Genomic DNA, 57,660 nt, shown 5'->3' on the forward strand with positions numbered 1-57,660 from the left:
CGCTAGGAAAATACGACTCCAAAAACATAGAAATCATCATCTTGCAGACCAAAAAGAAGCTTCACGATAAAAATCACTAAAAATTGATCAAATTACCAAAATACCCCTAACATCAAAACAACCTATAGCCTACATTACGCTTAGGAAAACTCTTTCGAACACATAAAATAATAAATCGAAATCGAATAAATCATTTCACCAATTTTAACAGAATTTGACAAAATTACGAAAATGCCCCTCATGAAGTTCACGATCATTTCACACAAAAATTTTTATAAATGACACAAACTAATATTTCCATTGAATTCCTTACGAAAAATTGATTCTAAAACATCGTAGAACATTAAAAATTGACTTAAAATGCGAAAAGTCCTCTCCAGGGGCAAAAGGGTAATTTCACAATTTTCATAATTAAAAATTTTAAAATTAATAAATAAAATATTAAATAATTAAAGTAAAATATTAATGAAATTAATTTAAAATTTTGAACTAAAAAAATCGATCAATCGGACTCTCATGAAAAATTGTTGAGGGTTCGTGAGATATTTCTTTAAGGACCCCTCCATTTGGGGGTCCAAAGAATTAAAGATATAATAAATGAGGGTTCTCCAAAAAATTAAAGTCAATCAAGCAAGACTAAGGTCAAGGTATTAAAGTCAATCAAGTGAGACTAAATTTAAAATTAAAGTCAATTAAGCAAGACTAAAGTCAAGATATTAAAAGTCAATCAATTAAGACTAAAGTCAAAATAGTAAAAGTCAATCAAATAAGACCAAAAGTCAAAATTATAATAGAGTTCTAATTAAATAATAACTCTATCTAATAGAGTTCTAATTAAAACACAACTCCACCTAAAATAATTCTAATTAAAACACAACTCTACCAAAACAATTCTAACTAAAACACAACTCTAATTAAAAGAACTCTAATTAAACACTAACTCTATCAAAATCAACCCCTAAAAAAATCTATAAATAGGTGCTCACACCCTATTTTCGTATCAAATCATAAATCCTAAGAGAAGTAGGTCTAAAAACCCCCTAGCCTCCCATAAACCCTAGTTTTGGAGCCCCAACTCCTTATCTAACATCCCTTCTTCGATTTTAGCCTAGAAAACACCTAAAAGTCCTTCGAAAATACCCCAAAACCTATAACAAACTCGAAGAATCCAGATAAAAAAAAGAGATACCTTGCCTCGGAGATCAGAAATCAAATCCGGAAACAGAACGAAGCAAGGAGTACGGTACAATGAGTAGTTTTTGTCGGATCTGAGGGAACAAGGTTTTTGCTATCGAAAAGGTATAATTTCTTACTTTTTTTATTATCTAGGTTTTTTTAGCAATGTAACTTATTTGAAAAATTAGTAGAGACTGGCTTTGGCCGGGCGGGGTTAGTGCCTAACACCTTCCAACCCCGTAATGTGATCCCCGAATTCAGTTTTTTTTCTTTTCTAGATTAGTTCTTTATCTGTTTAGAGTCATTGATCGATTCCTAGACCGTAATAACTAGGTGGCGACTCTCAAACCTTAAGGGTCAAAAGCGGATCCGCGCACCCCGTAGATCGAGGGCGCTTTCAATACTATGGTAGTATTAACAGATGGGGCCCTATCATTGTTCGATCGCTTACTTTCCAAAGCAACAAAAAAACATATGGACCGTTTGGTATGTATTGTCAAACCATGTAAATCTTGTTGTTACGTTTCTCTTTTATTTTTATTGCCTTTATGATTTTTCTCGAGCGTTTCACTTTCATATAGGTACCGAACAAGGAACCCATTTCTCATTTCCAGTGACGGGCAGCAAGATTGTTGGATTCCATGGTTGGTCTGGTTGGTACTTAGACTCAATCGGAGTGTATTTAAAGCCACTTAAGAAATCAAATTCATCACAAAGCTTTGTTGCCAATGCCACCGATAACTTTGGTTATAGTATAGTCCAAGGAAATATTGGTAAAGACTACGATGTCGTTATTGCTATAAGACAAAAGAAAGATAACAAGAAGGTTACTTCAAACAACATTTTGAAGCAAATTTCGAGCAGTAGTGAAGATGAATCAATGGAGAAGGTGAGAAATCTGCCTACATTAATTAAGAGAGATCCAATTGCCACAAAAAAATTTGCTAAGGCCACACCAAAGAAACCGACATATTAACCTGTGTGGCAACGTTATTGATAAGTCATACTTTAATTAAGCTTTTGTAAGGCTTTAGGTCATAAATAATTGTTAATGTTCTTAACATCCAAAGAAAACACAAGAATAATTTTAGTAAAAGAAAATTATAAATTACTCATTGTTTTTTTATTGTATAGATAGTTAATTGATATTATTTGTATTATTTATTAAATACCAAAAAAAAAAGCTCATTTAGAGTTTTTGTGATTATTTCTTCAGGTTTCATCAAGCATGATCTCATCTTATTAAACAATCTCATTAAAATCAACCATCCGAAACCACCCACAAATCTTTGTGTGGGATCCACTTTAACCATTTTATTATTTTTTCTCTTTACCCCTCTAAATTTTATTTTCACTCCTCTAATTTTATTATATTTCCTCTTTTACCCATTTAAACCTATTATATTATTTTTCATCTGTTATCATTTTAATCTAAAAATTCTTTAATAATACCTTTTTAACTTTTTTTAATACTTTCATGGTCTTAACCCTCCCATCAAGGTGTAGTTTTGTAAGACCTTTTTATTTCTTTTACACTTCACCCCCTATACCCTTACTATATGTTTTTTACCCCATTAACCAACTTTATTGTTTTTCAACTTTTACTCTCTTTAACCTTAAAAAAATTCAATAAACCCACTAATTTTGTGTTGATTAACTTTACAATGTTTCTACTTGTTATTTCTTACCTCGATTTGGATAATAATCCAAATAATTATTTAGGATATTATAGAAGGGACCTTTAAAGAAAAAAAATTAGGAAAAATTCCCAAAAAGGTAAAGAAAAATAGAAAATATCTAAAAATACCATATTACTCATTTTAATTTTGAAAATAGTAATTGATAAATTATCATTTTCCAAATTAAAATATTTTTGTTGAAGTGAGAAATTTTTTTCCTATTCTATAAAATAGTAAATCTAAACTTTGATGTTTAACGTTGGTGGAGATGGAGACCTACAAAGTTTTAGATTTTTTGGCATCTAACAATTTCTAAATTGGTGGAGATTTAAGAGATCTGAACATTTGCTTTTAATTACTATTTTTTTTTGTTTTGAAAACTTTTGAGATTCAAGTAAGGGTTTATCAAAGAAAATTTGAGGGGAGGTGGGGACATTCCCATTGCGAGAGCAACTCCAAAGGGAAATTCCATTTTGAAACTCGATAATGGAATATGTGAGCATTATGGACCACCATTTTGGAGTTTCAAAGTGTTTGCACTCTAACTGTGTCTTTCAAAATGGTGATCCATAAATATTTTAATTTAATCCAAGATGAAAATACCATGAAAACCCTACTCAAATGTGAAAATTTTGGAGCAAAAATAAAATAAAATGGAATAGCTCTACATGTCTTGTAGTTTAGAGTTTGAAAAATTAATATTCCAAATTGGAAGAGGTTTTGGAAGACTATGTTGGAGACACCTCTAGTGGATTATGCACTCCTAAATGGTAGTTGAGAGAAATGGAAGAGGTTTTGGAAGATGGGTTGGAGTTGCTATTGTTGGGATTTTATTTTATAAAATCTGTTTTTTGATTTAATAAATATTTCAAGAGATGTCAATGGTTGGTTATTCATGTAGAGTCATGTCCTTTAGATTTTCATGAATGAATATGTTTTTTAGTTATTCATGAATGAACATGCCCTTTGACTTTTCATGAGAGAACACATCTTTTGTTCAAGTATTTTTTACGGAGAGACATTTAAGAGTCCCTTCAACTTCTATAAATAGGATTGGCATTTAGGCCAAATACTCTAGTATTTTGAGAATTTAACTTTGTGTTTTCTAGAATTCAACTAGAGATTTCCAACAAATTATTGAGTATTTTAGTTTCTCAAAATATCAAGTCAGAGAATACATACTATTTAATAGGAGAATTATCAATATTGTTGTTTGCAAATTCTCAAAGTGGTTTTATTATGTCCAGAAGGCTATTTTGCTAGTAACCCGTCAACAAACTCGTCTATGAGTGAGGACAACTAAAGTCTTAAATAAAACAATATTTTCACGCCTCCAAGTCTCAAAATTATAGTTTCTTTATTCTAATACTCTATTTTCCCAACAGCTATGAGAACCTTAAAGTAGTATATTTTGGAAGGCTTTTCTCTCAACTTGGGACAAAAGTCTATTTAAAAGAAAAAAATAATTAATTGGGGACGTGACAACCTTAGAAAGAAAAATAAAAATTAAGGCTTCTTCTTAGGCCTTATCTCCAAGTGTAGCAAAGGCTCGTTCATAAAAAATAAAAGTAAAAAACTTAAATTTTCATGAGAACCTTAACAACAACAAAAAATTTGACTTATTTTAAAATGGGGCTTTGGACAATTGCCTAGTGCATTAGCTAGCCCTAGTTGACTTATCCACACAAACCAAATTCTAGAATCAGACACATCAAAAACATGAAACTATAAGATCTTGATCACTGTTGTTAACCTCACTAGCTTAGTTAGTATGTGTAACTACTATTCGAACTGATGGATTCTATTGGTCAACTCGTCAACTCTAGAAATTATTATTGGAGTGCATGATACTCAGAAATTGTTATTAGGGTACATGATTTTTTTGGTCGAGCTTATTCACATCTTTTTCGTTAAGGAATTACATCCTCAAAGAACCACATTTGCACTGATATACCCTAACTCTTTGAAACATTTGTATTTCTCTTAGTGAACGACAGGAAAATATCATTTATAGTCGTAGTGGAGTGTTCTTTTTTTTATTCAGGTGACAGTAGAGACAATATACAATAAAGAGGAAAATAAGGTTCATGTCAAGACATTACATGCCAACAATTTATCACAAAGAGATGAACACATGATGTAATTTGTGCTCATACGTGTGCAATATGATTTAATTTGTATATTTTTTCTGTGACGTCGGAGATCATATATTTCGGAATGAAACATGGATTAGAGCTTCTTTAGATTTGCATATCCTTCCATTTAAACATATAATCAATTTTTATTTTTTTTTGGTTTGTAATTTAATTCATTCATTTTTTTGAAAATACTATTATGTTATCTTATCATTTGAAAATATGGAGGAAATTACTCCAAACTACTGAAACAACAATTTTTTCTAATATTTATGAAACTAGCTATAAACCCAATTTCATAAGTAAAAAAATTTATTTAGTAATTTCTTATATAGAGAATTTTATGAATTATCTAATATCTATAGTTTAACTTGGAATTTTTTATAATATTTAAAAATTATTTTTTAAATTAATTTGAATGCTCAGCACATTGGTTGCCCAAATAACTAACAAAAAAATTATGAGAAAAAAAAGAAAGGAAACAAAACATGTAATTTGATATGATTGATTAAAGACCAAAGATAATGATACATCATGATTGTTTTTCTTTTCTCTTGATTTAAGAGTGAAACTTGATTCAATTTAATGCCAATTCAGAACTAAATTAAACCTATATAACATATAGTTTGGTTAGTTTGGTTCTCAGTTTTAACTAGCTCATGTTGCCTTTATTCCCTCTTGATTAAAATGCATTTATATCAGTTCTCATTTGTTTAATTTTTTGTAAAATAAATTAATAAAAAATGAATTATAAAATTAAATTTTTTTAATTGGATGGAAGTAACTTAATAAGTTACATTTTAACCATGGGATCATTCCCTAAGAAGTTATAAATTTCTTTTAACTTTTCAAACGTCTTCTTGTTTAGGACGTCATTTTCAAACCAATACGTTAGTTCAAATTTTGCCTATTTAAAAAAATGGGAACTCCTTATTATTTATTTATTGGAGTTTATCTAATGAGATCAATTAATTTTTATTTTTATTTTTTGATTTATTTTGAAGAGAATATTGTGAGATTCTTGAGTCTAAAATCATCTAATCAATTACGATTAAATTGTTCTCTTTTTTATTATTTGTGAGATATATTAAAAATAGAGTACCAAATACTCTCGGGTTCGCCATAAACAGAGATTGGAGTGCCACCCTCTTTGTTATAGATCATTGTATCCTATGAGATGGACATCTACGAACTGTTGGCACCAAAGTAGAGGCAAAATCTGTCTTAAGGACATCACGCTCAACGTGAAGCCTTGATCTTAATTTGCTTTTACAAACTGATAAGTTCTTTTAAAGTTTATATATTTTTTTAATTTTTTTCTCCAAATATTTAATTTTGATTCAACTTAACTTCTCATTTAATTTTGTACTTGATTTATTTTCTTAATAAAACGGATTTGCACCCAACAATTTAAGACAAATTTGTTTAAGTGTAAATTAGTTTTCTTTTTTTTGGAAAATGAATCATCAAGAGAAACCAAAAAAATTTGATGATAGTGACTTTAAAAGATGAAATAAAAAAATATTATTTTATCTTACTACCTTGAATTTGACCCATCCTAATGAGAATATGAGAGATGAAACTACAGTTGCTACATTAAAAGCCTAAAATCATTTAGACTTCTTATGTAGAAATTATATTTTAAATGGGCTAGATAATGTGTTGTACAAAATGTACTCACAGATTCAAACCGTGAAACTGCTTTGAGAATCTCTAGACAAAAAATACAAAATGGAATATACTGAAACAAATAAATTGGTTGTTGGTAGATTTTTAGATTTTAAAATGGCGGATTCCAAAATAATAGAAAATCAAATCGAAAATCTCCAAATTTTAATTAATGAGATTCATGTCGAATGTATGTCAATCAGTGAATCTTTTCAAGTTACATCTATAATTGAAAATTTTCCATCAACTTAGAAAGATTTTAAAATTACTTACGCATTAAAGAAATACCTATGGAGGATTTGATTGTGAGGTTAAGAATTGAAAAAGATAACAGAAATAATGAGAAAAAAGTTATGATTTCATCCATGGAATCTAAAACAAATGTTATGGAAGAAGATTCATCCAAATTCAAACTAATTCTCATAAAAATAACAAATAGAAGAACAATGATCATAAAAATAAAAATTTCAAGAAAATGTTAAGCAAATGCTTTGTGTGTGAAAAACCTGAACATCGAGCAAAAGATTTTCAAAAGCGCGAGGGACATAATTCTTTCAAAACTAACAAGCCTATTCAAGTGAATGTAATCGAAACAGATAATCTTGTAGTAATTATTTCAAAAACAAACTTTGTGAATAAAAACAAAGATTGATGGATAGACACTAGGCCACTAGATACATCTACTTTGATAGAAATTTATTTTCTACATATCATAAGATAGAGAATAGATAACAGTTGTATATGGAAAATTCTTCTACTTTCTAAGGATATGAAAAGATTGTGCTAGAATTTATTTCAAGAAAAGTTTTCACATTGAATGATGTTCTACATGTACTAGAGATTCGAAAAAATCTAATGTTTGGGTTACGACTGAGTTAAAAAGGCTTTAAGTTAGTATTAAGTTAGACAAAATTGTCTTGACAAAAAATAGAATGTTTGTAAGAAAGGAATATTTGAGTGATGATTGTTCAAACTAAATGTATCCATTAAAATAAATAATAAAGTTGTTTCTTTTACTTATATTCATGAGTTATTTAATGTTTGGCATGTTAGATTAAGACATGTAAATTTTTTATCTTTGCAAATAATGATTAATTTAAGATTTTTACCTAATTTGGAAATAGATAGAAAACATAAATTTGAAATTTGAATAGAACCAAATTTTAAAGAAAATCTTTTCATTTTATTGAAAGAACTAGTAAACCTCTTGAATTAATTTATAGTGATTTGTGTGGTTTTAAATTTACTCAAACTAGAGGCGATAAAAAATATATTATTACTTTTATTGATGATATCACTAGGTTTTGTTATGTTTATTTATTAAGTAATAGAAGTGAAATACCTGATAAATTTTGAATTTATAAAAATGAAGTGAAAAATCAACTTTCAACGAAAATTAAAATTCTTAGATTAGATATGGGTTGAGAATATAACTCTAATTTTGTAAAAATCATGAAATAATTCATCAAACTTCTGCACCATATACTTTCCAACAAACTGGCATAACGAAAAGAAAGACTAGAACTTTAGAAAATATGGTAAATGTAATACTAAATAGTCCAGGACTTCCTCATAATTTTTGGGGTAAAACAGTTTTGTCAACAAATTATTTCTTGAATAAAATTCTTTTAAAGAAATTAGATAAAACACCTTATGAACTTTGAAAAATAAAAAATCTTATTTTTTAAATACTTGAAAGTGTAGAGGTGTTTATCAAAAATTATAGTCTCATTATCTAAAAGAACTAAATTTGAAACTGAAACTATTGATTGTGTTCTTATAGGTTATGTTATAGTGCTTACAAATTTCTTGTTTTCAAATATAATGTATTAGGTATTGAGGAAAATACTATTATTGAATCTAGAGATGTTAAATTTTTTGAAGATATTTTTTCTTTAAAGAAAGATAATTTTAGGCTTACTCCTAAAAGATAATTTTAAGTTTGCTCATAAAAGAAAATTAGAAGAAGGTTCAAATAACAATCAAAATAATTTAAAATTTGACTTATAACCTAAAAAAAGTAAAAGGATTAGAGTAGAAAATTTATTTGGACCTAATTTTTTAATTTAATTGAGAATGAACTCCAAACATTTAAAAAAACTCATCTAATTTAGAAACTCCTTATTGAAAAGAAATCATTAATAGTGAAATTTAATCTATAATATAAAATAATTATTTGGAATTAATAGATTTAGCTCTTAATAGTAAAATAATAAGATATAAATGGATTTTTAAAAAGAAATTAAAATTAGATAAGTCTATTGAGATATATATATATAGTTAGACTAGTAACTAAAGGGTATAGACAAAATGAAGGATTAGGTTTCTTTGACACCTATTCACTAGTAAATAGAATAACATATTAATAACAATAACAGTATTATATAATTTAGAAATTCATCAAATGAATGTTAAAACTACTTTCTTAAACCATGAATTAAATGAAAAAATATATATATGAATCAATTTGAAGGGTTTGTAACTAAAAGTCTAAAACATAAAGTTTGTAAATTAGTTAAATCTTTATATGGTCTAAAATAAACTCTTTAACAATAACATGAAAAGTTTGATAATGTAATATTAACTAATGGTTTTAAAATAAATGAGTGTGATAAATGTATATATGTAAAAAGTATAAATACTTCATATGTGATTGTTTGTTTATATATAGATAACATGTTAATAATGGGTACTAACCTTGATACTATTAAACCTACTAAAAAAAATTTATCAAAGAATTTTAATATAAAATATTTATGCATTGTAGATATTATTTTAAGTATTAAAATATCTAAAAATATCGATGGTCTTGTTTTATCACAATCTCATTATATGGAAAAGATACTTATGAAATTTAATCAATTTGATTGTAAACCTATTAGAACTCCTTTTGATGCAAATTGTAATCTTAAGAAAAATATTGAAAATAATATATCACAATTAGCGTATGACTGTATGATTAGTAGCTTAATATATATTATGAATTACACTCGCCCTGATATAGCTTATTATTTTAATAGATTAAATAGATACATTAATAACCCAAGACATGATCATTGGGAATCATTAATAATAATGTATTCAGATATTTAAAATACACTCTTGATTATGATTTGTATTATTCGAGGTATCCCACTATAATTGAAGGTTATAGTGATATTAACTGGATATCAGACTCAAAAGAGTCTAAATCCACCAGAGATTATGTATTTACTCTTAGGAGTGCAATTGTCTCTTGAAATTTTTCTAAATATGTATTGCTCAATTCACTATAAAATTAGAGTTTATTGTATTAAATAAGACTGGTGAAGAAGTTGAATGACTGAGGCATTTTTTGAATAATATCTCTCTTTGACCAAGTATAATGCTTATAATCTGTATATATTGTAATTATCAAGCAATAATCATTCGAGTACAAAATAATGTATATAATGGAAAGTCTCAACATAGAAATCAAAGACATAATAATGTGAAGTAACTATTCTCCAATAAAATCATTTCTATTGATTTTGTGAGATCTCAAGATAACTTAACAGATCTTTTTACTAAAGAATTATCTAGAGAGTAAGTTTATAATACATCGAGGGGAATGGGTTTAAAGCCTATAAATAAATTATCTTAATGAAAAGCTAACCTAGTTGACTAGAGATCCCAAGATCCAGGTTCAATAGGACAATTAAGTTATGCGTAATTCTAAGATAACTAAATAGAAAAAAAATCTTTATACCTAAATTCTATGATGTAAGTGTTACCTGTAATTATGTAAGGTTAATACTAGTTATTTTAATGGTGTTTATATCTTATTAATTTAAGTGGAGTATAACAAAATACTCCTAATATGTGTCACCTATATAAGTGAAGAAGTGTGGTCACTTCTATGAGAATTATTTCTTAAAGGCTAAATTCTCTATGGAAAAGACTTTGTGTGAAAACGCGTTGTATGGAAAAGACGTTGTATGCACTCTCTATATAAATTTTTTTTTTTAAATTTATTGATCTTTGTTTTATTTTCTGCATTCATATGGGGGTTGTTAATTTTTTTTTTCTAAAATAAATTACTAAAAAATGAATTAGAAATAAAAGTTTTTTTTATTGGATGGAAGTAACTTAATAAGTTACATTCTAACTGTGGGATCATTTCGTAAAAAGTTATAACTTTTTTTAACTCTTGCAACGTCTTTTTGTTTGGGACGTCATTTTCAAACCAATGCATTGGTTCAAATTTTGCCTATTGACACCCTAATTTTTAGCATCTTTTTAAAACAATATGAGCTCTTCATTGTTTATTTATTGGAGTTAATCCAATGAGATTAATTAAATTTTTTTTCTGATTTTTTCTGAAAAGAATATTGGGAGATTTTTTAGTCTAATATCATCTACTCAATTACGCTTAAATTATTTTCTTTTTTATTATTTGTGAGATATATTAAAAAGAGAGTACTAAATATTTTCGGGTTCGTCATAAACAAAGATTAGAGTGTTACCCTCTCTGTTATAGATCACTGTATTTTAGAAGATAGACGTCTATGAACTATTAGCACCAGAGCATGAGCGAAATCTGTCTTAAGGACATCGCGTTCAACATGAAGCCTTGATCTTAATTTGCTTTTACAAATTGATAAGTTCTTTTAAAGTTTATATTTTTTTAATTTTTTCTCCTAATATTTAATTTGGATTCAACTTAACATCTCATTTAATTTTGTACTTGATTCATTGATCCAAGTAAGGCAATGTTAGTAACAAAAGCATGAGGTGTTGCTACATTTGCTGCAACCTTGGTTGTTGCCTGTGTTTACAAGAAGGAGGTTCTAGTGATGGATAGGGAGGAGGAATATGAGGAAGAAGAAGAATATGAAGAAAAGGATGAGGGAGAAGAAGAAGAAGAGCAGCCAAAACTTGCTGATGGATTTTTTGAAATCGAAGACGTGAGGACGAAAAGGGTTTGCAAGGTAATACTCACCTACTACTTCCATCATCATCTCCTCACCTTAATAAATCCTTATTTCTCATCTCTTTCTCTCAATTCTGATTCCTCTTTATTGTTGCTATTATATATTTTTATTTTTTTTGACTTTGGATGGATGGATAGGGTAAAAGGGACAACTTCAATATCTCATCAAATGGTAAGCAAAGTTAAATCCCATTTGTGTGTGTGTGTGTGTGTGTGTGTGTGTGTGTGTGTGTGTGTGTGAGTATGTTTGGATGTGTGTGTGGGGGGGGGGGGGGCATGGTGGGTATGGGTCTTTTATGTGTTTCTTGGTAATTTTTCCAAATGACGGTATTATTCCTTTTTAGGCTTGGTTGGCCTGAGACAGCTAACACTATTTGACTTATTCTTTGAGGTGAATTGTTGATTTGTAAATATGAAATTTTCTTTTTTCTGATTTAGGTTATATTTCTAATAACATTTGTAGTTTTGTTGTTGTGCTCACATCAGTTTGAGTTGGCTTTATAGTTGTACATGAGGAAACATATGCAACTCTTGTTACTGATTTCTTCTTCTCAAATTAATTTTTTTTATAATTAGTGTAGGTTAAAAATGTTGTAGGATACTGAATTTATAGTTGACTGGAATTTATAAATCCACCTCAACAGGGATAGAGTAGGGGCATATTCCTTTTCCTTCCCTGAACAACCTGACTCTATCTAAATTTCTTTTGTGTGTGTATACACATGGGTAAGGGTGTGGGAGGATGTTGTGTGTCTTAATGTTTGATATGTTTTTGTCAGAACAAAATTCTTGAAATAATTTATTTGTAAATTATCTTCCTCATAATTTATTTAAGGTTTCTTTTTTCAATGGTCTAATGGCTAAGATTGATGTGGTAACTTACAAGTTACTATCATTGTTTTTGTCTTAATTAAACAGTCTAGACTTCATCAAAAGTTCAAAATAGTTGGCTTTAGATTAAATTATGATTACAAAACAATATTGTTGTAATTTTTGCATTCCCTTTCAATCACAGATTTATGCAGTCTATTGACATTGGAATGATCTGCCGGGACAATATGTTGAAGACGATTCTAGGAAGGGATTATTCACGCTTTAAGGTGATCAGATCATAGAGAAGTAGGATTTCGAGCTTTAGGTATCAAACCTTACACACGAATATTCAGGTTTGTTAATTTGCTTTAAAACTCTCGTTTTAGTTATACAGAGACACACAAATTTAAAGTATAAAATTAGACCTACAGATGATTCAATACTTTCTAGCTTAGTTCATTATTTTTTTTTATTGATATATTTTCATCATTTCTTGGAGAAATTTTGTTTTATGAGAAAATTTAATTTGTTTGTTAATTTTAAGAACTTTTAAATTTCTGTCTACTTTTTGGCCAAAAGTTTAGCATATTATTAGATATCCTCATGTGCATTAATACCCTAGTTTAACATGGCCAAAATTTAATTTGTCTTTTTAATTATAAATCCAAAAAAAATGATGGTCTAGAACAATCGTTTTTCCCGACTGTTTAGAATTGTCATTGTTTTCGACTGTCTAAAAATCGTCATTTTTCTCGATTGTCTAAAACCGTCGTTTTTCCTGACATTTATAGTTAGTCGCAAATGAAACACGGCTATTATGGACAGTCATTTATTGCACATTATGACATAGTGACCGTTTATAGTCACAATGGAGAGTACTTTTTTTTATTTGAATGACAGTAGAGACAATCTACAGTAAAGAGGAAAATAAGATTCATGTCAAGACATTACTTGCCAAAAATTTAGTTTAAAGAAATGAACACATAATGTAATTTGTTCTCATATGTATGCAATATGATGTAAATTGTACATATTTTCTATGATGTCTAAGATCATACATTTCAGGATGAAATACGGATTTGAGCTTCTTTAAGTTTGCATATCCTTCCATTTAAACATATAATCATTTTTATTTATTTGTTTGGTGGTTTGTGATTTAATTCATTCATTTTTTCGAAAATACTGTTATGTTATCTTCTCATTTGAAAATATGGAAAAATTACTCCAAACTACTGAAACAACAATTTTTTCTAATATTTATGAAACCTGCTATAAACCCAATTTCATAAGTAAAAAGTTTTATTTAGTAATTTCTTATATAGAAAATTTGATGAATTTTCTAGTACTTATGGTTTAATTTGAAATTTTTTATAATATTAAAAAACTCTTTTTTAGATTAATTAGCATGCTCAGTACATTACATGCACAAATAACTAACACAAAAATTATGAGAAAAAAAGAAGAAGAAAAGGAAATGAAACAAAAAAGGATGATTCAATTTAATGCTAATTCGGAACTGAACTAAACTTACATAAGGTTTAGTTTGGTTCTCGATTTCAATTATATCAATGCTCGTTAACTCACCAGTTCTCATTCAATTTCCTCCAATATTTGAGTGAAAACTTTCTCTCACATACATTAGGTAATGGGTTTCATTTAAGTTATTAATGTATAAGTTAGAATCATGGAAAAAGTGAGAGAAGTCTGAATGGTTGATTTTCGCAACAAATGCATTAATTTTCGAGGGACTTCTCAAGGGCCAAGGAATGATCCCAAAACAATCTATATTTTTCCTTCTCATATAACTCAATTGTTGGATATTCAATTATTCCAACTAATGTCACTAAATGCATTTAGAGATAATTTCTTTCAAATAGACAGAATTATTTATTATTAGCTATATACCATCAAATAGGTTGTATAATTAAAAAAAAAAAAAAAAAATAGGCTGTATAATTCACTAACCAATGAATTATAAGCACAATTGGTGACTGATAGTTATGGGTGTGTCATAGGTGGTCCTAAAGCCTAGGGTGAAATCCTTATTAACTTAGTAAGACTTGTCGGATTCTATTCTTTATATGTTTTAAAGAAAACTCGATCCAACTCCAATTCTAATGAGTCGAATCAATCAATGACTTAGGAGTTTAACTTAAAATCTTATATGTTCCTATCCTATAATTTCAGATATGATTTCCAATATTAACTAATTTGATAACTTATTGGATCAATTCTGAATCAATCATATTCTGATTTGATAGAATTCTAACAAAATGTGAGAAATTATGTAAATATATTATATTTTATTTAGATCTATAACATTAGTATTGGTATTTTGTATATCAAATCAAATTAAATTAGATTCATCTGACCCTAACCCAATGCTTACTGGATCAGATTTTAATCTTAATTTTGACATTCGATCCTGGGTTTGATAAGAGTCGTGCTGGGGTGACATAGGATTTACTGTGATTCTCACAATTCTGACGTGGACATGCATACATAATCATATATGATTTTTACTTGTATCGCCAGGAAACACATCTATGATTATGTGCACATCCCACGTCAGACTTGTGAGAATCGCAGTAAATTCATTTCAGCATTTTCCTTTGAATAATACCAGAGTCACATTTTTTAAGAGAGTTTTTATTGCCAGACCAAATGTTACTAAAACCACCCCAAGATATGAGAGAGTGTGTAGCATACACATGTCCTTTGGAATAATAACAACGATGTCACATCATGATTCTGTGTGTTGCACGCCTATCTTAATATTTTGAGTTGTGCTGGAGTAACATTGAAATGTATATCAATTCTGATATTCTGATGTAGTGCACTCATAACCATAGATTATTATTCACTCATATCTCAATGAAATCATCTATGGTGATGGGTGCACCACTACGTTACTCCAGCATTATCCTAATATGTTTAGAGATCTTCTAGTACCACTTGACTTTTACTAATGCCACCCAGAGATGTGTGTTAACTCTTTAGTGATTTACAGATGAATTGAGGCGGCATTAGCAAAAGTTGGTGTGTTAATTTAATTTCTCTATTTAAAAATCTGTATTAATTTTTTTCTTAGCCCCACTCCCTAATCTCATGATCAATCACCATTCAAATAATAATCCATATTTTTAATTAAATTAATCAGATCTGACGATCTCACCCATTGATTGTCGGATTCTTCGGTAAGCAGCCCATGTTATTTCATTGAGTTGTCACTTAAGATAGACTCATAGACCCACGATAAATCTGTCCCACTTTTCTAATCCAATGTTAAGGTTTGATTTAGATTATAAAAGTTCACAATAAGCATAAGAAATTGGCTAAAATTAAAATCGATGTAGGATCCATTTCTCGCAATTTTGCATTTTGTTTCTTGTATTGTTGCACTGAATTAATGTTTCGACACTTCTATTGGAAAATGTTGAACTGACTTCCTTCGATACTACGCTTGACAATGTGCTGATGAGTAGTGTGCAAAAGAATCATAGATTTTTCTCCTTGTATCTTGAGGAGAAAAATCTATGGTTCTCTTCATATTGCTACATCAGTGTTGAGCACAGTATCGAAGGAAGTCAATTTCGAACGACTCTGATATTTCATATCTTGTTTATTTTTAATTTTATCTTTTGAAGCAAAATTTATAGAAATAAAAAAAAAATTAACAAGGTCAAGATGACCTCCAAAATACAAAAAATACAAAAAATAAATAAATAAACATTCATCCAATTTTTTAATACACAATCAAAAAATGTATAATTAAAAATATTAATGATGACTTTATGCAAAGGGCTCTCCTTTCCTTGAAATACACTCTACAACGGTGCAACTCCTTTTTAGATGGGCCTCATTAATAGAAATGTTATTTAAAAAAAAGTGATTCTAATTCAAGATTTTGCAATCAATTTTCCAAGTAATGCAACAAAATGAGAATTTGGGGTATGAAAAGAATCAGATTAGCCTTACTAACTTAGTACAATTTCAAATCTTACTAAGGGTTGTTGAGCCCACATGGGATAATCACATTGTAAATCCAACACCACAAACTTCTAAATTTCATGGAAAAACTCGGATTCAAGAAAAAATTGAGTAAAATAAAAATAAAAATAAAAACTTTTTTGAACTTGAACCAAGTTGTTGAACCACCAATTAGCATAGTTTTGGCAAGTGGATTGTTGCTTACAAGGTGCTCCATTTACAAAATTAACTTTTAAATATGGATGATGCTGAGGTAACATTAAAATGTATATCGACTTTACATTTTGGTACGGTGGTGCATGCATAACCATAGATGCTTTTCATCGAGATATGAGCGAAAAGTATCTATGGTTATGTGTGCACCACCACGTCAGAATGTAAGAATCGATGTAGCTGATGCCCGTGCCTATGCCATGGGTCATTTCGTGCATATGTTCCTTACGCGTAGAATATTCTTTACTCGTTGAAAATTAAACAAATCAACAAAGTATAAAATGCAATTAAGTTGAACAAGAGTCAATCGAAAATCAAATCCCTCTAAATTACTTGTTCATGTGTTCCTTACACGTTAAAAATAAATATATATGACATCATCTATCCCTTGTTTTTTTATGAAATTTCTTTTCATAGATTAAGGGTTTTTACCTAAAATTTAAAACTGGTGGGTTTAAATGTAATTATTGTAAGTTTTTTTAATACGTATCTATAGGATTTCAGAGAAACTCTCAATCATTCCATACGTTATAGACATAATTATTTTTGTGTAAACCCCTAATTTAATTAGAAAAGGCAAAACTGAGGAAATAGGCTTAATGAGCCACCCAACGGACCAAAGGTCCAGTATTCTCCCACTTGGCTTATTAAGACAATTAAGTTGACATTAGTACACAATTTTAAAATGTCAAATAACTTTTATTTGAAAAAACTTTTATTTGAAATTTTTTTATTGGATTTCCTCCTTTTCAGAAAAACTTGACATTAGTACACAATTTTAAAATGTCAAATAACTTTAATTGAGATAGATACATAATAATAATAATATTGTATTTAATTTAGTCAAATTAACAATGTGAGTCATGGCGGTATCATATGTCTTCTACGCCATACTCCCTTCCATATACCATACCATCGAAAACTCTCCCTAATTCAATCCTTAATTGGAAAGTAAATTAGACTTTCACCTTGCCAAAATATACTGGCACCTTGTAATTTGTTTTGCCAAGACATTCCTGTAGTCAAATTCATTCAATTATAATATGCATAAATTTTTATATAAACAAGAAAACAAAAACAATCTTCATTTTGTAAATGAATAATGTATTTATAATAATATTAAACGATATGCATTGATTGCAATCATGGGTTACTTTAAAGACCCATTACTCGTCCATAGATTGATTGCAGTACACTTGTCGCTCATTATGATTTTCCGAACAAATAAAATTATAACCTTAACTTGATAGGCCAAATAAAGGTTGATACATAAAGGGAAAAAAGGAAAGAATTTATAACATTGGAAAAATATCCAAAACTTTTTTGAAGTAACCAATTTTCTATAAAAAAATGTTTGAAAACTAAGATTTTAAAAAGTAAAACTAATAAATTTAACTAAAAACTCTTAATTGAAAAGTATCTAAAGAGACTTAATTCATCAAGGATAATTAATTAAAATGAGTTTTATTCTTAAATTATTTTGTATAACTCAAATCAAGAAATCGACAAAGGTTCTTGATTTGGAAGTCTTGGCACTAAAAATCTAACTTTTATAATTACTAATTGGCTAAGATTACTTTTATTTTGAGTAATACTATCTCCCAATGATTCTACGATACAGTGAACATCCGATATAATAGATTTCTCCAATAGTAACAAATCAGATCCAAGATGAGAGATAAAGAAAAATAACTAAATAAACTTTTTAGAAACAAGGTTTTAAGAAGAGTAATCTACTAAAACATTAAAACTTTCAAGAACTTAAAAAATAACTGAAATAATTAACAATCTTTCTTTCATCAATCTCCCTAGATTGGGAGATTGGCCAAGAAATATTCTATACAATAAAGAAAAAAGAATGAACATAACACTTAACTTTATTGAGTTTAAATAAATCTTGCACAAAAATTTTTCTTCCAATTATCGAAAATAATGTAAACTAAATTAAAATAACTAAATAAATAAAGAGAGAAAAATAAAGAAAGATTTCAGAAAGAGATCAAGAGAGTAGAGATTGGTCTCTATTAATAAATCCAAATCCTTCATGATAAATTGTATAGTGTTTGAACTTTGTTCCACCTGTTTCTTGCTAATCAAAATTATACACGAAAATTCTTCTGTTAATTTTCCATGTTCATTTCTTCTTCACACGTTTGACATGGGTTTTCGTAGTTGACTCCAATACTATGAATTAATTGCTTCTTGAGTCTCATGTGTCGACTTAGTCTCCTCAAATATTTGGTAATATGACCTAATTAACTTAAAAATCATTCTCCAAAATTAGTTTAAAAATATATAATATGACTTAATTAATTTAAAAATCATTAAATTGAATTAAAAACAATAATTTAGGTTGGAAATCCTGATAAGTACTCTATTACTTGTTGCGTGTGATGTGCAGATGTTGTACGTGCCCCAGGACTAGTCCTTGAACGTGACCATGGTCTTTGGACTTGGCAAAGCCCAGATACGGGCCGGACCCTCTGTCTACATGGATACCACGTTATCAAAAAAACAAACTTCCATTTCTTTGCATGTTGGACACCAAAGTCCAGAGACATGTCTAGCAAGGCATGGGCCTGTAGTTTTCAATATTTCGAAGGTTGGGCCCAAACCCAAGATGTAAAAAAGCTATAAAATTTTGCGAAGCTTTTTTGTTGTAATTTTTTTTGCATTGCAAAAATTCAGAAAGTTTTGCAGAAATTCATGACGGAAAGATGAATTTACAGCATTTTTCAGGTGGGCCTAAAAATTTTCATTTTATACAGGTTTTTTTGATTTATGAGAAAATTTCATCAAACCAATTATTTAGAAACAGAATCTTATCCCTAAGTCATGGGTTACAGCCCAATCTCTCTCTCGAATGTAAGTCGATCCAATCTAGAGATGGGTAAGGCTTGACATGCCAAAATTTATAAAATTTGGGCTCAACGGGCCCATTAATACTATATATTGATTTGATCTTTTTGTCTAGGAAATGTAAAAAATGAGGGTCACCTCATTAATTGGACGGTCTAGATTGAAAAAGTATGCACCATTTTTCTAAATCCAAAGCATTATTCCCTCTACTTTTCTATAATATACCTTAACATCACAATCAGCAAATATATATATTACAGAAAAAATAATATTTTGTTGTGAAAATGAGAGAAATTATGCGAAATTTCCACCGTGAATGGTTGGAATTTTTATAAGAATAAAGCCACTTTTGTTTTAATTTCCCTTGGTTCTGATTCTCCACCCTTTCCTCTATAATTATGGAATCTAGAATAAGCTTTTCCTCCACCATTAATTTATAACATAGTTTTAAGGAAACTCTACAACCAAACACTCATTCTTTCAACTCGCACCATCACTCATTAATCTGCATTCATAGCCCAGTTTGATCTATCTTCTCTTAAGTGAAAAATGGTAATTTATTTAAATATTTGTTGTTGTTGTTATTGTTAATATTATTCTTGTTGGAGTTGCTCTCATTAATGTTGTTGTTTTAATGAGAGAATTTATAAAGATTATAAGAGAAAATAATGTTTTTTTAGGGAAACACAATTTATAGATAATGATAATGTATTTTCATTGGAAAATCATTTTTTTTAATCCAAAAACTAATATATTTTTTAGGAAAAATATTCTTTCTCCAACGTAACTCCTCATGAAAATGGTAATTCATTGATATTATTGACGTTGTTACTACTATCGTTTGAGTATATTTTTATTTTTATATATCATACTGGACGATTCTATTTTGAATGGTTGAAAAGAAAAGTCACTAGAGGTTTATCAAAAGAGTTGTCAATTTGATTAAACTATGATTTGATTCGGTTTTTTTTCTTCTTATTCTGAAAAGCAAAACCATTTGCACCCATAACTCAAGTTAGATAATTCCCAAAGCATTCAAAAGAAAATCCTTAGGCTTATGTATTTCATTTAGAATAATGATTTTTTGACATCCCGTCTGACTTACACCTCCATCATAGAACCATAGATCATTTGCCTCGGGATATGTAGAACCATAAATCTTTTTCTTGTGTATCCCAAGGCAAATGATTTACAATTCTATGATGGGGATGTAAGTTAGAGGGGGGACATTAGATTATCACGACACTTTCATTTATTGAGTTTTATCGAACCCCTTTTAATTGTCTTGTTTAGAATCAATGAAGAAAAATAATTATTTTAGAAAAATGTGATTTATAAATGGAGAAAAGCAATTTTTTTTTCGTAAATTTTTTTAAATAATAAATAAATATCCAACAAAAAAATTTCCTTGTCTTGATGGAAAAAAAATATTGTCTAACAAGATTTCCCTAAGGAAAATGCTTTGCGATTAAAGCATATTTTCTAGAAAAAAAAATTCTATCGAAAATAATTTTTTTTTCACATTTATAAAACAATTTCAATGATGGTGGAACAGGGTAGCGAGGAGTACGAGAAGAACCCAATTTGTGTTGGGCCATGGGGAAGCCAAGAGGGAGTACGTTGGGACGACGGAGTTTACACAACAATAAGACAGTTGGTGATAGCTCATACGGCTGGAATCGACTCCATCCAAGTGGAGTACGATAAGAAAGGGAGTTCCGTATGGTCAGAGAAGCATGGTGGAGCGGGTGGCGTCAAAACGGACAAGGTCCACTCCATTAGCTCGGCTTCTAAAGAGTCTTTGTTTTAAATAGGATTTTAAAACTCAGTGAATCAAGTGAGTTGACGAATCAGAATTGACTCGTCCAGCCCACTAGTGGATCTCTTTATAGTAAGTAGGGGTGCAAACTGAGAACCAAACCAATCTGATGGTTTTTGGCTAGTTTGGTTCTTGCCGTTAAGATCACGGAGAAATGATCAATTTGTTCCAATTCTCAGTCCAGGTTTGTATAGAACCAAACCAAACTGAGAACCGTTTTAGGTGTTAAGTCATTGATTAATGACTTTTTTTTTTTGGATAGATTAACGACTTATTATATGAAATTTCATGTTCAGGATATCGACAACCCATTGAACCAACCGGCCTTAGTTCAGTTGGGTTTGGTTCAATTCTATGGATAATTCGGATAAGTTCTAGTTCACATTTACTGGAACTGATCTATGTCGGTTTGAATCTGATTTTACACCAAACGGAACCAAGTTGCACCCAGGCATGACAATGGGTCGGGTCATAAATAACCCAGTTATAATCAGGCCCATTCAGTCTAAGGCCTAGCCTACAATAATTGAAGAGGCTCTGCACAAACTCACAAACCCAGTCCACAAAGATTCACGCCAGGCTAAAACCCAGCCCAAGAAAGGACCCACATTTTTGTCCATGCGTCACATCTATATTTTAGAACTTATTGAGTTGACTTGAAACTCCATGGAGTTGACATGACTCGACTCGTTTAATTTTTTGAGTTGATTTAGTCACTAAGTCATGTTTAACTTGATTGAGTCAACTCAGAAAAAACATTATTTGATAAAAAAGATTCGAAATATTAAGAAATTTGAGCCTCCCATGTTTGATCTCTCTAAAAATATTAGTCAAGATTTCTATTTTCTATAGAAATCCTATTAGGATCATGTAATTAATAGAATTCAATCCCTCTTATTGCACTTTACTATATGTATAAATCATTAAAAAATTTGCCCTCGCTCGCTCACTCTTTCGATTAATTACCAAATTGTAGATCAAGCTTGATTTTCCTGATGAGTTCCTCACTTCAATCAGCGGATACTATGGTAGTATTAACGCATGGGGTCCTATCTTTGTTCGATCGCTTACTTTCCAAAGCAACAAAAAAACATATGGACCATTTGGTATGTAAATTGTCAAACCATATGTAAATCTTGTTGTTATGTTTCTCTTCTATTATTTTTATTGCCTTTATGATTTTTCTCGGGGCGTTTCACCTTCGCATAGGTATCGAACAAGGAACCCATTTCTCATTTCCAATGACGGGCGGCAAGATTGTTGGATTCCATGGTTGGTCTGGTTGGTACTTAGACTCAATCGGAGTGTATTTAAAGCCACTTAAGAAATCAAATTCATCCAAAGCTCTAGGATCATCACAAAGCTTTGTTGCCAATGCCCCCGATAACATTGGTTATAGTGTAGTCCAAGGAAGTATTGGTAAAGGCTTCCATATCGTTCTTGCTGTAAGACAAGAGGAAGATAACAAGGTTACTTCAAACAACTTTTCGAAGCAAATTTCGAGCCGTAGTGAAGATGAATCAATGGGGAAGGTGAGAAATCTGCCTACATTAATTAAGAGAGATTCTATTGTCACACTAAATTTTGCTAAAGCCACCCCAAATTCATATGTAAATCACCAAAGAATTAGCACAAGTCTCACTATGTGAAAATTGAAAATTTTGAAAAAAAAAAAAAGAAAATTGACCGACCAAGGCCCACGAATTTTAGAAACTGAATTTTAATGGTTTAGGACCGTTAAAATTCTTGATGTTCCCAGATTTGACAGTTTAGAGCTGTTGAATTTGTCCCATCCTTCGTTTATGTGACAGTTTCAACCTGTGGAAAAAAAAAATTGACAATGAAAATTTTGACACCTTGGTCCATCGAATTTTATAAAATTTGACAGCCTAGACTGTCAAATTTGGGCTTTTTTCACATTGTGTCTTTTGTTCATTCATTCTGATGATATAGCTGTACTTTCAGCCTCTTTCTTTACCTTCAAATTCTATGAAGGGGTCGGCCTATTTCGAAGGTGGCACTGTGTCCTACGGACCTTGGGGTGGTAATGGTGGGACCATGTTCGATGATGGTGTGCATACGGGTGTTCGACAAGTTAATTTAACACGAACCACTTGTATTAATTCTATAAAAGTTCTTTACGATCAAAATGGGAAAGATGTGTGGGGAAACAAGTATGGTGGATCTGGTGGGATTAAATCAGACAAGGTAAGAGAAGCTCTTTCAAAGATGAATTCATCAATTATCATTCATTTAGTAAATTAAAATTAATTGTATGGTATTTTAATTTGACGTGATAGATGTGTTGAACCTAGTTGGTGATATTGATAACAAAAATAACATTCTATATTGATGACCAAGTATAAATAAGGGGAATGTTTGGTATACAAATAACATCAAAGTCTTATCCCGTAGATTTAGGATTAGCAAAATGAATTTTGTTCATTCATTTCAATATGTTCAAAGCCAAGTCTTCTATTATTGGGAGTCAGTTCATAACTACTTTCATTGTTCTCCATCCAAGTTCTTCTGGGTCTTTTTCTCACTTTTTTGGGTCCTTCAGCTTGAACATAACTTAACTTGTTTGTAGAGTTACAAAATTATGATTCGAATAAGGAAGAAAGGTTTCAAGGTTTCAAGGTTTGAAAGGTCTTAGACTTTCTTTACTAACAATTAAATATTGGACTACTAGTTACTAATTTTCTTTTGCTAAGAAGTATCTAGGGCTTAAAATGGGTAAGATTTTATCTGAAATCTGAGTGATCCAAATCCGAATTTGGTTCCTTTAAGTATATCCGAATTTAAAAATTAGTAAGATACGGGTTGAAGGCCCCTAACCCGAGTCAGATCCAAGTCGGATACTGATCCATCCTTACATTCGAATAAAAAATTTGAATACAGATATGGATATACTCATATCCGGCCTAAACCCAACTTGTTTTAAGCCCTAGTAGTATCCCTCCATTTAATGAGCTATTGTGTTGTTTTTTATAACATGAATACAATAATTGAAGAGGAAGTTCCTTGATTAAACTAGCTCTATTCCTAAAAAATAATCTTAACGAGAAATCTTGGGACTTAAATTCTTTCTCAAAGATGGTAAATCCCTCGCATCTCATCCATGAACATAGAGGCACACTTCCAAGCCTTGTAGATTTTGTTATGTTTGGTGTTTCCTTTATGATTGTATGTGGGGTATGTCATTCACAATTCTCATTGTTTCTTATGATGCAGATAGTTTTTGATTATCCATTCGAAGCCTTGACTCACATTACAGGCTATTTTGGACCACTTATGTACATGGGTCCTAGTGTGATCAAATCTCTTACATTTCACACGACGAAAAAGAAATATGGACCATATGGAGATGAACAAGGGACCCCTTTCTCCTCTAACTTGAAGGAAGGAATGATTGTAGGATTCTTTGGGAAGAAGGGATGGTTGATAGATAGCATCGGAGTTCATGTGCTTGAAGGGAAAGTATCGACACCACAACCTTCCCGTAATATCTCGCTCAGCATAAACGACACCGGGGTTTCTGAGATGGATAATCCTCAATGGTCTAATAAACTAGTCCTAGCAAAACGAGGTCCCGGAGAGGAGGTAATATGTGATGATTCTCAATCTTAATTATCTAACATCTAATCATAATTATCTCTTCATACATATACATATGTGAATATAGGAAAATGCTAATGTCTAGCATTGGATGGAAGCAACCACTAACTCCATTTTTATAGAGAGATGCTGTTGCCACAACAACTTTTTGGAATGCCACACCAATTCCTATGTAAATCATCAGAGAATTGGACACATTTGGGGTGGCATTAGCAAAATTGGGGTGGCAATAGCAGTTCTCTTTCTTTATCTTCTAGTCGCAAAAGTAGTAAGGGTTTTATTGTCATTATGATGTTATGTTCTTCAATAATTTTATAAAATTTGATAAAAATGTTAGAAAAACACTTTCCTTACCCTGCACCACCTTGTGGCATCCAAAAACTGTTGTGGTTTGTAGAGCCTGTTAGGATTGGTTAACAAGAAAAGTTTTTAAGGATATTTTTTTAACTTTATTATCATTATGTAAAATCTTAGTTAGATTTCTTGGGGAATTTATATATTCTTGGTGAAAGGTATAGTCTATAACTGTGAGTTTTTCTTGTCATAATGGAATCAGTGTGATTAGTGAACGTACCTCAATCTTGAGAGAACCACGTAAAATTTTGTGTCTGTGTGTGATTTGTGTTTTGTTTCAATTCGTTTCTTAATTCGATTGTTCATCTTTTTCTCTACAAAAACATGATCTGTTATAAAGGACAAAATTCTAAGATCTTAGGAAAAAAAATTAAAAAGAAATTTGGTTCTTACCATTGAATTTTAATTTTAAATTTGAGATCAAGTTCAGTTTATTTTGTTTATTTGAATATGTGTTTTTCATGAAGTCTAGAAGGGTGTGGTGGTGGATTGCCAATGTGAAAATCCATGTGGGCCCAACAACCCCTACTAAGATTTGAAATTTTACTATATTAGCCAGATTAGTCTTACTCAATTTTTTATTTATTATTTATTTTTATGGGTAAGTTGGGCTTGATCCCATTAACTCAAACCAAACAGAGCTATGGGTATAGGCCTCAGACCCAAAATGTCATGGACAATGACAATAAAACCTTTTACTTTTCACCGTACACACAAAAACCATTGCCTTTTAGATACATTTATTAAAGGTATTAGAGTTTATATAGGACTTTAGAATATGATCCAACTTCAAATGAGTTTATATTAATTGATTTTTCAGGTCAGCTATGGAGTGGTAAAAGAACCAGCTCCATGTGGGCCAGGTCCATGGGGTGGGGAAGGAGGTAGGCCATGGGATGATGGAGTATATACTGGAATTAAGCAGATTTACTTGACAAGAGGAGAAGCCATTTGTTCGATACAGATCGAGTACGATAGAAATGGACAATCTGTTTGGTCCGTAAGGCATGGCGGCAATGGAGAAATCACAAATAAAGTAAAAAAAAAATTAAATATTTAAAAAAAAAAAAAAAAATCATGTTTTATTAGCTATTTTAATTCATGATTTTAATTGATTCTCATTTTAATCTTTCTAATTTCTAATGGGTGTTCATGTTTAGATCTCGTTCGAGTACCCACATGAAGTGGTTACATGTGTTTGTGGATATTTAGGCTCGATAAATAGGGATGATCGAATGAAGGTTATAAGATCTCTCACATTTTATACAAGTAGAGGGAAGTATGGTCCCTATGGCGAGGAAATTGGAACATTTTTCACATCTACGACAACAGAGGGGAAGGCGGTTGGATTCCATGGTAGGAGTAGCTTGTATTTGGACGCTATTGGAGTTCATATGCAACACTGGTTAGGGGAACGCAGGCCCACCAAGTCGATGTTCTCCAAAATCTTTAGTTGATCCGATTTTCGACTAGAAGATTAAAATGTCATAAATATCAACTTTAAAGTTTAGTCAAATTTGCATAATCTCTAGTTACATGTACTTGAGCATTTATTTGATATATGTCGGTACCAACTGTTACTTTGGCGTAAGATATTATTTGTGATAGATGTCTTGGATTTGATTGGTGATTGATCATTAGAGATTTACTGATCTCTTATATCCAACTTTTGTAGTTGAAACAAAAGGTGAGTTTTTGGAAATTTTCAGAGAATTTTTTACTATGTAAAAAACATAGTAATCAATTTTGGATTTGACAACCATTCGGTGAGGGGTCAGCTCAGTAATTTAGATTAATTCAGGAAAATTTTGGGTGGTGGGATAAGCCAAAAATTGCCAAATTTTGGTAAATTTGTAAGTCTTTAATGCTAATCAACAAACTTTTGAAACACACTGATTTTCTCGACTCAGATGATTAATCTGTAATTTATTTGCCAAACCAATTTTCAGCCATTATTATTTAAAAACTTCAAAAATTCAGTGAAATTCGTGACTATACTCAAAATGATGTTTGCATCCCTTGATCGGTATGCTTGCAAAAAAGCAATATTTGGCATCTTGAAAGGTTTGTCGGCATTTCTAATTCAACGGAGTTTTGCTAGATTTTTTAAGGGTAATCATGGAGGCCTACAAAAATTTACGGGGATCTACATGGTTGATACAAGGCAATCAAGCACCGATAAAAATTTGTGGCGATTTGCGAAGGGGCGACCAAGTATCAACGCCTGCTAATTGTTGTTTTAATTTACAATTTATGATAGTAAAATGAAATAGAAATTATAAATAATAAAAAAAAAAATCCCAATTGAATGTCCCATTCATATATTTCTCATATGTTTGCAAGAATGTTTATATTTTTAGAATACAAGGGCACAACTCATGGTCATATGGCCCATATCTCTAGGATTGAGTAGAAAATATATATGAAAGAAGAAAAAAATTAGATGTACCCCTTGGGATTTTGGTTAGTATTTGAGATACCCCGGCATTTACAAATTATGACATACCCACATTGAATATGGTCTCATTCTGATTTTGCACCCCCAAAGCCCTTCATCTTCAACTTTAGGTTTTGGTTTTTTTACTATTTTGTTTTCTAAATAAATGAAAAGAAAATAATAAAGCTGACTCTGTCAAATAAATTAAGGATTTTTGAGAGGAGGAAAAAAAGAAGCAAGATTCAAATAAATGAACATTCTTACCCTAAAATTGAAGATGTTGGAGAATAAACGGTTTTTGTAGATGCAAAAACTTTCTATGGTTGCAAGGAATTCGTTTTTAAAGAGAATATGACATCATTGGAAAATTGGTCTAGGGAAAATGAATTCCACCGTATGATTGCATCTAGGAAAATATCAAAAATAAGTTTTCCTTTTCATTGTTTAAAAAAAAAATTAAGGTATCCAAGTCTCGCACAAGCACACCAGATAATTACTGGGATAAATCCCTAAGGGTGACCCTTAAGGGGAATTCAAATTCAAAACCTCTGCTTCCTGAGGCATGGTCTTTGCCATATCTGATCTCCCTGACCCTTTAGGGGTTACAAAGTTGGTTTTTAGTTTGATGGGTAATCATTAGAGATTAACATTAGGTGATGAGAAAATCATTTTTCCAAAGGATGGGATGGGAAAACATTTTCTCTCCTAAGTTAGAAAATCATTTTGAACAGGAAATTGAATTATAAGGAAAAATGTATAATAATAATTCTGAATATCGCATTTTCATGGGAACCATATGAAACAAAGCTTTGAGGGGAAGGAGGAAAATAAAGGATTTAATTTTCAGCAATAGGTTGAAGAGGAGGGTATTATTTTGATCATTCTCATAGAAAACGACGGTCTAGGGGGGTATCTCAAATATTCATATCTGAAGGGGTATTTCTAGATTACCCTATTAAAAAAATTTGTTCCTAACCGAACCAACATTGTCCATATAGTATACAAATATGAATCCTTGAATTAACAGAAGACATAATTTAGAAATAGTTCAACTTAGGATTGTGAATGGATCGGATCAGACCTGAAATCCAATCCTTTCCAATTTAGGATATGGATAGAGGATTTGGGTTTCAATAAAGATCCAATTTGATAACCTATTGAATCAACTCTGGATCAACCATATTTCAATCAGAGAAAGTATGTAAATTATATTATATATTTTCTTTAAATAATATAAAGTTCATATCCCATAAAAATCCAATCCAATATTGGATTGGATCCAAAAAAAAATTTCCAATTATTATCAGATTGGTCAAAGATCAACCCCAATCCAAACCAATCTGGACCAGTCCATCGACAGCCCTAAGTTCAATGAACTGCAAAAAATTTAGATGGGACTTTGATTTTATTATATATATTTCTGTTTTATGTACCTTTGAAGGAGACAACATAACTTATATGGGCACATTATGGTCTCATTATCCCGACCACGACATGCCAATTGAAAATATAGGCTTCCCCACCAATAGTGATAGAATATATTTGGTTGGATTTTATTCCTATGTCATGTCCTCTTCGAATCGCTTCACCTCTTCTGATGGTCGGGACTGCAACAATCCATCCGTTTCTCCGTCTACATACGCTCGAATGAAGGAATGGGAAGCAACAATAGCCTTGACATTTCTTATCAATTTAGCACTGGACTCGTATCAGCTTAGAGTGACAGGCTTGAATAGACCGATCCCCATATCTAATATTTTGAATCTTGGACGATGAGTCGATGATGACATGTTAGGTGCATGAACAATCGAAACAAAAACAAAAAATTTAATTTTCGAGAAAAATAAAATAAAATTGGACATGTTTGTTAGGAATTTGTCCAACATAAAATAGAATTGATGTTCATATGAAATCTTGTTTTTTTCCCTTTCATGTTAACCCAATCTGCTTTATATCCGTATTTTAAGTGCAAGCAATCAATTTTCTCCGGAAAATTTATTTATTCAATAAAAATAATGCTTAGAAAATGATTTTGTAAGAAAAAAAAAAATTCTTAAAAAATTATTTACTTGAATTTTTTTATCCATCAGGCTTTTAATTTATTTGTTTACCTCCTATGCATTTTTAGATATTTCAGGATTTGTGGAGTGAAAATCAGTTAAGAATCTCTTATTTTAAGATTATTTACATGTTTGGGTTTTTAATAACTTGTATAAGAGCATTGGTAATATAGATGAATTCAAATTAGAAGTTTGAAACTATTCTTAAATCATAGTAAGAGATATTTTTATAGAATAATAATCTATGATTCCTACACACTTTCACGTCAGGACGTGCAATATGAAGTACAATCTTGAAGTCACTCCAACACAACACATTTTTATATTATTACTTGCATGATCTGTTGAAATTTAACTCTTTTAAAGAAACTCTTCTCCTTTTTTATTTTGTGGATCAAAGTTTTCTTTTAAGATTCAAGATTATGATCTTCTAACTTATTATGCAATAAATATAGTTTCGTTGGAAGGCTCTCGTCAAAGCAATCATTAAATATTTTTATTAAATTATAAATTTAATTTTTATGTGTGAATGCGATAAGAATATAGTTATTTTAAGTATTCATTTACTTTTTATATACGCTAATGATTTTCAGACTTGAAAATTTCATTCAATTTTTACTTAGCTAATGTGGCAAGGGTGCAGAACCGTTAATCTTTTCCTTGTGTATCTCGAAGAAATATATATATGATTCTGTGTCCTTGTCACGTCAACCAAATACAAATCAAGTGAAAATTTTCGAATCCGATATATATATATATAGGGTTAGGATCCGTAGACACATAAAGCTACAACGTTTTTGTCTTATATGGGCAAAAAGGTTTGGAATGGGCTGATTTTTCGTGAGGATGATCTCTATGGTGAAGAGATCACCCTTGCAAAAAAATCAGCCCATTCCAAAACTTCTAACCCCATCAAATGTGGTTTACAAAAAATGGACGGTTCAAAATTCTTCAACTTGCTAACATGGGGCTAAAACTTTCGGAATGGGCTGATTTTTGGCAATGATAATCTCCTCGCCATGGAAATCATCCTCACGAAAAATCAGCCCATTCCGAACCTTTTTGCTCATATAAGACAAAAAACATTGTAGCTTTATGAGTAGCTTTATATGTATACGGATCCTGGTCCATATATATATATATATATATATATCAAACATATTTTATTATTTAAGAAAATACTATCAATCATACAAAATATAAGCAATGCCATTAATAAAACATGTATAATGTGATACCCCAAAATTCAGGTCCATGACCCGACTCATAATCGGCAAATCAGGATGTAGATCCAAATATTGAAGGTAAAAAAATTATAAATTATTTAAGATATATAAAAAAAAATATGTATGATTTTGGCAAAAGGGATTTCATAGTTAACACTTAAAAAACGTTGATTATAGTCAATACTAGAAGTAAACATCGGTAATCTAAAATGTATGATTTTATTCGATTATCGAGACACCTCGTTATGGTGCATTCTCTAAATTGTTAGATTCTCATTTCAATCTATTTTTCATTAAAAAAAAAAATACAATAGTCATAGAAGAAAATATAAGAGAAAACTTTAAAAATAATTAGCAAATGTTATTGTCCCATTGTAGACAGAATAGATCCCTTTTAAAGAAATGGTCGTTGCGGATTACACGCTCAGTATTTTCGTGAACAGTCAATGGGGTTGGAAAGTTAAAACATAAACCTAAAAGTTTCATGTTTTGACCATTTACAGAAAAAGAATATTTCTGAGAGAAAAATGGGTAAAAATTGAACTCATTTGTAAAGACAGTAGAAATCTAGATTTGCATAGTTTATTTCAAAATATATATATATAAGGAAGCTTTCAAAGGCCCTAAAGAAAATCAAACATTATGCCAAATATTTTTCTAAATAGGGGTTACAAGTTTTCGAATGGGCTGATTTTTTTGTGAGGATGATCTCTATAGTGAAGAGATCATCCTCATAAAAAATCAGCTCATTTCGAAACTTCTAACCCTAGTTTACAAGTTGAAGAATCGTGGACCATTCGATTTTTGTAAATAAATTTTTAAAGGGTTAGAAGTTTCAGAATGGGCTGATTTTTGGTGAAAATGATCTCCTCATCATAGAGATCATCTTCACCGAAAATCAAACCATTCTGAAACTCCTAACCCATACATTGAAAAAATGTTTGGCACAATGTTTGGCTCAATTTAGGGCCTCCAAATGCCACCCTATATGTATATAATTTAATACTTGCTTGATTTAAATGATTTTGCCAATTTTAGAAAAATATTTTTCTCTCATATTTAATTACTATGATAGCATATTCTAAAAATAATAATTTATTGGATAAAATACAAATAACATTTGATTTACTCAATATTCATAAATAAATAACAATCGAACATAACCTGAATCCATTAATCAAAGAAGTTTATAAAACAACCCAAACATTCTTTCAAGGATGATCTATCACATATGATTTAGAAAATAAAATAAAAATAAATCCCAACAAGGTTTATTATTTCTCATAATTTATTTTGAGAAAAATCAAAATTGAAATAAGAGAAATTTAAAAATTCATTTGTTCTAAAATTCGACTAAGGCACATCCTCGTGATGAACATCTGAAAGTCTTAAATAAACAACATGGGAAAAATCTCCATAGATACAACTATATGCACCCATGATTTAATCTAAATAATAATCATATTGAGTAAATGAAGTATATTATAAATCTTATATTATGTAATTGATATAAAAAATTTAAATAAATAAATAAAATATATTATGCAATGATAATTCATGCAAAGGTCTCACCCGCATAACACGGGGCATGTATATACTAGTTCATACACCCATATAACACGGGGCCTTCCGCAAGATGTTTGATGCCTTTCACCCTAGGGCATTCTGACTCCTCTTGCTCAATCAGAATTTCTACCAATCCGTTATACCAATGCAAAAAAATATCAATTTTTTAAACATCGTTGTTATTATCCATGCATCATTAACGAATTCTTCTCTCATAAATGATATATAAAAAGAAATCCATAGTTTTTCTTACATCAAATAAGAAAAAAGGCCCAAGAAACTTCAAAAAATAATATAACACTATTATAATGAATGGATAAAAAAAAATATAGGTGTACACCTACCTTATATTTTGGCCTGAAAATGGAATATGTTTTAGATTTTAATTAAATAAAGAACTTTTGTGTTTCGTCCGAGAGCAACAACTTCAGCAAACAGATGTTCTAGGGACTTTTTCGATGATGTTTTTATAACAAATAATGGCGCTTCTCTAAGCATTATGGAAGGGGTGAGGTGAACATGAATTTGGGGAAACCTCTAGGGTTTTTATAAATTTAAAAGTTTATTTTTCTCATCTCCCAATAAGAACTTAGGTTCCCAACAAATTGGTGTAGCTTTGATCCTGTAGTTTGCACCATTTAGGCTCAAATACTTCATACCTCATCATGAAAAATAATTATTGATTTTTGAGTCATATGAAAGCTTCTTAAAGGTCAATGCAATCGACATATAATATGAAAACACATGTCACATTTTAGATCAAGATTTTGTGCAATAGGGAAGCAAAACGTGGCATGAGAGAGTTTTACAAATTTAAAATTATTAAATTTATGGGATAAGTATCGATTAACTATCTCATTTTCTCTCCCCATAATTCAACAAAAAATTAAAATTTAAAAATAATACGTTGAAGCACCCCTTAACTTTTGAAAATTTTAGAAAAATCCCTCCTCGTTGGACTTTGTGTAAAAAGATGAAAAATACCATTTTTCAAAAAAATTCTCAATTTTAACCAATAAAACCATCAATATCATTAAATTATTTGTAAAACTTTATTATATTAGTTATCATGATAAATATAAGATTATCAACAAGTAAATCACATAGAAAACAAAGATAACATAAAAAATATGTGAAAGGCAAAATAGTTAAAAAATATTATATCTCTTAAAATTTAGAAAATCTAATATATTTTATAAAATTATACTCTAAGTATCTTTTATCTTTTGTTTGAAGTGAAATTTTGACATTTGAGTACCCAAAAATATAAATTACTTAAATGAAAATAACAATTACATCCTTAATATAAATAGATTCTTTTTTTATTATTATTAATTTATGATTTTCTGGATACAAGGATTCATCAAACTCATGTAAAAGGATAAATATTTTTATAATAATGATGTTTTCAAAGTGACTAAACTATCCTTGGGTGAAACTACCTGTTTATCATTAAAGAGAGAAAAAAGAAATTATTATAAGTATAGAAAATGATAGAAATAAAATTTGATATCTATATGTTATCAACTATGTTTTATCAAATATACCTTTATACGTATAATATTATATTTATACATTGAATTATTTATCAAGGTATTACATGTACATTGCAAATTCATTCCCCATTATATATTGTGGGAAAAAATCAACGAGTGTTGGGCGCAATAGCCAAAGCATCCCTCCAAAAAGGGAGAGGTCTTGAATTAAACCCCTTCGTTGGCCACCCACAAGGATTTATCCCTACTTACCTAGTATGTGTGATTTGTGGGGTGTTGTATGTACTCGTGGGATTTGAGCAAGATATGATGCTCTAAGAGACCAGTTGCCTCGCCCTTTCTAGTTGGGCGTACGAGTTCAAAACCTCCTTCATAGAAAAAAGAAGATATATATAGTAAAAAAGGATAGTGCATCACAAAGTCTGATCATGGATGTGGTGTGATCATCGTACATCCATAGGAGTTCACCTATAATGGGCTCAGGAATTAAGGAGTGGCCATGGAAAGGAATTCAAGATAATCAACATAATACTAACTGATTTTCCCATTATATTTAGATATTGATCTTTGACGCAAATTTTCTTTTTGGGGGAATATTTTGTTGAGTAATGTTTTGGGATATAGTGATAAGAGGTTAAAATCACCTTCTTTTGTGATGCATTTTTTTTTTCTTCTGGTTTTGATAATGTGTTCGTATTTGCTTTCATTATCTTAAAGCAATTTCTTTAGAATTTTTTTAATAAGTTCTATAGGATCTTCCTTTGCTCTTTTAAAACTTTTACTTATTGCCTTTTAATAGGGATTGTAACCGACTTTTGTTACTTTGGACACAATTGAGGTTGTGTTTGTGTACCATGATATATTATCCAACCCTAGGGTCGGACTCGTTAAACACAAGTTTTAGTATTTGTCTCACAATCCAATTAAAATTGCGGCTCCCACGTAAGGTTAGCGTAACACCAAAATTTGAGAAAGTGAAATCCCACTAAAGACGTAGGATTCCACTTTCCAAGAGTAATATCTTTTTCTTCATACTACTTCACCTTAATTGAAAAACACTTTCCTCACTAACATAGTAAGATTTCAAATCTTACTAAGGATCCTTGGGCCAAAATGATTACCTTTTTGGCAATGCAATACCCCAATCCTCTAGATTTCATGAAAAAAATTAGATTAAAAAATAAAAAAACAAAAGTCTATTTTGAGTTTTATCCAAGGTGTTGAAAATGGACGGTTATCGAACTCCCAAATTTAAAATGAAAATTCAATGATGAAAAATAATATTTAAAAAAAAAAAAATCAAAGTTCTTAAAATTATGTCTATACATCCCTGTGGCATCTGATCATGTTTTTTGGATGTGACAATGTGAGTTCATCCAAAAATGTTATTGGATGTGAAAGAAATTTAGATATTTAAATTTTAAGAACTTTAAAAAAGAAAACAAAAAAAAAAAAAAATGTATTTTTCATCTTGGATCAAGCCTTTTTTTTTTTTTTTTAAATTTTCTTATCTGTGACGTTAATTAATGAAAGATTGAAAATAATAATAAAAAATCTTTTACTTATAAAACACACCATATCTCAAAGAACAATTGCAAACACCAAATGAAATGATTTTAAAAAATAATGAAAATGAAATTTATTTATTTATTTTTAATAGATATTTAATTTTTTGCCTTAAAATTTTATTTTCAATAGTTATTTTGGATTAAGTTTTATATTAAATTTAGATATAAATTATATATTATATCATAATAAACTTGCATTAGCGTTAGACAAACATCATACAAACTAAACCTATGTTAGGATCAAATGTCAGACAAACAAAATGAAAGCTAATCTATCTCAGGGTTTACCACTACAGGTCAAGGAAATTTCAATTCAAGATATCTAAAACAATTTTTGGTGTGGCCAAACAGACCCTGAAGGGAGGAACAAGATTTGTTCAACTAACCCCAAATCTCTAGGGTAAAGCTTTGAGGACAACGATGAAACTATTTTCTTAATTGGGATCTTGTTTAATTAGGGTTTGACGTTATTATTCGTTAACCTATCGCAATCCTCTTTTATCAAGGCTTGGGGCCATCATCATAATCAATTCCTTGTCACAAATATTGGGGTAGGCAACATGAATCCTTAAGGGGCCATACCAATAGGGAATTAGACGTAAGCACTTGAAAGACAATCTAAAAGTACTTGATGCCTACTATCCCATGCTAGTCAAATAATATACTATATTGCCCACATTTTTTCAAAAATATTTCTTAATTGTCCTTTTCGAAGGTGTCAAATTGCTAAATTGGTAAATTTGTTAATGCTAACATCAAATACTTAACCAAGTTGTTGAGTGCAAAAGCACGCGTTTCTGTGTGTCGGGTTCCCTCTACAAGCTCCATCAATATTGAGAGTGACCCATTGTCGGGGTAAATAATCGAAAAATAAAACAGGAAATTTAGGTTGATCGGGATTGGTCATGATAAGACTTTTGTGGTTAGCGTTAAGATATTCTTTAAGTGTGCTCTAGCCTTAGATTAAGGATAATACTTGAATAATTTGTGGACTAAAAGATAAAAAGATAAGTAGACCTTTTATTCCAAAATAAAAGAAAGAAGTGAAGTAGTAGAAGAAAATGAGAGATATTATTAGATGGACAAACAAGAAAATTAAGTTAGGGTCAATGCTCCTAAAGGACTCGTCATCGACATAACAAATCCTGATTACTTTTAATTAGTTTTTCATGAGCAATCAAGTGAGGAAATAACAAACAATAATTGTTCCTTTAGATCATTGTATGTGCATGTTTATAAATAGTCTGGATTCTATAATCTCATTCTTTTTTATGATCCAATTCTAGAATTTGGTATCAATTTTGTTTCCAAAAAAAAAAAAAAAATGATCTCCCATATTTAAGGTAAAAGCGCAGGGAGGAAAACAATATCCTTTAAAATTATTTTCAAGGAAAAATAGTTTAGCCAAACAAGATTCTAGACTCTGGAATCAATGTCTATAGTTTGAATCTCACAATCCAAAATCAGAATCTATAAATCCAAACCAAACACTCCTTTAGTTCATGAAGCTGAAGTATGGTTTATTTTTTTAGGGAGTTACCATTGCCACACCAACTTTTACTAACGCCACACTAAATATATGCAATTCTTTACATTGGAATTGGTGTAGCATTAGTCAAAGTTAGTGTGGCAATAACAGCTCTATTTTTAATTACCAGTTTGGGGCCTTGTACTAGGGTTGTCGGAATGAGAAGTTACCTAACAAAAAAAAAAAAAAAGGATTGGATCGGATCCTTGTCAGATTGGATGAGTTGTCAGATCCCGGTATTAGGATCCAAACTTGATGAAAATAGGATCGAATCAAGTTGTTCAATAAGACTTTTGATAGGGGGCTTATCTTCTTCAGTGTAGGCCTTTTGAGGGACCCAATCAGAGACCGTACATGAAAAAAGTGGGACCCATGTGATTAAAGGGCAAAAGTCTAAAAAGAGTTGTTGGGCTCCACTTTGTCGTTTTCTGATGGTGGTTCCTTAGTGGGCCGACACAGCTCCATGAAATTTTACTGCTCATGATGGCATTATTCTTAAAGAATTTAAAGGGATTCCTAAGTTCTTTTCCTATTCCAATGTTAATTTTTTCTTTTACGAAAATACCCTTAACATTTTTAAATCCTTTGCCATAAAGTTGATTATATTCTTTATTAAATGAAATGTTTATATATATTTTTAAATAATAATAAAAAATAAAAAAACAACAACAACAAGAATTAGAACATTAACCTTAAGCCAATCAAGAAGTCTGGGACTCAATATTTTTAAGCTCATTAAAAATTCAAGCCAAACTAGGGTTTAACAAGAAGTAATTCGTTTGATTTATCTATTTATTTATCTATCTATCTACCTATCTATATAATAAAAAACAAGCATATGGCTCATCGTTATTACAGTTCTGAAGGATAAACGTCTCATCCATCCTTTTGTGTAGGTCTCACTGTATTGACTTCTCTCTTCAACCCATTTCAACTTTATTGTCTTTCATCTCTTCCCTTCCTCCATTTTTTTAATAATAACCCTCTAACTATTATATTTTCTCTTTTACCATTTTAACCCCAAAGATTTTTTTAATGAGTTATTATTGCCACACCAACTTTTGCTATTGCCATCTCAGATGTATTTGGTGATTTATATATGAATTGGGGTGGCATTAGCAAAAGTTAGTGTGACAATATAATCTTTCTTTTTTAATACTAATCTTTTAATTTTATTATTTTTCCTCTTTTATCCCTTTAGCCTTAGAGAGGATGCCCATGCAATAGGCACAAACCAACTCTAATCTATCTATATTGAAATACCTGATTGATCCTTAGGGTATGTGTAGTCGCTTTCCCTCACACACACCAACCACCAAGTAATTTTCGACGATAAATTCCTGAGGTTTGGTGGCCCCTGAGGGGAGATTCCTTTGGCTCTCTTAGGAACCCATATATATATATAAGTTGAATGAATAAAAGAAGACAAGATTTAGTGTGAAACCACATTGTTAGAATTTATACTATCCCTATAATACGTTTCTCATTGATATTTATCTCGAGGATAAGTTATGACCTTTGAATTTTACGCTCACATGGTTGAGGTAGTATGTTTTTTCTTGGGTCAATATTCATGAGCCAAAGGAATCTAAGCCACCATACCATATGTATTTGGATTATTTTTTGGGTTTAATTTATTCACGAAAGATTAGTGTACGTAGACACTAGAATTGAACACAAAATCCAATCAAATCAATATCTAAGAAAATGCTCAAACCTAATAACTAGAAATCCTCTTAGAGCTAATTGTTTGTGTGAAGGTGAATCCAAATATCAATCAATAGGGTTAGTGATTCTTTTCTAGTATATTAGTATTAGTTACTGATTCCAGCTCAATAAATCATTTATTTATTTTTTCATTTTTTTATGATGAATCAGTGGCATTGATCCTATATTTTTTCTCTGTGGATCGAAAAGAAAAGGAATCACTACGAGAAGATGGTTTTTGTTTATTTTTTTTCTTTCGATTAAAGTTGGCATTAAAAGGGATCCCCCACCACTAAAAATAATAAATAAATAAAAATAAATAAAAATAAATAAAAAAAGTGGGAAGCTTCCTTGATGCTTCTAACATGCCTAATGTGGCATGTTTTAGTTGTGTTGGTAATGAATAGTTGTTTTACGTCAAAGTGGATCCCACACAAATACTATTTCACATTTAAGTTTATTTACAAACCCTAGGGTCACCCTAAGGATTCTATATCTTCTCTCTATTTATTGTCTTACAGTCTCTACTACTCTTTGGAATTATTAGGATGGATAAGCAAAAGATGCCAATTACTACCTTATAGTGACAAAACAGGCTTACTACCTTATAGTGACAAAAGAGGCTAATATTTATCAGTTTTTTTTTCCATGACAGCTTTGTCTTTAAAGTGACATAGGTGTGTGGGTGTGGGTGTGTGGGGATCACATTGCATTTGCGCTGTTGAAACAAAGCCTTGATGACTAAAATACTAAAAGTTCTAAATCAACAAAAACATAAAAGAATTGCACCAAAAGTATGAAGAGAGAGAGAGACATGACAACCGCCCCCCCCTCTTTTTTTTTTTTTTCTCTTAATTTGCTCGACACCGACCAAAAGCTAAATGTTCGGTGTTTTGTATTATAAAGGAGGGGAGAGGGATTGCAAGCTAGGGGAAGGTAAAGTCATAAGGGAGCACATGAAACCTCAATCCCCCACCTTTCCCTATATTTTATGTTTTAAATTTTGTACTAGTAGTGGGTTAGTTTTGATTTGGTTCGTTTCCACATATGCCCAAAATCAAAATAAAACATCAAGGGATATTTATGAAAAAAAGTGATCAACTTTTGACGAATTTACGATTCTAACTCTATTCATTTTAATTACCAAAACATGAACAATAATGAATTCGAAAGTTTTTAAAGTCACTATTTCATGGGTTTAAACTGACTAATTGAAAATATTCACTTTAAACTTGTGAAATTGTCACTTTAAAAAGGTCGAATTAGTTATCATTCTGAATTTTTTTTTTAACGATAACATGATCATTCACGTTTTGGTAATTAAAATGAATAGTTAGCTGGAATCGTAAATAACTCATTTTCAGCTCACGTAATGGTAATTCACTCAAACATCAATTCTGATTTGTATCAATTTTGGTTTCGGATACTCATTTAGTGGTCAGGGCAACCCTCCAGAAAGGGATTTATCTTGTCTTGTCTACCATGTGTGGTTCATGGGGTATTGTATGTACCCAAGGGATTTGGAGGAGATATGATGCTCTAAGAGACCAATTGCCTTTTTGCTAGTCGGGTCTACAAGTCCAGACACCTCCATCATCAAAGGACAAAAAAACTTGGAGAATTATTTTTTTAATGAAATTTTTTGTAATTCCTTAGTTGATAATTGATACCCACAATGGAATATTCTTCAAGCAAATCAGAAAAATAAAAAATAAAATCAGTCCTTGCTTACTGTTGAAGATGTCCTTGCGAGGAGATTCATACCCATTAACACTATAAGAAAATGTATAATCTTATTTACATATTTTCTTAAATATAATCAAATGTGGTCTTTATAAAATTAGGACAGGACTGATCTAGAATTAATCTTTTTATCGAATTGGATCCTTTTTCAACTTGAGTCGTTAGCAGATATAAAAAATTTGATCCATACCAATTGGATCAAGCCGGATCGGATTTTGGGCCTAGTTCAATTCGTTGACAATCCTGGTTAAAAGATCCTCAAGAGTTCAAATGTACCCGATTTTCACTTTTTCCATCTCAAGAGGAAACCTGTTTCCCATGTTTTGGTATTTGTTTTATTTACGAGTTTGGATCCCAATGTTTTTAACTCAAGGGTTGGCCCATAATGCTAAAGCTTCTAATAAATAGAACAGTTGCTGTTGGACTCTTTTGTCTTTTTTTTGGGCTGAAAGATATTGATAGACTTTTGATATGATCATCAAATCCGGTACACCTTTGGTCCAACAAATTGTGGGTCCCACTTGTTGAACAGTCTAAATTTACAACCATAACTTTGATCACATTGATTGGTGGTGTCAGAGATTTCTTGGGGGGGACCCATTATGTATGTGGTATTGTGCTTAAAGACATATTTTGAAAACATAGAATGTTTCATAATATTTCTAATACACAAAATGTTCCAATCTAAGAGTGTTTCAAAAAATTTCCTGACCTAAACATTGCCTCGATACAAGATATTAAACCTTAGTACCATGTTTTTAAAACTCATCCGAGATTGAGAAGATTCATCTGATTCATTTCAGTATCGTCCACCAATGAGACAAATTGACAAGTCGTCTCAATTCTGATGTGTTTCTTAGAAGTCAATCGGTTGTGTCATTCTTGAACGAGACAATTCAAATAAATCGAAAAACTCATCTAAGATGACTCGATCTCGTTCATGGACGAGACGAGACATCAAAATGAGTTTTAAAACCATACTTAGTACTACCATTTAGATGAATATCATATTTGACGAATCAAAAGTATAATTAATTAGCTTTTTCTCACTTTGATGATCAACCCTATAAAACAGATCAGTTCATTTCAAAGCTAATAAGGAAGTCTTGTTTTTTATAATTTTGAGCCAATAATTGACAAATTAAAGTTCATAATAAAATAAATAAACTAAATTTTAGTGATATTAGTGTCCATAATACAAATAATTCCCTACACCTAAGTCCCATAAGCTTTTGCACTCAAACCAACACTTCTTTGGTATGATTACCAAACAAAAATTTACTCCAACATGTTTCCACTGTTTTTTTTTTTCTTCCAATGTTTTTGCTTTTGCGATTCTAAGAAGTAGAAACACACAACGATCGCAAATAATGCCTTAATTTTTCTGTCTTTTTCTTAGAAAAAAATTAATCGATTAATAGCCATTAATTGGCCTTTTTTGTAGAAATGACTGAGTGTTCCCTTGGATTTAGCCACATTGAAAATGCTCTGATTGTTGATGTGTTGGCCTACTTGGGGTGGGCCCAAGACCTAAGAGGTCAAGATCAAGGATCCTTGTAATCTCCATAATATAGCATGTCTTAATACAAGATTAAATGAGATCAAATGCTAGTGTAATGGTTAGACAAATTAAATAACCCCTAAATATTTAATTTAGTTGAAATATAAAAGAAACGATGGAGAAGATGTTGTCGTCGTCTTCCTCCTTATGATGAAACCTTGAATCCGCGAAACAACACGAGAAAATAATGAAAGAGTTGCATTTATTAATTTGAATTATTAAAAAAAAAAACATTTAGAGTGGGTTAAAGTTTATATAAACATTTGGAATTATAATTTGACGACTCATTGTATTTATGAAAATTGTAAAACATGTCATGAATTGTTTAAGATAAAGAATCTACCCAAATATTTAAATAATCTTAAAATAATAAATTCCTAACTAAATTCAACTTGCAAAGTGCGAAAATGTCATAAAATATAACATAAAAATAATAAATTCTAAGCTCAACCTAAAAGTGAGTATCTTTTTTTTAGATTGTCGACAAAAAAAATGACGATCAACCTTGAGATGCATGACATCAGATCACAAATGATATTTTATTGATTTTGAAGAAGATGGTGATATAAATCTCAATAAATTAACAGTCAAGTACAAAAATAAAAATAAATAATGATGGTATGTAGCTTTGGATTTCACACTTGATCAACTAAAAATGTGGTTCTTGACTCTCGGAAAGAACTTTTAGGCTTGATCTTCTTTTAAATCAAGTTCCTCTTAAAGAACTTTGCTTCTTCTCTGGAGGGTTTGAGAACTTCTTATTCTTTAAAGTAAGAACTTCCAGGGAAGGTGATCCAGGACTCCTTATAAATGATGGAGGTTTTTGTATTTATAGAGTTAAGATAAATTAACTTTTTTGATTATACCCCTGATTTAATAGGTTTTGACCAATTGGTTTAAAGGTTAAGTTCATCAAATTCCAATTTTAGGGACTAATATATGTGAGGTGTAGGACTCAATCCTTAACGTGAATTTGTTTATCATGGACTTTATCCAAGAAAACCCAAATCCAAACTGTAGGATCTCTTTAAAATTTTGATGCCTATACCAATTCAATACTACGGCCATTTTGTAATGATATATTATCTTAGAAATTTTGATAATTGCCAACAAAATTATGTCAGTTAGAAAACTAGTGATGTGGACACATTGTTATTAATTTGCTCTTTTGTATGTGAATTCTTTGAAGAAGATATATTCGACATTAGTTTTTATTTCCATTAAATAATTTTGTTGAAGTTGCTAAATATGTATTTATCTCCATTGTATATATCCACTCATTCTTTATGGTTGTAAAGCATTTTTGATACACTCCTCTATCAAGAAAAAAAAATAATGTACTATTATTTAGGCTAATTAGTTTTGTAATTTTATAGAGGGTAATATCGTAATATTATTTGGATTATTGTATCTACATCAATTTAGTTGTTTAAATTTATGAAATTACTAAGCTACTTAATTGCAATTAATCATATCTACGACTTTCTCTTACAAATATTATTTTATTTTATTTTTAAAAATTCACAACTTCAATTTCATACATCTTATAGTGTCATCAAACATCCTGAGAATGTAAGATACTCAACACAATAATTTACATTATATTGGAAATTGATTTTTCAGACAAACTTTTACTTATTTTTGTACGACAATTTTTTTTTTTTTCATTAAATATTTTTTGGGATGTAGTAATAGAAACAAACAAAACGATAAAAATATTTATTAAACAAGAGAAAATTTTCTTTATATTTTCTTAGTTTTAACCTTGTTAAGGGTTTGGCATTATTTACCTGACGACACCCTATCGTGGTCCTACCCTTTGTCAAAGCTTGGGACCATCATTATTATTGTCATTGCCTTGTATCGAATATTATGATTAGCAAAAATGAATCCTTAAGGGCTATATCGATAGATAATGATACATAAACATTTGAAAGATAATCAAAAAGTACTTGATGCCTACTATCCCATGCTACTCAAATTGCTTTCCTCTCTTATGTGGCTCACATTTATTTTTCAAAAGTATTTCTTAATAGTCATTTTCGAAGGTCTCAACTTGCTAAGTTGGTAAAATTTAATTTTGATGCTAACATCACATTCTTAACGAAGTTGTTGGGCGCAAAACCACGTGATTCTCCTTGACTTGGAGTTCTTGCACTAGCACCATCAATATGGACAATAATCACAAAAGAAATAAAGATAGAAATTGAGGTTGATTGGGATTGTTCATGATAGGAGATATTAGTGGTTAGCATTAAGATATTCTCTAATTACATTCTATAGGTGTTAAATTAAGGATAATACTTGAAGAATTTGTGGACTTAAATAAAAAAAGATATATATAGAATTATAGATCAGTTTTAATTCAAAAAATAAAGAAGTAGAAGTAAAAAAGATATGAAGTGGACTTGACAATCCAATTTTGACTAACAAACAAGAAAATTAAAGGTAGTGTTGGTTCATTTAGAGGACTGGGCACCATAAATCTATGAGAAAGATTTCGGGTCCTTGACCAGACAAGAAAAGAAGGATATGAAGCTCTTGTTAAGAAAATTAGTAAAAAAAAAAATTTAATTTTAATTTTTTTTTAAAAGAAAATCATGTTCATTCATGTTGTTATCTTAAAAAGAAAATTAAATATAACATTTATAGACTGAGTCACCTCAAAATTCCTTAGTGTCAAATTGACTTGACCAAGTTTCCAAGTGACTCATTTAGATTTAGCATGGTTGTACCATCCTTTTTTATTTGGAAAAATAATAATTAATGATTTTTTTTAATATATAAAGGTTGTTATTTATGTAAATGAAATATGAAGAGCTATAATGACATTACAACTATCTCTAGCTTTTGAATAAAATAACCCTAATAGCTCCTCAGTGGCTAAAGAGAGTTGTAGAGGTTTATAGTTGATCGTGGATTGATCTCTCTCTCCTCTGTGGACATACTTAATTATTCGAATCATGTAAATTCTTGTGTTTTTTGTATGTTTGTTTGATTTATTTTCTTCCTCGTATTTTACATTCACACAAAAGATGAGATGATTTTTTTTTTTTTAGGGGCTTTTCTACTATCGTTTTCTATATAAATCCTAGTAATTCATTATAATTTGAATCAAGAGATTGAACCTCTAGTTCTAGTTCAACCAAATTGAATTAAGATCTAACTGCAATCTGATCGATTTGATAAATATTCAGTCGAATATTGGTTCAATTTTTAAAACATTGTGTTAAATAAAACACACAAAATCAATTTGAATTAATAAATTCAATTGATAAACAAACAATATCTTGAAGAAGATAAAGCAAAGACCTAGAAAATAATTAAAAGATAAAAAGAATTGTATTAATATGTTTTGAATTATTCATTAAATTTAATTTCTGAATCTCCTTGTATAGGTAACTTTATTATAACAATTTAAAAATCTTTTAAAAATAAAAAATACTAAAAAGTAACATTTTAATCTATTTATAATATATTACTAACTTTATAAATTTATTATAATTCAATTTGGATGCTTTTAATTATATTCTAAAGAATAAAAACGAATTTGAAAAAAAAAAATAGAAATTTAAAAATAAATTAGAGATTAAACAGAGTAAAAACTTCTTAAACTTGAAATAGAAACTTAAACAACTTTTAAATAACTTAAAATTGAATTAAACTAAAGACATATGATTGAAATAAAAATTGGGTTAAGTATGGTTCACAACTGATCAACTCAAGTCAAGTTGAATCGGTAAAATTGAGTCAACTCGATCAGATAAGTTGATTCAATAATGAAAATTATCTTCTTTTCATATTTTTCATCATCTAATTTCACTAAAAAATTAGGTAGATGTCCTAAATCAAACATCTTCGTCAAGTTCTCACGCAATAAAAATTATTGTTTTCTTATTAGATAATTTATCTTTATATATCATTACTAAAAATAAATAAATAAATAAATATTGAAGTAAAATATTAATCTCCAAGAAAACGTTTCGCTATAGTTATTATTTGAAAAATACGGTGCGATTGTACATCCGAGGGAGTAAACATGTCCTCTTTGAGGAGCACAACATCGTTTTTGCTGTTTAATAATCACATTGTAATCAAGTAGAGAGAGAAGAGAGAGAGAGAGAGAGAGAGGGGTTGAACTTTGCTTATTAAGACAAGTCCACTGCAAACCCACGTGAACCTAACCTTTGCTCACGTCCCCAAACAGATCTTCCGTATCCCCTAGTGGCCCTACTCTCTGCTCACTGTTCTTCCCTTCTACCTATGACCCCCCATTCTGCTCTTCACACGTGGCACATGACCTTCCTCACGTGATTCCTCCACGTGGATTCTCTCACCCTTCTTGTCCCATAGTTTTATAACTCAAACTCGAATCTCCAACGAGTTTACTCGTTTTACTCAAACGTCTATAATTTTATTAAAATAATTAAAATTCATTCCCATTTCCCATCTCCCTTCATCAAAATACCAGATTGGATTTGGATCGGATAAAATTCAATTTGATATGCAAAATATAAATAAACTACTATATTTGTTTAGATAAAATACATAATACAATTTTCATAATTTCTCGTATTTTATTAGATTAAGACCCTATCAGATTGGGACATGATTGATAATTGATCTAATAGGTTATCGAATTGATTCTTTTTCTAAATCCAAAACTTCGATTTAGACAAAAATTAAATATCAAATTAGAATGGATCAAATTCCAAGGTCGATCTCATCCATTAACAACCATAATCCAAACCGTACGTCTACATCATGAAACAGTAACGATCACACTTCACAGCAATTAAGTCAAGAATTATGTTTGTTTTTTACCAAAATAAAAAATAAAACCCAAGTAACCCAGTCAAGTTTATAAATTAATTGACTCAATTCATGTTTCGAGTTGACTCAGTCAAGTTTTGAGTCAACTCGACGAGTTTGAGAGCATAGCTTTGTTGTCCTATAAATTGAGAACTTGTATCTCAAACCCCATACACAAGAGAGCTTCTTCTGTGCTGCAAACGTGTGTGAGAGAGAGGGAGAGAGAGGGAGAATCTGTGCATGTTGCGTAGAAAATCTCTAAAAGCGCAATCTAGCTTACGTTAAGATTTTGTTCTCTCTTGGAAGTTTCACCACCATATCCTGCACCGAGATGCGCATTTTATTATCCTTCGCCCACTTCCCTCTCTATAAATAAATATTTACACAACAACACATCCCACAAAACACGTCAAAAATGGCTAGTAAGCTTTTATTGACCTTCGTTATATGTCGTTTAATCTCCACCGTTGGATTAACATTAGTTTCACTTGATTTTCTCTCCCTAGGTTTTGATGGTCAACTCAGTTTCGACTCTTCCGAAGTCGATGCAGCTTCAGTTGACTTTGGAGGAATGAGTCAAGCCAAACCATTAGCCGTTTTACACCCGGCTTCAGCCGAAGATATAGTCGGCTTGATTCAAGCCACATATGTATCTGATCAAGGGTTCACTGTCTCAGCTAGAGGTCATGGGCACTCAATAAATGGCCAAGCTGGGACATCTGATGGAGTTGTGATTGAGATGAGTGGCTTAAAAGGGAGTCAGCTTCGAGCCGGTAAGCTGGCTTTGCCTTCTCTTTCACTAGGAGAGAAGTTTAATTATGTAGATGTTTGGGGTGGAGAGCTATGGATTGATGTGTTGAAATGGACCTTAGAGTATGGGTTTGCACCAAAATCATGGACAGATTATTTGTATCTCTCTGTTGGTGGGACCCTTTCTAATGCTGGAATTAGTGGTCAAGCTTTCAATCATGGGCCTCAGATCAGTAATGTCTTTGAACTCGACGTCGTTACAGGTTTGATCTACTTTTTTAGTTACTATTTCGGAAAATTTTACTCAAAATTAACATTTTAATGATGTCTACCGAGACTAAAACAAATATTGACCCCGAAACATTGAATGTTTAATTAAAACGTCTTTTTGAGATCATTTTGATTTATCTCATGACCTCTACGTGTTAATTTTCTTATTTATATAAATGTGTATTTTTATCTTTTAATTATCCAATTGTGGGGAACACCATTGTACTTGTTTCAAGCTGTGCTCAGTCTTACGTGAGATCCCATCATATATTTCTATTTTTGATTATTAATATGATTTGTCTAACTTTTGTTTTCGAATTTTTTTTCCAAATAATTACAAGATTTTTTGTTTATTTCGAAAGTGTTATTGGTGCCGACAAACCTATCTCGTAATATTGACATTTAGAAAACGATTTGTCAATATTATGTTTGATAAATTTACCTTATTTATTTTCATTTTTATTGTTATTGTTAATAAGGGTTGTTGTTATTATCTTTCTCCACTTTTGAGCATTTTCTTCAACTGGGTTCTTACTATTACCTTTTTTTCAGTATTCTTTGAAATGTTGGTTTTATGTTTTTATTTATTTATTTTTCCCCATTTTTTGAAACTTTTGAATATTCTTTTACAAGTGTTCTTATTATTAATGTTTTTCTATATTTTCTTTACATGAGCTTTTATTTTTTGTTTTTTGTTTGTGTTACTTGAAACTTTTGAATGTTCTTTGACATGGGTTCTTTGAATGAATATAGGCAAGGGTGAGCTGTTAACATGTTCAAAAGAGCAAAACTCAGAGCTTTTCCATGGAGTTCTTGGTGGTTTAGGGCAGTTTGGAATTATAACTAGGGCTAGAATTGCCCTAGAACCAGCTCCACAAAGGGTAAATCACACTCTCCATGTGCTCACCATTACTTCCTCTTGTCTTTGATTATTTATTGCTATAAGTTTCTCTTTTTAATTATTTGAATGGGTCTTTTGATTTGGTCCCTTAGTGGGAGTGGACACTTTTCTTTTTTTGCATTCTTTAATATAGTATCAAAAGCAAAGATTAAAAGCTATATAGTTCGATCGTCTCGAGGCAATATCTTTATTAGGAGAAAAATCGATATTGTCTCGACCAAAACATTTTAGAAAACTCTAAATATTCTGTAACAATCTAAACCATTCCCAAAAACATTGAGTCTTTTGGAATCAATCAATGAATAATTCCATCTAAACAAAAATAGAATCCAAACATTTTGAACTTTCATTCACTCACTTTGTGGAGTGGACACTTTTCCTTTTTTTTTTTTTTTTTCAAAAAGAAAAAAAAATTCTATGTGTAGTTTAAAACTCATCAAGTTAACAAAAAACTTGATCAGATCAACTCGACTTCATTAGCTTTGAGATGACTCGACTCTCAAAGTCAATGGAATAACTTGTCAAGTCAACTAGTCTATTTGGTCGAGTCATATGAAAATGCATGAGAGTTAGATAAAAAAAACTTTATGAAGTTATATAAATTGTGGAGAACAAAAATAAATATTTTGATTTAATTTTATTATTTATAAAGTTGCTAAATTATTATTTTGTTTGTGTTGAGTGTATATTTTCCTCCACTTTTGGGTGTGTCATACCCCAGTTAAACCCCCTTGTAACCCTCTTATACTTATGGTTCTCCTCCTCTCCAATGGATCGATCTTTTGAAATAGTCAACTCAACTTGATGGACAGTCAATAGTCCAACCGAGTTTTAAAAACTTGTCTCAAGGTAATATGTAAGTCAGGAGAAAAATCAAGATTGTCTCTGGTCATACATTATGGGGTAATTCATAATATTTCAAGAAGAATGCATGCGTCTGACGAGGTAAGGACGCATAACCGCACATATTTTTCTTGTGTATCCCGATGAAAATGATCTATGATTTTGTATCCTTGCCACATCAGTTGTATATCCAACTGCGTGCATTCATCACGATTCTTTCAAGAACATTGAATGTTTTGGGGTTAATACATGTCTAATTCTAACGTCTAATTGAAATTAGAATGATTCCATTAAAATATTTTAAAATGATACAAAACTTTAAATTATGAATAAAAGTATATATGACCTAAGTTTAAGGTTTGGGGCCATTTAAGCCTTAAATTGACTCAAAATGGCTGTTTAAAAGTTGGAAATTTTGGTTGTTGATAGGTCTCTCCTTCTAACTTCAATCTTTTTTTGTATTTAATTTGTTGTTGGGTGTACAGGTAAGGTGGATAAGAGTACTGTACTCCAATTTCTTGGCCTTCACTAAGGACCAAGAGTACCTCATCTCTCTTCATGGCGGGTCATCTAGTGAGAGGTTCGACTATGTTGAGGGTTTTGTTATTGTAGAAGAAGGGCTCATCAATAATTGGAGATCCTCTTTTTTCTCTCCACGTAACCCCGTTAAGATCAACTCTCTTGGTGCTGATGGAGGTGTGTTATATTGCTTGGAGATCACCAAAAACTATGATGAATCAACGGCTAACACCATCGATCAGGTATACTTCACGTCAAAGAAAATAATTTTAGAGTATTTGACATACCTCCTTGAATTTTAAAAAAAATCAAATATATGCCCCGACCATTTGACTTAGATAAATTTTCACAAGTAAGGGAATATAAAAGAAAGTAAACAACAACAGAAGGTAAATCTCATCAACACTTACCAGAATTTAAAGAAGTCAAAGGTCAAGGGATGCAGCTCTACCTTTTAATTTAGGGAGATATCTATAATATCACACATTGTTAAGGGACAATAGGTCAAAAAACCAAAAAATGATAACCTTGAAATGGAATCAAATATCCGGGCAAAAGAAAGAATAGATGAGCAACCTTTATTATATAAAATAAAATATGTTTAATAGTTTAAAACCTGGATGTCCATGAGTAGAGTCTACTCAATGACTCATGAGTCAACTGGGAAATAATTTTTATTTATTTATTTTTTTGCAGGATGTGGAAGCTTTACTGAAAAAGTTAAATTTCATTTCATCATCAGTGTTCACAACTGATATTCCCTACATTGACTTCTTGGACCGGGTTCACAAGGCCGAGTTGAAACTCCGGTCTAAGGGTTTGTGGGAGGTACCACACCCATGGCTCAATCTGTTTGTTCCCAAGTCAAGGATTGCTGACTTCGACAAAGGTGTCTTCAAGGGTATTTTGGGAAATAAGACGAGTGGGCCCATTCTCATCTACCCTATGAACAAGAATAAGTAAGTAACCAATCATAAATAATGCATGCTTTGCATGCAATTTAAAAAAATAACGGCTGACGTATAATATCAACTTTTAAGTAACCAACTCAATTGGGTTGATTGGACCAAGTCTGCATTGGTGGGTCCACACATATCTTGCCATGTACGTATGTACTATTTATAAATAGGATGATTTAGAGTTAACCCTCCATATTTTGGTCATTATTATAGATACCCCTGTCTTTTCAAACCCATGACATACTCTTTGACCTAAGTCTTCTCTGAGAGGCTAATCTAAATGATCCAAATGACCTCATCTTCAACTTCTACTTGAAAATAATGGATTGAAGACTAATGCCCTAGATCAGGTTGAAGATGAAGAGTTTTAAAACTAAGCAACTGTACATATTTATGAAGATGTGTATCCCGAGAAAAAAGATCTATGGTTCTAGCCAATTCCACGTCAAGGAGTGTACTTTAGAAAATCACGACTCATTTATATTTTTATTTGACCCATTTGAGTTGACTCAACCGACTTCCGAGTCCAGTTTGTAAGACCAGGGCCCACTATCTTTATACAACTAGTGGACCCCTTTAGAGCATGGAACCTAAAACTAAATTTTTTTTTTTTTTTTTTTTTTCTGATGGGTGATGATATGATGTAGGTGGGACCATCGAAGCTCAGTGGTTACACCAGATGAGGATGTATTTTACTTAGTAGCGTTTCTTAGATCAGCATTGGATACTGGAGAAGATATCCAAAAGTTGGAGTACTTGAGTGATCAGAACCGTCGGATCCTAAGATTCTGTGACGAAGAAGGAATCAAAGTGAAACAATATCTACCAAGTTACGGTACACAACAGGAATGGAAGGACCACTTTGGTGATAAATGGGAGTTGTTTCTTAAGAGAAAGATGGAGTTTGACCCAAGGCGCATTTTAGCAACTGGTCAACGTATCTTCCAACCTTCTTTCAGTGATGATTGGTGATTTTAAATGACCAAAATAACCTCTATGAACGACAAAATGAGGTCACAACTAACTACAAATATTTTTGTATAGAAATAAACAGGAATATATATCTATATCTATATCTATATCTATATATATATTTTGTTATATTTTTATGGAGTGGGCCCAGGAAATTAGCTATGTAGTCTTTGAATCTTGTCTTTATTGTAGGTAGACCTCATGTGGATTCAAATGAATCAACCTTTCTATAGATGTAGATCGAGGATGGCAAATTATAAATTTTGTATTAGTTGGATATGTATTTCTATTACTATAAATATTTATAAATAAAGTAACCAATCTAATACAAATTGGATAGGATCCTTATTAATTTGGTCGGGGTTTTTTCGTCAGATGTCACTGATGGATCCAAATTCGATTTGATAACGATCTAATCAGGTCCAAATCGAATCATATTGATTTGATATAAAATATATAAATAACTTTCATATATTTTAATACAATATATGCATAATTTGTCATATGGATGCCCTAATAGTCGTGCCTCAGAATTGGGTTTTTGGATTGTCCAAAATCTCGAGGGTGAACTATCCCAACAAATTGAATATACTTCAATAATTTTTTTTTCTTTTCTTCAATTTAATTTATTTACATTTCAATCATATAATTAAATCAAATTAAAGCAAAAGCTAATTTAATAAAATCAAACTATACATACCTATTGCAAATTAGACATCATCTCTTCTATCATATGGTTTAATGAATTTTTTTCACTTGATAAAACAATACCTACATAAATACACTTCATGGAATCCAATTATGTATCGATACATCTCATCCTCCAATCACGCTTCATATATGCACATTATATGTATCCTTTCTTATTGAATCATCTGCGCATTAACTGTAGACAAGATTCGAACTATAATTACTAAAATAACTCACAAATCACTTTATATAATTCACAATTATAATTTACCGCATAAACTGGCAATTAAATCTTCTGGATCTTCGGTCACTAAACACTTTGCATATGGGATAAAGGGGAGAACTTGAACACCCAATTAGTATTTATTTTATTTTTAGAAAGGTCAACAGGGTTAAAGCTGACCCATACCATCTACAATCTCAAGGAAGGAACACCTCTAGCATCCTGAGTAACAATAGAAACAAGGTTTCCAGGAAGAGAACTGTAATAAAGAAAAGAACAACCTAGAATATCAAGAGAATAGACTATGAGGCCAGTAGTCTTGTTGGCCTCTCTGAAAACATAAGTAAACGAGCAAACCTGGAGTCGAAAAGCAAGGTTCTAATGGTTAAGACCATGTGAATAACACTCTATTGAATTTAGGATGTTTATGGCCAATTTGGAATCGGATTGAATAAGAATCACAGAGCATCCTTTAGAGTTAGCTAATTTGATCTCATGGAGAATACCCTACAATTCATGGTAGATGACAGAAATAGGTGCTTCACACCCTACTAGAGCTGCTAAGATCTCGCCCTCTTGGTTCTTGATAATCGCTCCATAGCCTCCTCCAAGCTTGGAAAAGGAACCATTAATGTTAATGTCCTACACTTTGACTTCTAGTTTTCGCAAAGAGCAATAAAGTCTCGGCTTGTGAACAAACCCAATCCAGAGCTCGCAAGCATACTTGAAAGATCGAATGTAGTCTAAGTCTTCAATATCATCAATATGTGTTCGAAATTAATCCAAATATCCTCAACTATACTTCAAAGGACCAATTCCAAATTAAAGAATTTATTCTGGTAGATTCTATTACACTTCTCCCTCCAAAGGTGGTAGATGAAAGCACAAAAGCTACTTGCTTAACTCTTTGGATTCTCAACTCACCCTTGAACAAATTAGCAACCCATTCCACTTCATCAACCCAATCTCTAGTGATGAGTGTCTCCAAACACTCAATTATAAGCACATTTTTTGAATATTTATCTTGATTTTTGTACCTATTTCTCTATATTAAGGTAATAATCATGATAAGCCTCAAAACACCATATTGCATGTTAATTAGGTTTAATTATATATAAATAAATTTATTTACTAGATAAATATAATTACATGTGTTTCTTGTGCAGGAAATTAACATTTTGAAATCAAAATCTCAAGATAAAAGTATTTGGGCCCACTTTGGAATGCCCTAATTTTTAACTTATATTCTCCTCTTTTATCTTTTTGTGCAAAGAAAAGTGGAGGCTACTTTTAGACCCTTCTACACACATTTTTCTCCATAAATAGAGCATCCATCTCTAGAGAAAGGGTCCCCTCTTAGTTTTCTTATCCAAGACTCCTTTAATCTAAGGCTCTTAACTTATTCTCTTATTTTTTGTATTTTTATCTTCTAGTCATTTTCTTTTGGTTAAAAGTTTTGTAAGAAGTAGAAGAAGAAGAATTTGTAAGTTTCTGCATGAATGAAGAAAAGTTCTTTCATCTCTTATCTTCCCTCTCTTACAATGACATTAGGTTAAATTTCCCTCCATTGGAGAATGGAAACGTTTAGAGCAAGTTCTTGTGTTATTTTTAATTTCACGTCTTTCTTTTATTTAAAATGCTTATGAGTTCTCTTTAAGATTTCTTACACATTTTATTCTTAATATAGATACTTTATGCTTATATTAGATCAAGATAAAGTATGCTTAAACTAGATAATTGGTAGTAGGAAGTTTTCAAAGAGTTCTACTTTGTTTATGTTCCCTCATTTGATTTCATTTGATTTCATTTGCAAAATTTTCCGATCTAAGAAGCTAACACCAAACCCTTAAGATTGAGTTATAAAAAGGTTAGAGATTAGGAATTACTCATCAACATGTTCTAGGTAGATTCACCTTCAATGGTGCTTTAATTTCATAAGTTTACTTGCTTTTAATTTTATTTACTTTAGTTCATTTTCTAGTAATTTTACATCTTCTTATAAGTTCAAAAATACAAAGAAAAACAGTTTTTATTCCTTTTAGTTAATTTGAATTTTATCCTCTTAGCTTAACTCTACTCCTCCTTTCTCTTGGGTTCGATCCCCTACTTGCCCCACAAATAAGATTATTATTAACTCCGATGAGAAGAACAACGATAGTCTCATCATCTAGCAACTCTACGAATCAATCATCTTTTCAAAATCTCAACCTAAACCTATCTCGCAAAAGGGCAACCACTCAGAATGTGGTTAGTGTCCTCGTGAAATCTATAGATCTTGCAGTTAGCTTCATTTCTAGGTCCCCACTCCTTAATCTTGATCATCGTCTTGTGTTTGCCTTTGAGCGCTAATCACACATGAAACTATGCTATGAAATTCTACTTTTGTTCCAAACAAGGATCACCCAACAAGGATAACTAGTTAGAGGTAACAATGACTTCACTACCGAAACCATCGAGAATAAGCTGTCAAGATTTCTCTTCCAAATCACTCTGTTAGAGAGATCGCGATGGATGGGGACTTCTAAAAGGGGAAGAGAAAAATCATGCAAGGAGCCTTCTCTGCCTGTAGGGATACTCCATTTTCCATTATTGATGATGGTTGACACTTTTGTATTCGGCCTTACTCTTGAGTTGTTAAGAAGCTCCTCAGGAAAATTAGAACTTAAAATACCTGAAGGATGCCACGGATCATGCCAAAGCAAAGTGGATTTTTCATTTCCAATTAAATGGGACTTGTTGAGTACAATTATCTTCCTGGTCTTGAAGATCTTTATCCAACTCCAAGATGCCTTCCTTGGGATCTTCATCGATAAAAAATTCTTCCTCTTAAGTAAATGATATCTAACCCATTTGAGCCAAAAAGAATCCTTAATCAAGGCAATCATCCATACAAATTGAAAAATTATCGTAGAGTTTCAAAAAGATATGCGTACTAATCCCAAACCACCTTGATTGAAAGGCTTGCAAACATCCTTCCAATAGACTACATTATAGCTCTTTTGCTTATCTAGGCTTGACCAAAGAAATCGAGCCCACAACTTTTTCATATCTTTCGCTGACTTGGAAGGGAGCACAAAACAATTGCACCAATAAACCTTGATGTTAAGGAAAATAAATTTGACAAGCTCCAATCTTACGGCATAAGAAAGGAACCTACCCTTCCAAGAGTTAATTCTTTGAGATATCTTTTCAACTAGAGGTTGGCTATCCCTTGAGGAGAGCTTCAAATAAAGGAGAAGAAGCCCTAAGAATTTGATTGTCCTAACCCTAAGAATAGAAGCAACTTCATCTGTGAGCATTTTGCCATTCCCAACCATAAAGATAACGTTTTTTTTTAAATCCAGGTTGACCTCTAAACTCGTTAGATCACTTAGGTCCACCAACACAACCTAAAAGGCCAAGATATTCATACGGTTGCCTTTGGAGAAAATTAGGAGATCATCAATGAAGTAAAGATGGGTGAGATCCTATTTCTTGTACCTTGGGTGATTATAAAAAAAAACCCTTCTTCTGAGACCCTTTTACCTTCAAACCATCCAACAAAGGTGCCATTGAAAGATATGGTATAAGACACACTAGAGATGCACTTAAGAATCCACTCAATGAACTTTTGGGGAAACATGAAGGCTTTCAAGCTATCGACGATTGCTCCCCATTCCACATTGTCATAAGTATTCTTCATATGGTAATTTTTGACTAGATCGTTAACAAGAAGGATGTTGTTTGCAATGCTTCGACTTTTAATGAAAGCTGATTGGTTCAAACCTATCAGCTTGTGAGTCACCTCTGAGTTTCTCTTTCTGTACAGATCAAGATTTGAAGAAAAAAAAAATTCTAATGTTTCTATAGAGATAAAACTTTAGGGTTTGTTTGGTCATCTCTTCTACCTCACAGTATAAAATTTTATCTTTTCTCTTCCACCTCGCATTATAAACACTCAATTAGTTACTTGGCACCTAATAGGGTTTTAAATTGAAAACATGTCTCATTGTAAATAGTTTTTTGTAAAACGTAGACAAACTCAGCCATGATTTTTAAATTACAACGAAACATAAAGTTTTTTCCTATAACCCAAATTTTGTTCAAATACTTTTCTTAAATAATGAAAAATATTATTTTCAAAACATAAATTCATTTAGAATCGGTGGAAATACATTCCAAAATATTGAATTCATGTAAATCCATGGACATACATATAGTCCAAACATTGAATTCATAAGAACTTCTCTTTCGTACAACTAGCACTTGTGGAGGAACTTGTCCATATAAGGTATTTTGTCAATTTGAAAACATAGGAGTATCTCACAAAATGTGGAGGAATATGTCTAACTCAAACAAAGTGTTGTTTAAAAATTTATGTGCTAAACCGATGAACCAATTGCATGATGCCATGTATATTAAATGAGCAAGAGTGAATGATTAGTAGAGAGAAAATTTCAAGAATAAATCTCAGAGGAGTTTAAGTGCTTTATTTTAGTATTTTATGCCATTAGTTCATCGAGTTAGCACATAAACTTCGAAATAGCAAATCTCTTTTAGTCTAAATCATCTTTT

The 57,660-nt window shown here is 30.9% G+C and overlaps 2 protein-coding genes across 5 annotated transcripts; both read left to right on the plus strand.

Annotated features, from left to right (window-relative positions):
- The first annotated feature begins 19,909 nt into the window (after positions 1-19,909).
- Positions 19,910-26,791, plus strand: LOC147405080 (Mannose-binding lectin superfamily protein). Of its 3 annotated transcripts, none has more exons than XM_086441207.1 (8): positions 19,910-20,036; positions 21,040-21,252; positions 22,280-22,409; positions 22,513-22,835; positions 23,269-23,511; positions 24,538-24,906; positions 26,096-26,311; positions 26,436-26,791. In XM_086441207.1, exons 1-8 carry the CDS (start codon positions 20,034-20,036, stop codon positions 26,730-26,732), a joined length of 1,794 nt encoding a protein of 597 aa, XP_086297333.1. In that variant the 5' UTR covers positions 19,910-20,033; the 3' UTR covers positions 26,733-26,791. The 3 variants fall into 3 exon arrangements, with proteins under 3 accessions (XP_086297333.1, XP_086297334.1, XP_086297335.1); XM_086441208.1 differs by having other exon boundaries at positions 23,299-23,511; XM_086441209.1 differs by lacking the exon at positions 23,269-23,511.
- Positions 26,792-47,167: 20,376 nt separating this feature from the next.
- LOC147405081 (cytokinin dehydrogenase 5-like) lies at positions 47,168-52,453 on the plus strand. Of its 2 annotated transcripts, XM_086441212.1 has the most exons (6): positions 47,168-47,401; positions 47,486-47,992; positions 48,753-48,880; positions 50,229-50,504; positions 50,959-51,221; positions 51,869-52,453. In XM_086441212.1, exons 1-6 carry the CDS (start codon positions 47,395-47,397, stop codon positions 52,191-52,193), a joined length of 1,506 nt encoding a protein of 501 aa, XP_086297338.1. In that variant the 5' UTR covers positions 47,168-47,394; the 3' UTR covers positions 52,194-52,453. The 2 variants fall into 2 exon arrangements, with proteins under 2 accessions (XP_086297338.1, XP_086297337.1); XM_086441211.1 differs by having other exon boundaries at positions 47,168-47,992.
- The last annotated feature ends 5,207 nt before the right edge of the window (positions 52,454-57,660 follow it).

The sequence above is a fragment of the Akebia trifoliata genome, chromosome 4 (assembly GCF_017979445.1).
Source record: "Akebia trifoliata isolate Shusen 1 chromosome 4, ASM1797944v1, whole genome shotgun sequence".
Classification (NCBI taxonomy): Eukaryota; Viridiplantae; Streptophyta; class Magnoliopsida; order Ranunculales; family Lardizabalaceae; genus Akebia; species Akebia trifoliata.

What these genes read in the sequence shown, in the direction of transcription:
- LOC147405080 (XM_086441207.1), top strand. An exon ending in GTGGCGTCAAAACGGACAAG is followed by an intron (nt 21,253 to 22,279) that starts GTCCACTCCATT and finishes ACCAAATTGTAG; the next exon opens with ATCAAGCTTGATTTTCCTGA. An exon ending in AAAAACATATGGACCATTTG is followed by an intron (nt 22,410 to 22,512) that starts GTATGTAAATTG and finishes ACCTTCGCATAG; the next exon opens with GTATCGAACAAGGAACCCAT.
- LOC147405081 (XM_086441211.1), top strand. Translation starts at nt 47,395, where the DNA reads ATGGCTAGTAAGCTTTTATTGACCTTCGTTATATGTCGTTTAATCTCC. An exon ending in TAGAACCAGCTCCACAAAGG is followed by an intron (nt 48,881 to 50,228) that starts GTAAATCACACT and finishes TTGGGTGTACAG; the next exon opens with GTAAGGTGGATAAGAGTACT. An exon ending in TACCCTATGAACAAGAATAA is followed by an intron (nt 51,222 to 51,868) that starts GTAAGTAACCAA and finishes GATATGATGTAG; the next exon opens with GTGGGACCATCGAAGCTCAG.